The 72089-nt window shown below is 33.2% G+C and overlaps 5 pseudogenes; all 5 read left to right on the top strand.

Moving 5' to 3' along the window:
• Window positions 1-39422: 39422 nt before the first annotated feature.
• On the top strand, window positions 39423-40524 carry LOC118180209 (ATP-dependent RNA helicase DDX19A pseudogene; annotated as a pseudogene).
• A 7920-nt stretch (window positions 40525-48444) lies between these two features.
• LOC146994871 (ATP-dependent RNA helicase DDX19B pseudogene) lies at window positions 48445-49520 on the top strand (annotated as a pseudogene).
• Window positions 49521-51302: 1782 nt separating this feature from the next.
• LOC146994870 (DEAD-box helicase Dbp80 pseudogene) lies at window positions 51303-52365 on the top strand (annotated as a pseudogene).
• Window positions 52366-52799: 434 nt separating this feature from the next.
• LOC146994869 (DEAD-box helicase Dbp80-like) lies at window positions 52800-57195 on the top strand (annotated as a pseudogene).
• A 2513-nt stretch (window positions 57196-59708) lies between these two features.
• LOC146994868 (ATP-dependent RNA helicase DDX19A pseudogene) lies at window positions 59709-60773 on the top strand (annotated as a pseudogene).
• The last annotated feature ends 11316 nt before the right edge of the window (window positions 60774-72089 follow it).

Genomic DNA, 72089 nt, shown 5'->3' with positions numbered 1-72089 from the left:
GGCAGGGGCCGAGTCCCCTTGGCAGTATAGATGTCATTAATGTTAAGAATATGATTATGGTTAGTTTATTTTCCTATGAAATATATATAGTTACTGAAAGTTGGGAAAATTTAGGAAGTAGCATTTTGTTTATTTCGTTCTCTGATATGTGGTACTTCCATACTTCCTTACTTTGTTAATGATATGGGAAATGTTTAAAATGTTATATTTTGAAATTTATAATCTTTCAGATTTATAAATGGCTAATTAAAAATTTTTGTTCCAGCACCGGCCAATTACACGGTCGATGACGAAAGGTCGGGCAGGCATCTCATTTCTGGTAAGACAAATGAAATTTATGTTTTTCATATTTTTCAATTTTTAATGAAGGAATTTTGAGTTTTTACATATTTTTCTGTTGCCGCAAAGTGAGAACTGAATTAAATGAATGAAAAATATGTCTCAAATTTGAGGAATTAAGTATAAATTCAAATGCATTAAAAATGTGTATAAATGCTCCATACAAGAATGTCATATTGTGTTCACATCAAGATTTTTTATTAATAAGGAATGCATAATTTTCCTAAACACAAATATACAATAGCCAAAGAAATGTATAAAATGTTATATTTTGAAATTTATAATCTTTCGGATTTAAAAATGGCAAAACATGAATACTTGCATCATTTAAAACACTTTTTTAAGTGGAAGACAGACAAACAATCGTGCAAATAAAGGCCAGGAAAAGGAAATTGGCTGGATTTTCAATATAACTGGACTTTTGATGCAATTTGCACATGTGTGTCTTCAATTTTGACTGAATTTTTGAAACAGTCTTGAATTGTATGCAGGTCGGCTTATATTTGGAAATGTCTGGTACTCTCTTAAATGATTTCTGCTGTTCCTTTAAGTATTGTTTTCTTGCTTTTATTTCAGTGTTGCAATAGCAATTATATTTTCTCATTTATTTTTATCTAGTAAATGTTTCAAATATCATATAATCTGTGTTTCATTATTTCATTTCTTGTAGTATTGTCATGGAATTGTATTGTTGAAATGTGCCTGATCTTAAAGTTTTCCTTCAAAAAAAAAAAAAAAAAACGTTCTTAATAACATTAAAAGAACATAAAAGCAGTGTCTTTAGTGCAGTAATCCACCTAAATCCATGATTTTATGCCAATATTTTGGTAGTTTTTCAAAACCTTTGGCCCAGAAACTTGGTGGCTGTGAGTCTAAAAACATATCAACTTCATTTTGACCACCTGCGTGGAATGGAAAGCAGCACCAGCAAGATGTAGCTGCAGTTGTAAAATGTCCGGGAAAGCTCGAAAATTCACATCCAGCAAAACATAACTTTGATAAGTTATATTAGTTTTTACTTGATTTCAGTATCTCATAAAAGCTCTCATATGTATTGTATAGAAAGTTGAGTATGTATAGTATTGTATGAAATTGTATCTCTCATATGTATAGTATTGAAAGCTTTCTAAGTATGTCTGTTGCTTTTACAGGGGGCGGCATCTCCTCCACCTCCACCACCCCTACCATCTGCTCCTAGGCCGTCACCTCCACGATCTGCTCCTAGTCCACCACCTCCATCTCCTCCACCACCTAAGGTAAGTTTTATGCATCTTCATATATATTATAAGGAGTATGATTAAGTATCTGTAAATTAAGATTTTGAATGTTTTTAATTCATAATTTAACTAAAGTTCTTGAGATTTGATATCAGTAGAGATTTTTTATCAGTAGTCAGCTTAGTGTAGGAGCTTTTAGAAGACGTCTGTGCTTAGTTTTAATTTCCCATCTGAAGTCAAGTCTCATTTATTGGGAGTATTGTTTTGTTAGGTTAATGTTTAAATAACATAAAGTATAGTAACTTTTTTTATAGTTATTGCAAGGAATCATTCGTTTTATAGAGATAATGAGTCATTCGTGGAAATGACTTTCTCGTACTCTACAGCTGTAATATCTAAAGATTAGAAAGATTAAACACGAAAGACACGGATGATATTTTTCTTGATTATTTACTGCTTATAGAAAGATCTGTAGGTCTTTTGTTGTAATATCATAGTGAAACATTATTGCTACACTGATCTCATGGATATTTATCTGGTACCTCTTTAACACAATATATTTCAATTTTAAGCATTTCAATTTTAAGCATTTTTGAAATCCAGATGTGTTTCCTATTTGAATGCTTCATAGTAATATAGAATGAGTATCAAAAACAGTATCAAAGTAATGTCCCATCCATCAGACTCCAGTTTTCATTCCCCTTTCAAAATCCGACATACGCAGTTCAAGAAAAATGCACACAGATTTGTTTGAAAAAGCTTAGAAATTTACATCCAACAACTCGTAGTTTTTTATAATTTATATTAATTCTACTTGATGTCCGTACCTCCTAAAAACTGGCATACAGTTATCTCAAGATTTTTCATACCTGATTTTGAATGTAAGAAATATTTGTAATATGTGCACTAACTATTAAAAGCTCCTAAATACATTTGTTTCTCTTACAGGAGATGATGACTTCCAGGCGGCGGCGGCGGCTCCCAACTCGGGTCAAACCGCCCGTAAGTTTTATTGATTTAACATAGTTATTTAGCTTCAGTGGTTTTAGTAGACATCAGTACTTAGCTGTAATTTTCTAAAAGTTAGTTAAGTCTCATTTGTTTGGAGTGTGGAGATATTGATTTTTGTTACTCGCCAAGATTTTTGTTACTCGCAAACTGCATGCCCAAATTTCTAGCTGTAACTGTAGCGGATATTTTCAAGATGCGTGAAAAACACTTAACGCTCTGTCGCTGCCGTGCTTGGTCCGATTTATTCTCCGACTCAAATATCTTCAGTGTTGATTTAATGAGTAGTTATGAAGAGTAATTGTTGTGATTAAAGGTTTATTATTTAAAATTGATCATCTGTATGTGTTTATTCAGTGGTTCTCAACCTTTTCACCAACGTGTACCATCCAAACAAAAACTGAAAAACTTATGTACCACCACTACATTTTACAATGATTATTTTTCAGTTTCTCAATAGAGATATTAAGAAATATATTTTGTCATTTTCACAACCTATTGGCTGTATGTATTTAATATGCACACATAAAAATGTTAGATTAAAAATTGGTTACGATTTTAATTATCAAAATGTCCTCTAAATAGCTTTAATTTTACAATTTAGGCAGAAATTTGGCTGTGCTTAAGATATTTGAATCTCTTTATGTTTGGTCTTATTTCACTTAGTTTTTAACCATAAATTAGGATCCACTTTTGATTTTATTGTGTATCTATTTTCAAATCTAACATGGAAGAAAATCCTTGTTCACACAAATAGGTTGTGAAAATAGGGCAATAAATTTAATATCTTTATTTGAAAATGCATTTTTTTTGGGGGGGGGTTTCAGCCAGAAGTTAGCAAATGTGCTATTTTTTAAATCTTCAGTTAGAGTTTGACCACAGAAAATTTCTCTCAATTGTTCTTTTTCCAAACGAGATAAAATTTCAGGTACATTTGAGCAAAATTTTCTTTTTCGTACTCCTTGGGAAAATACATGTTGAGATTATTTATTAATGAAAAACAATGAATTTTATTGTTGTACGTTAATTTTTTTTATTTCAAATTATTTTAAAATTATTTTTCTAAAAGGTGGTAAAATGTTGAAAATATTATTACATAATTCTTTAATTATTAGCTCGAGTTTTTTAACAGAACATTTATTGGTAAATAAATTAACACGTTATCCTTGCAGTCCTAAATTTTATTCATTTAATTTTCCCAAAATATCAGCTAAATATGAAACATGCCAACCAGAATTCACTAAATAAATATTTTTATAATTCTAATTTTTAATCATACAGGAAAATTTTAATTTCTGATCGAAGTTTAAAGAGAAGATTTAAAACTTTGCTTCTGGATAACCACCTTACTTCAGAGTATAGCAAAAGCGTTTCATGTTCGTTGCCCATCTCTTGGCATAAAATCATAAATATTCTCCAATTTAAATTTTATTCTTCAATTCTTCATTTTTAATAAAATTAATAGTTTTCACAGCTTGATTCAAAACAATTTCCAGGTTTTCGGGGATTGTTTTAGCTACCAAAGCTTCACAATGAATGAAGCAGTGAGTAAATTTAGTTTCAGGTGCGATATTTTTTATTTGAGAAATAACACCCGGATGTTTCCTGTTAAAGCCTGAGCTCCATCACTGCATACAGCAATGCAGATATTTCAAGAAATATCATTATCAGAAATAAAATTGTCAGTTACAGTACAAAGTCTTTAATCCGGACTCGTGGGGACTTCGGCAGTTCCAGATTTGGGATTTTTCCGAATTATAGATCATCAATTTAAATCTGGTAAGATGGCATGCAGATATTATACAATTAAAAATTTGAAATCATAATTTATGAAATAAAGAACAATTATGATCTAAAGGGTATCAAAACTTACAAAAAAAGCTTAATATATATTTCTTTACTTTATTAAAAATTTCTTTTAACGCACGCATGCATAAAGTATACTGTCCGCTATACATTGAACGCGCATGCATAGAGTGTTTGTAGATTTGAGGTCCGAATTATAGATCATTCCGGATTATAGACGTCCGGATTAAAGACTTTGTACTGTACTTTGAAAATATCATTTACAGTTGCTCTGTAATGAAGACATTCTTAAAATAAATACTGTTCGGGAATTCACTTATCTTCTTCAAAACGTATTTGAACTAATAATTGAACAGAGAACGTTATATCAGTACTTTCATCCAACTGTAATGCGAAATACTTGCTGTGTTTTATTTTTTGAACAAGTGTCTCTGTTATGAATTTACTGGATCATTTGATAACGTAATATTATTAAGTTCATTAGTTTCTTTTTCGTTTAATAATGTTAAAACGATATCTTTAGCTGCTGGTAATGTAAGGTTTTCTCCAATAATGTGAACCTGCCCCCATTCTTAACAATTCTAAGTTCCGAAGGTTTTTTACTTGAAATAATGAAAACTTTCATTACTTGTTTACTATTTTTGAACTCTGAAAATTTCCTCTTAAAATATTCTTTAGATTTATCCTTTAAATTAGCATGCTTAGGCTCAACTTTCATAACAGTTCACTGCATAATTTCATAACAGTTCACTGCAAACAAAAGATCAAGGCTGAGATTCCATTTTCATCTCCATTCCAAGGAAACCGAAATGATAGCTTTCATTACATTTTCCATAAAGAATTTGTCATTTCTATTTGATATTCTTAGTGCTAGTAGATTGTCCTGGCTCCATTGCACGCGAATCCACGCTTTTCACTTACTCAATCCTAGCCATATACACTGGTGTGCAAAAATTAAGGACGAGACGGTTTTTTCAATATAACTTTGTACAAAAACTTTCGAAATCAACACATTTAATACCGTAAGATCCCCAATACGTAAGGACATGAGTAATGTAAGCAACACTTACTAAAAGAGAAATCAGAGGGATAAAAAGAAGCTTTATTGAAAAAGTAGCATGGAGCGCAATGCGGCTGAAGGCCGAAACATCCCTGTGATGGGTGTCCAGCAAGAAACATCCGGTCTTTAATAGGGGATATGATCTCCCCTGACTGCTAGGCAGGTTTCACAGCGTTTGCCCATGCTGAGAATGAGGGTGTCAATGAGTTGTTGAGGCATTGCTGCCCATTCATCTTGCAGCGCCAATCGAAGCTCCGGAATCATTACTGGTGGTAAGGTACGAGCTGCCAAGTGTCTGCCTAGAAAATCCCATACATGCTCGATGGGATTGAGATCCGGAGATCATGCCAGCCAATCCGTACGTTCAATATCCTCAATCTCTAAGAGCTGTTCGGCAGCTACTGTGCGATGACATGGTGCATTGTCGTCCATGAAAAGGAACTGCGGACCCATAGCGCCTCTAAAAAGACGCACATATGGAAGAAGAATCTCGTTACAATAACGGGTCCCGTTAACTGAACCTGCATTGAAGATGTGAAGGTCTGTACGACTACCAAGCATGATGTCTCTCCAAACGAGAACTCCGCCACCTCCATACCTGTCCCTTTCAATGATGTTCGAGGGATGATTGCGGCTTCCCCGCTCTCTCCAGATGAGTATGCGATGAGAATCGCTACTCAGACAATCTGCTCTCATCTGTAAAGAGTACTTGTCCCCATTCATTCTCTCTTCAATTCCGGTGTTCCCGGCACCACAGAGAACGCCTTCTCCGATGGGCAGGCATTAGAGGTACACACTGTACAGGGCATCGTGCAAACAGACCACCACTGTGCAGTCTTATGGCCACGGTAAAACTAGATATCGGTCGTCCAGTCGCTTGAGTCGTGTGTCTAGCGATTTCTCACACTGTCTGCCGCCTGTTTCTTCTGGCCTGTAAGGCCAATATACCGGTCATCTGCGGGTGTGGTTCCTTGTGGACGACCACTACTAAAGCCCCGGATAGCTGTTCCTGTAGTTTGAAATTGTCTCCAAAGTCGTGAAACGATGCTGTGAGCAATTCCGAACTCTGCAGCCACACTTGTCACACTGCGGCCTTCCTCCAACTTCCCAATGATTCGACCTCGGGTAAAAGCATCCAGATGTCGTCTAACAGATTGATTATTCGCCATTTCTCGCTGAGGCAGCAACTCGGTGTGATTTTAACTGCTATATGGTGTGCAATCTCTTTGCCAGAAATACTGATCTTACACCGACAACATGCTTTATACTACTCAGACACTCCCCCATTACGTCTACCTGCATATCTGCGCATGTGCTACCATACATCACATTACTTAATCTCCTGATTGGTTTTTCTGTCCGCTCTGCCTCTTTGTTCAGCTGATATGTTAGTTTTTCGACTTCGTCCTTAATTTTTGCACACCAGTCTATTGTTTCTTAACTGCTATATGGCGTGCAATCTCTTTGCCAGAAATACTGATCTTACACCGACAACATGCTTTATACTACTCAGACACTCCCCCATTACGTCTACCTGCATATCTGCGCATGTGCTACCGTACATCACATTACTTAATCTCCTGATTGGTTTTTCTGTCCGCTCTGCCTCTTCGTTCAGCTGATATGTTAGTTTTTCGACTTCGTCCTTAATTTTTGCACACCAGTCTATTGTTTCTTAACTGCTATATGGCGTGCAATCTCTTTGCCAGAAATACTGATCTTACACTGACAACATGCTTTATACTACTCAGACACTCCCCCATTACGTCTACCTGCATATCTGCGCATGTGCTACTGTACATCACATTACTTAATCTCCTGATTGGTTTTTCTGTCCGCTCTGCCTCTTCGTTCAGCTGATATGTTAGTTTTTCGACTTCGTCCTTAATTTTTGCACACCAGTCTATTGTTTCTTACTGATTCTGATTCTGTTCTGTACGCAAATTCAATATGATTTGCACATTTTGAATCAACCATTTGGGAAATATTTTTATTTAATTCTAAACTATGTATAAGTCATATTTCTTTTTATTAGTGTCTGATTCAAAATATTTTAGGAATTCCCCAAAGAATGATTTTTTAAAATTCTATTCATATTAACGTTATACTGCAAATCATCAGCTAGATGGAAAAACCAGCAAGAGTGCTTATTTAAATCAATTGAAGGTGGTAGGGCTGGAAGAGTGGCAGGGACTGAGTCCCCTTGGTAGTAGTGATGTCATTAATGTTAAGAATACGATTATTGTTAGTTGATTTTCCTATGAAATATTTATGGTTACTGAAAGTTACGAAAATTTTCGAAGCACCATTTCATTCAGTGGGTATCAGTGGTCAGTCTCATATGTGACACTTTGTTAATAATGATATGGGCTGCTTTGGACTTTTTGTACTTAAATTTTGCTAGGAAGAAAATGTAAATGAATGTAATGCAAAGAAATGAATGAAATGTTAGATTTTGTAATTTATAATCTCTTAAATTTAAAAATACCAAAATAAAAGTATTTGGGTCAATTAAAACATTTTTGTAACTGGAAGTATGTATATCTGTGATAAACAGACAAACAGTTGTGCAGGTAAAGGCCGGGGAAGGAATTTTGCTGGATTTGTGTTATAAAAAAGGCTGACAGAACATATCAAAAACACTGAGATACATGACCATTATCTACGGAATCACATCCAAAATGAACACCTCCATCTGATGGGCAAAGTGGTTCTCGAGAAAATAATTGCAGATGCTCAGACTGGCAAATATTGGTCCATCATGCTAGATTGGACTCCTGATGCAAGTCTTCAGGAGCAAATGTCTATGATAATACAAATTGTCAATGTTTATGTGACAACAGTTGAGATTTGTGAGCATTTTGTTGTCGTAGCACAGGTTTGAGTTTGACAAAAGAATGCTTAAAAAAGCTTGATAAATGATATTTTCAAATACAAAACTGCAGAAGGCAAGGATATGATAATGGATCCAGTATGTAGGGACGGAACAGTGGTGTACAAAAACTCATACTCGAGCTAAATCCAAAAGCATTTTACATTCCATGTGGTTATAACAGCTTAGTGCACAGCGATATGGCAAATTGTTTGACTGCGGCTGTCGACCAGGGATTTTTCATCAGATTTACTTGGTGTTTGCTGGGATATGCTCAAGTGATATGTGAAATTGTTTACAGTGAAGCCAATCTCAGAAACACGTTGTAAATGTCGAATAGATTCCGTTAAAGCTGTGAGGTTTCAGCTAGGATCAGTTTATGGTGCATTGATTGAGGTCTCCGAGAGTGCAAATGATAGAAAGGCAAGAACGGAGGTTGCCGGTTTGGCAAATCAAATTAAATGCTACCCTTTCCATGCCATCGAAACGATTGGCACTTTGAATTACTAGAGAGATGTCCTGCATTCAAAAAACTTTCTCCAGTCTTATTTATTGTATATTGCCAAATTTTTGTGGCATTAAATCAATTCATACATTGTTCTTTATGCTTGTATCTATGTTTTTAATGTGCTAGTGTTAAATTTTTTAATGTTCCTGAATGCAACGTTTTGATTGAATTTCATGTTAAAATATTTTATTTCTAATTTAAACATTTTATTACAGCGCCGGCCGTGGACTAGGATCATGACTCAGTACCAGCCGGTGACTAGGTCACAGGCTAAAGAGAAGGGGGGCCCAAGGCCTTATTTTTAAGACCTCTCTCTCTGAGGTAAGCTTCATTTAATTTATGCATTTTATTTTATGCAATTTTTTCATTATTGCTAACCTGTTGTAATAAATAGTGAATAATTAGGTACATTTGTGACTATTTATTTCTATTTGTATATTATGTTGTGAAGCTAAAAAAATTAGAGAGAATGCAAACAAGTAAAACTAATAATAAAGGATGTCACTCACTTCTGACCTTCATTTAAGTTTTGATATGGTAATCTATATGCAGGCCCGGATCGAATAGGGTGCGGGGCCCGATTGGATTTTTTTTTTTTTTTTTGCGGAGACCTCTCTCTGAAATTAAATATTTAAATAAAATTCAAATTCAGTATATATATATGAATATATCAAATGTCATGGATCATCAGACATGTAAACTTCTACATAAATTAAAAAATAAAAATGTTCAAAATACAAAAACATTTATTGAATATAAATTTACATCACCGGATATGAATGCATGAATTTACATATTTCTAAGTTTTTGTTCTGTAAATTCTAAAATAGTTTAAAAATCTAATTACCTTGCATCTTCACTTTCAATCGACTTAATTGCTAAACTATTTAATCTATCCTGATTCATTGTCGCTCTCAGATAGTTTTTTTGTTCTGAAAAATGATCCCTCTCCAGAAGCTCGGAGAGCAATAAACAAGATTAGAAATGCCAGTGGTCTATCATTGTCTGATAAAACTTTGAACATTTTAAACGGATTTTCAAAAAATTCTGAAGGAAAAATAGGTTTCAAAGCTTCCAGTTCTTCAACTAACATTTTCCCATCTATATCAGCTTCTTTCACTTTTGGTACATCATTTTCTGTTAACTTAGAATCTGTTAGAGAAATTTTTAATTCAGCTGCATGTTTTTGAAGTACTTCTTTTTCCATATTTTGAAGTTTTCACAAAAACTCAAAAGATTCATTATGATTTTTTAATTGTTCAAAATGATCTTTTAGTGATTCTGTTATAACTAAATCTCTTATTTTTTTAATAATAATCTCAGGCCAAGACGCAGGATCATCAGTTATGTTCTGTGATTCCATTTTCATTCCAATATTTGCTTCTTCCTGTTCCGGCTCCATTATGTGCAATTATGTTTCTTCTTCATTCTTTAATTGTTCTTAATCTTCTTCATCTTTATCATGAAATTCTGCATTTTTGTCATTTTCCTCTTCATTTTTATCAGTACTTTCTTCTTCAACTTTGTCATTAGTTTCTCCTTCTCCTTTGTCATCATTTTCTATTAAAAAAAAATTTGTTTAAAGCTCCTCTGAGTTTTTCACTTTCCGTTTTCCTTTTTGCACTTAATTTCCTTTTTAGACTATCAGTTTTAAATTTTCTTCCTACATCTCTTTCTCGTTTTAGTGGATTCGACATCTAATGATAAAATGATAGATTAGGTATCCATTTTTTATCAAATACTATACTTAAATTTTTAATTAAAAAAAACACTTGTTTTGTCAATAAAATTATGTAATACAATTAGTACTTACCTTATTCAACAATTAGTAATTGTAGTCAGAAAATACGACTCTAATAATTATAACGATTAGAAGAATAGCGAACTACAAATGCAAGAAACAATTGACGTTTGATACTATACCAATGGCTGGTATGTTTGTGCAAATAATTGCTTGTGCATATATACGTGCATAGTAGTTAATGTACGTAAAGTTGTTCGCGTACGTAGTGCAAAATCTCTCTAATATAGGACTATCTTGATTAAATTCAATACATTTGACATGAACTTTTACGGGTATGAGTTTTCTATATTATAAAGCATATATTATATAATAATAAACACATTAATAAATCTCATCCAGCAATGCGAACTTAAAATAAATATATTTTTAATTATTTGAATAATTCATAACTTAGCCATTATTGTCAAAAGCAATTTGCTTTAAATTTCAAAATTTTTTTTGTTTATTTTGATGGTAACCCCCTTTCAAATGCGGGGCCCAATCGCCTTTTATCTGGCCCTGTCTATATGGAGCTGCCATAAGGCAATAAGAGCTATTTTTCTAATAGTTCAATTTTAAGTCTTCTTGAGCTTAGTTAGAGGGGGACTATAATAAAAGCAGTGCATCTAACTCATCATAAAGATTTTTAATGGGGATTCAAGTTAGGTGAATTGGATGGCCACTTCCTGTGAGCAGTGTTTTGATGTTTGATGTACTTATTCAGAAATTTTAGTTTATGCGGACATTCATAATTATCCATAAGAATAAATATTGGACAACCTGCTATAACTTGCAGTGAGATAGCTCAATTGATGAGCCTGATCATCAACACCTTCTATTCCAAAAAAGAAATCTTTCTTCGAGAAATGATTTCAAACTCATCGGATATAAGTAATTCTGATGGATATTTGACATGTTGTAACATGTTAAGATTGCAAACTAAATGAGGTTGTATACGAAGTGAAGAAGTACCATTATGGCCGTGGGACCATAATTTGATTTCGTTGCAAAAATGTGTATTGGTCATAGATTATTTCAGTTTTACCGAGGGCCTCAATAATTTCGTTAGCATGACTGCAGCTACAGTAATATAGTATGTCTTAACTAGCAAGTTTATGGTTTAAAATTAGTTCATTGGAAGATATGAATAAATATAATGTGATTAAAAATTAGCATCTTAATTAAAGATATAAATTTTTTTCTTTAGGCATTTGACAAAATTGGGGGTATGTACGACGAAAGCAGATCTGGTAAACAACTTGGGGACAATTGGAAAGTCTAGTGCCAAAGCATTTATGGAAGCAGTGCAGGCTGGTGCGGGATCTGGTAAACAACTTGGGAAGAATGGCAAAGTCTAGTGCCAAAGCATTTATGGAAGCAGTGCAGGCTGGTGCTGATATCTCTATGATTGGACAGTTTGGTGTAGGTTTCTGCTCAGCTTATTTAGTTGCAGACAAACTAACTGGAACATCAAAACATAACGATGATGAGCAGTATACTTAAGAATCATCAGATGGTGGATTCTTCATGGCTCAACCTGATCATGGTAAGTTATTTAGTGGAATATGGCAGTATTAATTTTACTATATTAAGAATAGCTGAAATTTCTTTAGTAGTAAGTTAATGGAATATTAATGTTCAGATAAATATACAATTTAAGGATATCATTGTAGTTGTAAAAATTGATGACTTTAGATGAGTGTGATGAATCCATGGCCAAGAAGCTATTAGATACACAAATCTAGGATTTCTGTTACTCAGCACATCTGATTCATTACTACAGGTTGACACAATAGTGATAATGAGTGCAAACTGTCACATTAGTGATGATCAGTTAAGTTACATTAAAAGTTTTATAACTGCCCCTTTGGCCATAATATATAGTTATTGTGAATTAAAATTTCTTGATGATATTAAAAGTAAATAGATGAATGAATGAAGTGATCCTTTTTAACACATAAGCCACGCGATGCATTAGTTTGTCTGAAATTTTTTTTGAAATAATCATACTACAGTATGTAAATATTTATAATGCTTTATTTGAAAACATCAAATTCAAAATTCTATGCGTACATCAAATGACTTCCTCGTACAGAATATTAAATTATACGCATTTTCCCCTGCTAACTTATTGAATTTAATTAAATTTACCTATTGCTCGGTACTACAACCCAGCTTCATGCATCCTTACAATGCAACCACATTCAGAGTCATGTAGTTGAGAGTAGATTAAGAGGGTAAATTTTTCACCTCTGTTACTGGTTTTATACTTTGTGAATTGCGCACTAGAAATGTGCGCTATGATCCCAATTCCTGTTCATTTGCATGTTCGATCAAGATGTTTTTGCATGCCAAATTTCGTCCTTTATTGCAAAAGTCTGAGGTTCGAATCTCGCGAACAGGCTGACTGCAAGGGCATTTTTGTGGTTTTCCCCATATGTAACGTGCTTAAATCCCCTTAGAAGCTCCCCTTAGAAATACAGTTTTCCTTAGAAAGTCCTCCACGAAAGCATTCCTCTTTCCATGTAGTGCCGAAGGGCAGAACATGTAAATAATAATCCTTTGCACTGGTTATTTAAAAGTGTGTGCATTGCAACCATTTTTCCCACATGGATATTAAAGTTGCTGATGATTGATCTTTGAATCCTTCACTATGAGCAATGATCATCATGAATTTTTTTTTAAATGGAAAAGTTTCGCAGAAGGCCACTTATATTTTATGCAAATATGATTGAAAAAAGTGGTAATAAAACGGGATTATGTGTATCATACTGCTTATACTTTATTTAGGCCTTTGTTAATAGAATATTTTGACAACGTGCTAGTGAACAATAGGCAGTAGGGGTAAAATTATTTCCTAAAAGCCACATTACGCATTGGTACATATGTGTAAAAATGAAACGAAATAATGAAAATAAGTGATAAAATGCAAAAATTGTTTTTTGTATGATATTTTATCACTGGCAGATATTTAATATACGTGAATTATTATAAGTTAAATTTTGCATATATAAATAATATCTATATTTTTTCCTGGGAATAACAACTTTAGCACTGCTTTCAAACTATCTTTCCACTTTTTTTCTTGTTGATTGATCATATGTTCTAGTTAGCTGAATTAGGCATGGAATCATGAGGGACAAGTTGTGGTTTCAATAAACTGCATATCACCAATGAACAAAAGTCAAAGTGATATTTTCTGTGGAATATTTGTTATAGAGAAAGTGAGAATTTGAAAATCATTAATTTCAAAATATGCACAAATATTTTGGTAGGCCATCTAGAGCCCCTCCTCCGCCATGATCATCTGATCTTGCTTATCAATCCCTGTCATAAATTTATTACATTGAATGACAGGAAATGGTTTTCCTTTTGCCTCTTGTTTCTCATGTCTACAATATCGTTTTTGTATTCATTAGAAATATAAATTACATTTCTTTTATCTTTTCATTTGTTGATTATACACCATTAGCATACTTCACGACCGTTACCTCTATCTTCAGTTTTTCATGCCAACCACCATCTAATTATTCTCTTGTCCTGGGTAGTGTATTTCAGCCAGCCGCATTTTGAGCAAATTCACCATATTTCTAATTTTACGTAATGAATCCTCTGGGGCTTCTAAATTTTGTAGTTTCACAAAGTGCAGTGCTCCACCAATAAAAGAAAACAATTCCTGCTCATAGTGCATTCAAGTGTGTATCTCAAATATTGTATCAGTTTTCTTGTAATCTTGAATGTGGTTTATTCTTATAGTTCTCGTATGCAAAATTAATCCCACAACTACCAACATTTCATCTTTTGTGGATTCCTTCCAAGCATTTGTTTCACGGCAACAAAGTACTTTATGATTCTAGTCATGAGTACTTACTTCATCCAAAATATTTTCAGTAAGTAAATGACAAAATAATGATTTGGATTGTAACCCTAAATAGGCAGCAACAAACACTCTGATTTTGTGAAAGATTTTGTGATTTTGTTCCATTGTTGTTCGGGAATTTTCCCAAATTCGTACCATAGAAGAATCAAGCTGATGTCATGTCGACTCTTGCACAGCTTTCAACTCTTCATCTAGTTCAGAATCCAAAATATCATGGGTATCTTGGGGAGAAATTAAATCATCATCGCCGTCATATCTAACATCATTCAAGTACTCATCCAAAAGTTCAGCCAACAAATTTGCTATTTCATCACCTGTTAGAGGCTTCTTGGATAGCTTTTTTTTGGGGGAGGGCATGAAGGCCCTGTAAAACTCATTAAAGATTCTTTTTTTCATTAATAATAAGGCTAAAATTTTAAACCATATGCTTTTAAAATTACTTCTAACCTATAATCCACCCAATACCAGCAGACATACTTAACATATAATGCCGACTAAAATGGAGACTTAACGTTGAGTTGCAGCTCTTTCTGCGCGAATGGACGGCTGGCTATCGAGATATCACTCGACACTCCACGCTGGCACGATTTGCTTTTTACCATCGACACCATGTCCCATGCTGGTGTGAGATCAGCAACAAAAGTGTTGAGTAGAGGTGTACCTTGTGGGAGGTATAATGTAAATGCAATTACTTAAATTTCTGGGCACTGTCGGATGCATTTTTATTAAAAATGTACAAGTAAAAGACTAATTAATGGCTAAAACTTAGTTAAAATTACATTTTTCTAATGCTTCTGCATGAATGTTAATTTTTCTTCTCATTTCCATTGAAAATTACTTTTTAAGAATTATATTGTTTCCTTTTTTTGTTTTACAGCTAATTTTGCATTTTGGGTATGGTCAAATGCAGAATATGGAGTAATTTTTACTGTACTCAAGAACTGTATTCAATCTACTGTTTGTAGAACTAACTGCACTCAAATTACTGTTTGTTTGGGATCTTTATCTTGGAGGAATTTTTATTCCAGATTTTGTGCACATGCTTTCAGGTCTTTGTTCAGAAACTTTTCATATTTTCATACTGATTAATCCATAGTGTGTCTTATGAAGATTTTGAATTTGAAGGGAGCCACAGATACCAAATTATATATCCACTTTTCAGTAACAAGGCAACAGAGTTTTCTAATGGAATTATTTGTTGGGTTTTTGCTACACAGCAATACATATGCTGGATCTAAATGTATTAAATAACGAGAAATTTGGAAATATTGCATACTGCAAATATTGTTAATATTTGTTTTGGATACAGATTCTGGTTCAGTACGAAGTCTGAATAGGATCATTCTGGATTATGGGTGTCCGAATTAACGACTTTTGACACTATACTGCATTTAGGTATGGTTTAAATAAGAATATGTAGGTTAATATTAGTTCTTTACTTCCTTGTACGAAATAAAAAGGAAGTAAGTATTGTAATCGAGAAAAATTTTTGGGTATCATATTCTGTGCGTACAAACACTTTTTTTTTTTCCAGAAACGGATTGTTAAATGTAATCCCATTTACTCTAAGTTGATACTTATGAGTAATGATTATGGCCTCAAGTTGATACTTGAAAGGGATTTTTTCGTTATGTGTAAGTACGTATATATGCATTTCGCATAACTCAAAAACGTTGAAGTTCTAGAACGTTGAAATTTTGTATATGGGCCTGTTTTAACATCTAGATGTGCACCTTTCTTTTTATTGCAATCGGTAATACTACAAAACGTAAATATGTATATTTTAAATAAATTATAATTAAATGTAAAGTACATATATATATATCCTTATAATTAAATGTAAAGTACACACACACACACACACACACATATATATATATGTATATAAATATAAAATAAAAGCCAAGTAAGGCAAAAATAAAAGCCTTGGTTTTTATTTTATTTATTTATCACTAAGTAAGTTACTTGGCTTTTTATTTCGCTTATATTTTATTTTTATTATTTCGTTGGTTGTAATCAGGACTTAATTTTTGAAATTAGAAGTGCTGGAGCTCTGGAAGGCTATCAGGAAAGATGAATAAATAAATAAATAAATAAAAATAAAAAATAAATAAAATAATTAACAACTAGAATATTAAATGATTATTATTATAATTCAAGAAAAATGTAAAGACAAATGAAAATTTAATTAATTCTTAAATTAATGATGAACAACTAAGTAATGAAATAAAATACCAGACATCGTCTGGTTTGGGGGCTGTTGCTGAAATTGCAATTTAAGAACCAAGCCAGGCATTAGCTAAATTTAGGCCCTTGATGAGCAAATAATGTACTGTTTACCAGAGTATAGATAGAAATTTGGTTATGTAGCCTATTCTTCTAAAATGATGTTTCGTCGCTTCGCTGCCTTCACCAACCAACTCCCTCTTTTTCGGTTTCGGATTATTTGGTTACAGCAATGCACACTAGGGCTATTGCCTAAGGGAAGGGATGCCTTCGTGGAGGACTTTTGGCTCATATCGTCACTGCGATTGTGACGTCACTAGTAGCGGGTAAAGGAATAAACGGGCTCGCAGCTTCTAGGCAGCGCGAATTTTCTTCAAAAATTAGAAATTTCATTTTTTATTCCCCAAAATAAAAAATAATGTAAGTAAATAAAATTCTTCAAACAAGTTAAGTTCAGGTGAATTTTCGCTGTATGCATGAATATTTAAAAGACTGACACATAATGGTTTCCATACATTTTCCCACCATGTTAGCCAACAAATTCATTTTGTTTTTACTGTAAGAACGACAATATGTACATTATTTTCCCCTTGAATGACAAGAACATCTGCTTTCAACTTTGTTTATATTAGCGCTGTAAGGAAGTTTGCTTGCTGTATGTTTAAAATCTATGGTTAAATCTAAATCAAAATATGCATATAGATGAAACAAATTCATGTCCTTAGACATAATCATAACAAGAAAAATCTGCAAGCAATAGATCATCTAATGTAAGTTTTACATTATGGTGGTGATGATATGGAAAACTCAGATATTTAATTAGCTATATTTTTTCTGACTAAAATTTAATCATTTTCTTACATGAAATATTATACAGTATAACAAAAATATATTTTATTGATTTAATTACAACATTTTTCTTAAATATTAAAACATATTCAAAATGATGTAGTAATGAAAATTAGAAGCTGTATAAAATTTAATAAATATAAGTTTTGATGTATATTATTTACACATAATATTTTATTGACACTGCTATATAGAATAACTAAAGTAACAAGTTTTTAGGCAGTAACGTGAAAAATAATGTTTGTGTACGGCATTTATTACTTTTGAAACCAATTAAACAAAAAACTTAATTCAGCAAAAGCTAATAAATGAAGTAGTGGTATATTATAATGCATGAGGATGCTTAAATTATTCTCTACCATATAAGTTTAAGCTACATGAGATAAACAATATTTGAAATAATAATAGAAGGTGATGTATCTTGTGTTGTTTATTTACATAGCATACCATATAAAATTAATTATATAGAATTCAGAAAGAACTAATAATTAGAATCTAATAGTGTCAAAGCATTTATAAGTTATTGTCTAGCATATGAAATGTAAGTTAAATTAGGTTAGCAGTATATGAAATGTAATGGCAAGTGACATTTATGCACTTTCATTTGTCTACAGAATTTGACACAGCATATAAAATTAATTCTGTTGAAACCAATTGAGCAAAAACAAGAGAACCTAGAAAAAGCTAGTGATGGTGTAATGATATACTACAATATAGAAGCATTTATAAGTCAATTTTCAAGTTATGCAACTAGGAGAAATTATGTTCAATTTCCTTGCGTTTATGATCTTTGAAAATTTTGGGTATTTAAAATGTCCCTTGCATTTTAATTATTATCAAACTGTTTCCACATTAAATTTATAAGTTTTAACACTGGTCATAAAAGATTTGTTAACAAATCTATTAAGAATTTTGTTGTTTTTAGCATTGATAAACATTTACAGGAATTATTAGGCTTTTCATAAAATAATTTAAAAGGGCGAGTAAAATTTTGTGCACTATTCATGTGTACAGAACATAGCATATAAAACTGATTCTACTGAAAGCAGTAAAAAAAATTGATTATTTTGAAACCAGCTGAACAGAAATTGAATGGAGAAAAAGCTAATAAATGTATTAATTATTAAAATAAGTTAAAAAAAATACACAAAATTTTAATAATATTTTATTTAATGCACTGCAGCTTCTCAGAGCAATGAATAATAAATGCACTTTATGTACATGTAATATAGAATGAATTCATAACTGATATTTGCAATAATATATACTCATTTAAAAAAAGCCATTAACATAGAAAATGGTTTTTTAAGGAAAATTTAATTAGCATTAAGACTCACAGTTTGCAGTTTTCGCTTTTTTGTTACAGGCACGTGATCATTTTTTTTAGTAGAATAATTTTTTAAAAAACAATTTGTAGATGTTCTTAAAATTATATTTAATAAAGTGTCATTGGAATGGCCATTATCACAAGTTTCATCGACTAAGAAAAAATCACATTCATCAATAATAGTAGACAATAATTCAATAACAACATTTCTTTGATTATTTTGCTTCAAAAACTTTTTTTCATTTTCTTCGCTTAATAATTTTTGTATTACGACATAATTATAAGTTACTGCAGTAACAACATCTGTTGAGGGGAAGAGTAATTCATTTCTGTCTAAATTTCGTATAAAATTATAATTTGCACTTAATTTTAGATTTTTGTCAAGGGCAATTAATTTAAAGCAGGAATTACATCTGAGTGTTTTTGCAGCCATATATGAGCAATAACCGGATATATAAGTTAAGACTGGTAACACATTTTGAATATTTTGAAAATCATTTTCAGAAATATTAATATTGAACTCTGAGCATAAGTCTAAAACATTTGAGTTATCATCTGTAACACAGTCTTCTCCAATACAGTCGATTAAAATGTTCCCATGTGCTACTGATCTCAGAGATAAAGGTTGAAAATTTTGCATTCTTAATTTTGATTCACTTTCAAAAATTTGTCTTACTGATATTAGGTACTGAGATCCAGCAAGCATGCGATATTCACTAAATCGCTCTTCTAATGCATCTGTCTGTATCTTTCCTGCAAGAAAATATTTAAATCCTAACTCATGAAAACAATACTTAGATAATTCTAATAACCCATGTGTGGTGTGAGAAACAGCTAAATGCGTTTCTTTTGTAAAGGTCCCAGTTGTGGGAGCATTAGCTTTCCAAACATCTAACCATAACAGAAATCTTTTTAAAAACTTTTCATTCAAAGAATTATTAGGCAATATTGGCATTTGCAATGGATCATTTAGCCTCTGACCTTTCAAAGGTGTTTTAACATTGACAATATTCCACCAGTTATAAATTAGTTTTATGAAACTTGCGGTACTAGCATAATTTAAAATATTATTCTCCTTGCCAATGGTAGAAAGAGCAACAATAACATAATTGTTGAAAATACTGTTAACAAGTTTGACATTTTGTCTCTCCAAGTTTGATGGGTTGATGGATTTTAAGGATAATCCATATGCATATTTTACTAAAGAATTTGACTCAATTTCATAAAGCTGTTTTAGTGATTTAAATGAGGCAGTGGATAATGGTAATTTCTCAAAATCATAAAATCAGGATAATAAAATGCTTGTTCACAATTTTTTTGTTTCAACCAGTTATTTCTTATACTTTTAAAGATATGAACAGAATCGATGATAAAAAACAAAGGATCACTTTTATTACATGGGTGTTGATAAACAATACTTAACTGGGGTGGGGAAGAAAAAAAAGACATTGCTTTTCTGTTTATAGCATTATTATCACTGACAACACACACAACTTTAAACCCTAAACTATGTAAACCAATTATTGTTTTCTTTAAAACTGAAAAAAGGTCTTCAGCTTGGATTCTTTTAATGGGCAGTATATGTACAACTTCTTTAAATGATGATAATAAACTTTGTATCATGAATACATATGCTGTATTTGCAACACTATTACTGTTATATGCCATACCAACAACATTTCCTCCCTTATAGTCTATGTATGGTTTTATGTGTATTTCATCCAACATTAATGTAATTATAAGGTCTTCTGAATTCAAGCCATCTGCTTTTTGTTTTATGAAAGATAAGAAGTTTTCATCAGACTGCTCTTTAATGGGATTAGTATTAAATCCAGAAAATATTCTGTACATTGTTCTTGGATGTGGCATAATGATATTGCATGAACTTCTAAAAAATTTATATGCATGGGGAGAAATGGAATATAAAATAACGAAGAAAACATACATATGTGATGAATAACGTATGCGTTTCTTTTTACAAATAAGATTGGACAGTTGTTCTGTAATGAATTCAACAGTTTGTTGTTTATCACTATCATCAGTCTTAACAGTTTTCAATAGAGTAATAGCTGTTTTTATAACATTGGAAAATAAATTTTCATTTTGTGGTTTAGAAATATTCAATACAAAGTCTAAAACTTCAAACAAGCTATTTATATTATTTATTACTTTAGGAAACACTTCGTTATCTATTATTTTTAATTCTGATTTACCGATAAAAACATGACACATTAAATTTTCTGCCACTACTACTGAAGCTTCAATAATCGGTACAGACTCAGTATCAATAATAAGAAAAACAACTTTACCGTCTTTGAAAATAACTGTCCAAGCATCAGGACATTCTCAGACTTTATGCACGATAAAAATTCAGAAAACGAGTAAAAACATTTTTTTCTGTCGTAAATTTCTTTACTGGTTATGCTTGCAGCAAGAGCACTCTGTATATTGTTTCTATCAATTCAAACTCTTCTATCATCGGCACTTTCTCTTGATGTTGAAGATTTACCTGATAAATATTTTGGACAGCCAGGCAGCTGTGAAGGTACAGCATCCTTTCGAAGCCTTGGACGAATTAAATTAATTTTTATTGAAGTTCCTTTTTTCTCATCAAAATGTTCGACTGTTCTTTCAATATCTGATTCGACAAAATGTTTCTCACAAACCTAAAAAGAATGAAAAATTCAGTATTGAGTATCATTGTAGATTCATAAGAAAAATCTTACAAATAATTTAAATGTAAAATGAAAATACAGATTTCCATTCAGAAATAAATTTTGGAACCTGAAAAATACTAGCTAAAATTCATCTACCTAGTACTTCAAGACATACTCTACACATTATGTACTGGAATGATGTGTATGTATACTGAAATTCAGCTGATATTCTAGAAAGTTTTTGCTTACCTAATATTAACTTAAATATTGTACTTTAAATAATATCTCACTAAATTTCATTACAGATTTAAATGCTTTAGAATTAATGACGAACTGTATTATTTGTTGATTTATGTATCAGGATAATTAATTTCAGATTTTATATAATTCAAATTAAGTTTATAATAACAATATCATATATAGAATTTTAATTAGTATAAAAAAAGCAACAATAAGGCCTAATTTTTGATCGAGAAATAAATAATTAATTTAAAAAAATTGATTGTACGTACCTTAGAATGATTGGATGGGATGAAATTCTGCCGGTGAATTGCACGGAGCCGTTTTCTGCTCAACGAATCCGATTTGGGTATAGAAAACATCTGTACTTTTTCAGTGTTTGGATAGTTTCCTCTGCAGTTAGGAACACAACAAGTATAAACCATCCTTCAACAGATTATTAACAAGTGAAATATTATTAAATGTTTTATGAAATATAGAAATTTCCCACTAAAACTACAAGCATGCTTGCACGTTGACGTTACTACCGAAAGGAGCGGTGACGGTTTGTTATGCCTACTAGTCCCTGGCTGACTGACGTCACTCGCAGCAGAAGGGAGGCCTTGTTTTTCCGGTGGTGACGCTCATATACAAGTTACACATGGGGAAAACCATGAAAACGCCCGTGCAGCCAGCCGTTAGCTGGGAAATGAACCTTGGACCGAACTATTAGTCTTCAGCGACTTTACCGCTCGAGCGCTGGTGGGCTCTTCGCTGTTTGAAAAATAGGTGTTCACTTTACGATAAAGCAAGCACCTGTTTTCTTCAATTAAAACTGGTTAGACGATATGACTCTTACTATTTCAATCTCACTTAGCTTTCGATTTCTAATATTGATTCAATATTTTCTGATTAGAATAATGGATCAAAAGGTGTGTATCTGAATATAATTAGGTTTTTATAACATAGGGCCCATTTTATTAATTTCTAAAGCAAGAGAACCACATTATCGCTGTTTTGAAAGAAAGCAAAAATGTGACAAATGTATAATGAACATTAATATACATGCTTTACTAGAAATTCACCCTTTCATCATTAGCAGTTCTGATGAAAGGAATGGGGAGCAGCAGCAAACGAAATAATGAATAATGGACAAATAACGAAATCTAATCTTTAATGCAGTCTCATAGTTTCTTTAGCCCACCAGCGGCCGAGCGGTAACGTCGTTGAACATTGGTAGTTCGGTCTGCAGTTCGAATCCCGAGAACGGGCTGGCTGCATGGGTGTTTTCGTGGTTTTCGCCATGTGTAACGTGTATGCGAGCCATTTCCCTTAGAAAGTCCTCCACGAAGGCATCCCTCCCCTTAGACAGATAGCTCTAGTGTGCTTTGCCATAATTAAATACACCAATACCAACCCAGTTTCTTTATTTGTATTTGGGAAAGTTTTATTGTCATTATGAAAAGTGAAATTTGATATGGGTAACGCATAACTTTTAAAATTATGCTTATTTTTGCTGCACTTCATTTAAATTTATTTCCTCGAATTATTCTAACTTAATTAAGCGATACCCGAAGGCAAATTACAAATGGCATCAAACACTGCAAATTTTGAAATTAAAATTTCCCGGTCAATCTCTGTTTACAGGACTCAAACTTCTTGTATTTTTTTTTCTTTCATAATGAGTATAAAACTTTGCCAGCTATAAATATAGGAACCAGAAGACAAAACATTAAAAGTTAGATTTCATAATTTGTCCAAAATAATTTCTTTTTAAAATTTGACATTGACAAAATATGAATATTTTCGTCATTTAAAATACTTCTATTTTTGTTGCACCGTATTTAAACTTGCTTCTTCAAGTTATTGACATTAAATTACATTAATTCCGTTATCCATTAGAAAATAATTATAGCAAATCATCTAATTATGACATCTTTAAGAGGTCACTTTATAAGAGATCTGTATTTTTGAGAACATAAACAAACATTGGTAGTGAACATCACCTTTTTAAGACCACGACATGTAAAATACTCTAAAAAGCATGAATGGTTGCATTTAAAGAGGACCGATTACTTTTAATAAAGAGTGTAACATTAATGTTAATTATACATGTGTTTGGTGTGTTGTGTGCCAAAATAGTGATACCGTGGTTCTGTTGCTTTAGAAATGTGTGAAATTTAAAAAATGGATACTATATAACAAAAATGTTATTATATTCAGATACAACTTTTGAACATGTCTGAAATTCATTCTTCCGCTCAGCATAATTCGTCTGCATAAAATAATAAATAGTATTAGAAATCAAAAGCTAAGTCGAAGTAGAAACAGACGTTCTAAACCATTTTAATTGAAGTAAACAGACGTTCGTCTTATCGTAAACACCTATTTTTCAAACAGCGGATAAAACGGAAAAGGGGGAATTGGTGGGGGAAGGCAGCGAACAAAATGACACTTTTTGGAGCTGGGATGAAATGAGAAAGGACGAGAAGGTACTAAGCCAACAAGACAAGGTCTGGTATTTTACTTTATAATTTAAGTATTCATCATAAATTTAAGAATTATTTTAATTTTTATTTGTCTTTACATTTTTGTTAAATTTTACTTATAAGTATTTTATATTTCAGTTGCTAATTATTATGTTACTTTAATTATTCATTATTTTAATCACTATTTTTTATTATTTTAATTATTAAGTTTTTAATAAGTAATTTTTTATTATTTTAATTACTAATTAATGTTATTATTGTAATATTTATTTTATTTCGTGTTTTATTTTTTATTTTATTTTTTCCTATTTTCCTGACGGCCTTCCGTAGGCGCTTCTGACTTCTGAGACACCACAAAAAGAGGTGAATTATTTGTATTCAAAAATACGACGCAAAACTCAGTATCGCATAGGGCCGTATACTGATCCCTAGGGCGGCATCCCTAGGGCCGTATACTGATAAAATAGTCTCAGGATACAAATACCGATCGACTTTACCGAAAGTAATGAGTAACGATACGATAGTAACGAGTACTGGTTCACTGAGTAATGAATACATACGGGTACACAATTTCTCGTTACTTCTACAGCACTTGTAATTAAAAGATATATTGTTCTGTTAAATTCTGCCTTGCTTCTACTGCACCCTGATGAATTTAAGCTGGAATTATATTTAGTCATTTAGTATACTTAGATCTATTTCCTGCACATGATTTTTGGTAGTCCTGAACAAATAAATTTCCACATATACTTCAGGATTATCCAGGCAGGCAATAGATATTTTGCAATCTGGTTCAGACTCTGTGGGTCTTAAATTCTGCCTACAGAGTTAAATTATTTTGACCATATAGAACTATGCCTATAAATGATTATTTCTTCAATAGGAAGGTATTTAATTCAGTGCTGAAGTAAAATCAAAAATCGGGACATGCACCTCCAAAAAAACATTTGCTGCTGATTTGGTGGTCTAGATTTCAGACTTTGTACTCTATATGTTTATTTGCATCTCCAGCCATTAGAAGTTAATTCGTGAGCTTAAAAGTTATGCTGTTTTTGCAGGTTTGCTTTTGTAAATAATTAGGTTATTATTATACAGTTTGTAATGGCTTTTTGATGAGCATGCAAGCTACACTCACCCACACACTAATACTAAACAAAAACAAAAGGATGAAAATTCGGATAATGATAAGGATTCTGATGGATTAAGCTAACCAAAACAGCTAAACTGCCAAAAACCTCACCTCCTAATTCAATTGCTACTCAGAATAGTTTGAGTGCATTATTGAATTCTACCACTCATTCAGACACTAGAAATGATAATCAACCATCGCAAATAATTAATAGCACTCAAAAGAGTTAACGATAATCAAGAAAATAGGAAAAATCAAACAATGGTAAACAATGGGAAGATGGCGCCAGATATAACCCATATCTAAAAAAATCTCAAACCTTTCAAAAGCAGTATTCTATGGCACAATGGAGAATGATGGTCACGGACAATTTAGAAACGCATAACATTGAACACTATGTAATTACACCTAGACATAAAAGACCAGTAAGAGTTGTTATCAGAGGACTGCCCATCACGACAGATAGAGATGAAATAATAGCAGAATTAACGAACTTAGGATACTCAATTTACAAAGTAGTACAAAGACCTCGTTTTAAAACTAAACAACCTTTGCCTTTATTTCAAGCCCAACTAATTCAAACTGCCAATATTAAAAATATCTATAATGAAACACACTTAGGATTTTTCATGATCACTATTGAAAGATACATCAACAAAAGCATAGTTCCACAATGTCACAATTGTCAAAGATTCCATCACTCATCAGATAATTGCTTCTTTTTGCCTCGATGTGTGAAATGTGCACAAAACCATAAAACTTCAGAGTGCCCTACACCAGGACAAATAGATAAACCAGTCTGTGCAAATTGTCTAAAAAATCATCCAATGTCCGCGCGGTTGCAAAAAATTTCCTAAAAATACACCCAGAAATAATACTGGTACACCAAGTTTAATTATTAAAAAAAAAAAAAAAAAAAAAAAAAAAACACACTACTACTCACTCAGTTATAATCACTAAAGGAAAAAGTTACGCCCAAACCACGTCAAAACACATGCAAACAGTTAAATACCAGAACAACAGTAACCAGGATAATAATAATAATTTTTCAGATGTATTCTCTACTTTAAAAGAATTGTACACTATTTTTGGAAACAGCAATGTATCAAAATTATTCAATCTATTAAGATCCAACATGGATCAGCTAAGAAAGGCAGAAACTCCTATGGGAAAGCTATTCCTACTCTTCAATATATGTGAAGAAGCAAACATCTTTATTCCAAGTTAATTAATACACTTTAAATTTACAAAAATCATGGCTTGCATGTGATCTTCCTCAGCCTCTCAAATTGTAACTCCTTCTCAACCTGCCATTGGACGTTTCAGTGTCACCTGACCTTCCTCAACTTCAGATAGTTCAGCCTATTCTCCGCCCATTTCCAGCACTGATGTCTTCAATGATAGACGTTACTTCTCTCATCACGCATTACTTGCACGTATTCCTGATGCTACGTTTCGATATGTTTATCAAGGATTATTGCCTTTAATTATTGCTTTTCATTACGATATGCCTTCACTCACCATATGTAAATAATGATCGATGATCATTATTTATTATGCATTACGATGAGTGACGTAACATCGATCCGGATAGGACTCCAGTCCAGGCGCCCGTTGCAATGAACGTCTTGTTCAAGGATGAAATAATATAAAGCACTTGATAAAAAACAAGGGTTAGTCTATATTTTAGGGTGCCAAATATATTATCACTAAGTTGTTTCATTTATCACCAAATTGTTGTTTCATTATGTTAACCTGAGTAGTTGAATGTTCTGGAAAACCTATTTTGACGTGATTGGTTGCAGACTGCAGTGAATTTAACAGATGGGAAAATATTTGTAAGGGTTTATTTCAGCATTGGATGTCAGTTAGGAAGTATGTTGTTTATTTTGCGTTGTACACCATAAAATGGCTGTATGTGATGAGATTAATGTGAAGTTTTGTATGATTTGAAATGAAAGGGGGGAAAGCATTAATTGACTGGTATGTAAATAAAGGTTTACTTAGTCATTATAAGTTCCCTATTTGTACAAAGAAACATAAATATCATTCAGCTAGCTTTGAATGGGTTTGTCGCAAGAAAGATTCATGCAAGGAATGCCACCGACAGTCTGTCACTATGGAGGATATTTTTTTACTCTTATTTTTGTGAATTTGTGGTGACAGCAGTATGCATATTTTAGTTCAGATCAGTTAAGAAAGTTTTTGGAAGCTGTTAAGGAATTCTGTGTGCCACAGACTGAAGACACAGAAATTTCTAAATATGCTAAGTCGATATTTCCTTTTTGTAGTGCATATATGCAATAAGATGTATTTCTTTTTTTATGTTATTTCATTGTGTGATTTACAATGCAGTTTATTGAGCTTTGATTAGCTAGGAATTGTGTTCAATTTTGGTGATGAGTAATTTTATTTTAACATTATATGACATCATAATTCTTCTGAATTTTTTAAAAGTGTAAATAGATCAATGTGTACATTGACTGAGTTTGTGCAATTTTCAGATTTTTTTAAAAGTGAGAATAGATCCATGTGTACATGGACATCGAGTTAGTGCAATCCTTTGACTTGTTATTTTGGTTTTGTATAGCGGCTATCTTGAAAGTGTCCCTTTCTGGCCAATCGCCAAAAATCGGCAACTTTTGCGGAGGCTGACCCTGAAATATATTTTTACACTGTTTTTAAATTTTTTGTAGTTTTGCTGTTGAATTGAATTTTATGTGGCATAAAAACAAAGAACATGATATTTAACAAATAATGCATAAAAGTGATAAATAAAAAGACAAAAATTTGTTAGCCATCTGACTAAGATAATTGAATATTGATATGACATATGAGGAGACTGAAAAAATATAAAAGTGTATGTGAACGCCTGACACTTCATCGTGAATTCTAAGCATACTGCTATGCAGCTTTCAAAATGTTTTTGCTGTTGTTCTGTATGAGGTGTAAAGGCAAAGAAAACAGTGCTTAATAAAAAAGTTCTGTAAAGGATGTCTGCGCTAGCAGCACTGGGCAAAATTTCTGATTACAGCAGACTGATAAGACTGCAAGCTTGGCAAGAGCATTAAAAACCTTTCTAGGTGACTGTTAATACCCAAAACCTTTCAGTTTCTTTTACTTTTTCTATGAAAATTCAGAGGATAAACTATGTGAATAATTAAATTACCAAAAGATTACAAAACTTTACCAATATCTAATAAAACATATATATTTCCACTTCTTGTATCTCGAATATTTTCTGTTTTTGTTGTCCACTGCCGCTCTATAGAATTCAAATAATTAACTGCGTCTTTGTAGTCTACTACAACTAGTCAAGAGTCTAGTAATAATGTGGACTAGTGGTCCAAAGACTAACAATTTAATTTAAATTTAATCTGGCTCAGATAGACTACAAGCTTGGCAAGAGCATACCAATATCTAATAAGACATATATATTTATACTTCTTGTATCTCGAATATCTTCTGTTTTTGTTGTCCACTGCCACTCTGTAGAATTCAAATCATTAACTGTGTCTTTGTAGTCTACTACAAGTCAAGAGAGTGCGCAATGCCATTTTTGTGCATACGTGGATACCGTGTATGTGCAGTTCTTAAAAACGCGGAAAGCAGTTTGCGATTCTGCACTTTCTCCCAATTTCGCACCTAATCTTAGTCATGATTAACCACTTTTGTTCCATAAAAGTTCCATATGCGTAATTCGGCTAGCAGATTGTTGGAAAAAAATTTTGAGTAAAAAATAAATAAATAAATAAAAATATGCCTTTACTTCGTGAAAACAAAATGGCGTCAAAAAAAAAAAAAAAAAAAAAAAAAAAAGCACCTAGCAGGTTGCTGTAGCACGGTTGGTCGCCAAATTTTCACCAAAAAATCGCGAAGTTACAAAAATTCAAAGATTAACCAAATACATTTTTAATTAATTATGTAGCTAATTTTGCTTTGTGAATTGTGCTTTATTTTTATTTATTTATACAGTCAAAAGTCGTTAATCCGGACTCGTCGGGACTTCGGTGATTCCAGATTATAGATTATCAGTTTGAATCTGGTAAGATGGCATGCAGAAATTATAAAATTAAAAATATAAAAACCGTAATTTATAAAATAAAGAACAATTATGATCTAGAGGGTATCAAAATTTACAAAGAAAAAAAGCTTAATATTTATTTCTCTATCATATGAGGAAATAGAAATGGGAAGTTATAGTAAAGGCTAAAGTCGCAAACAATTGGCTAATTTACATAATAATAAAATATTTTAAAAAATCTGAAATGTTTCAGATTTTAAATTACATCCATAGGGCATTTCGGCTAATCTTTGGAATATGGTAACAGGTAGTTTGGCAACATTTTGGTAAGGCGATAAAAGTTACTAGCAATTACTTTAGTAGTGTACATGGATAAAGTCAAGTGTGCGCAATGCCATTTTTGTGCAATTCTGGGTTGTTTTTTTAAGTGAAAATAGGTTGACATGTACATGGATGATTCCGTGTATGTGCAATTCTTAAAAATGCGGCAAGCAGTTTGCGATTCTGCACTTTCTCCCAGTTTCGCACCTAATCTTTGTCATGATTAAGCATTTTTGTTCCATAAAAGTTCTGATTTTATTTATAGTATAAGCGTAATGATAGTATAAGCGTAATTCGGCTAGCAGATTGGTGGAAAAAATGTTGAGTGAAAAAAAAAAATGCCTTTACTTCGGGAAAACAAAATGGCGTCCAAAACAAAACTAGCAGGTTGCTGTAGCAGGGTTGGTTGCCAAATTTTCGCCAAGTTACCATAATCCAAAGATTAACCGGTGTTTCTTTAAACCGGTGTTTTATGTTTTTTTTTAAAACACATTAACCGGTGTTTTATGTTTTTTTTTTTTGCGTTACCTTTATTTATTAAATGTCATGTTCTTTGCACTTAAACCATAAAACATAGTTTAATAGCAATGTCGCAAATATGAGCATTTCTTTAGAATTTCCGATACACAGTTCGACGTGCTGGAGATAAAAAGTCTCCCCCCCTAGTGTGTTGCCATTGCTCGCTTTTAAATCATTGAGTTTGTTATTCAAAAATTCGTTAAAAGTTTTACAAAATATGAAATCGATAATAAAACAAATTCCAAATGCCTATATTCGCAGTAGGATTACGTGATTCAAAATTGGATGGCTCTAGATACCTTTGTTTTATTACAATACGAGAAATATACATATACTTATGGAGATTTTTCATTATTTAATTTCTTCAAATATAATGCAGGACTCATAACATTTTGTGGCAACATTTGAAAAGTGAACCGACATTTATAGAAGTCAGACGCAAAATGCCAAAATGAAAGTAATAGTCCTTCGGGACTCAAATCCCTTTGGACTAAGAACTGCACATATCTTTGAAGAATAATTTTCCTTAAGTATTGTTTCTTTCTTCAACATGTTTCCTTTTTATTTTATAATTTTTTGCTTTAATTAAGGATTTCTGTTTTTTTCTAAAAAACACTAAATGCATTTAGAATGTACAGAAAAAGTGACTAATTATATTTCTTTAGTAATATGAACATTCAAAAGAAATATGAAATATATATGGTAACGTGCTGACGTGGCAGAATTTTTAGAATTTAGTTACTCACCGACCAACAAAATCTAGAAAAGGCAAAACTTTTAGAATTTAGAGCAAGCATTGGAAGCAGAATTTAGAAAGGTACTAGGCAGCAGAATTTAGGATTCACAGAGATTGCATCAGGCGGGAAAATGCTTAGTGCCAGCTGTGAATGATGCATTAAGACCTATTAGATGAATCTTTTAAATTGTAAGTTTTCAATTTCTTTATTAATGAAAAAAATCCTTTTTATAATGCCTGCCCATGTGATAGGATTAGAAGCATTTTTTTATATTTTCCATGCTTGTGTCTAGAGAAAATAATGGGAAGATAAACATGTTAAGATTCAAGTATCAGAAGTAAGACATTCAAATATTCCGTTTTCATTGTTCTTCCAGACATTCTCCAAAAAGTAAGAAATTCATTGCACACTTTCTAGAAAATACATCCATTATGTGTTGATACCATGCATTTTTCATTTTGTCACATATTTCTCGAATCTTCTAGAATCATGGGTTGCCTTCAAATCCTTTTCCACTTTCCAAGCTGCAATGTCTAAAATCCTAAAGAAAAATTATCCCTACAATTTCTGTAACAGCAAAAAGCCATAGTTTGGGGAAAAAAAGGGAAAAATGTAAAATTAATTTTATAGAGAAAACTGATGCACATTCTGAGACAATTACACAGGAAAAACTCTTACTATGAAAAAATTAATCTTTGGAATATGGTAACAGGTAGTTTGGCGAAATTTTGGTAAGGCGATAAAGGTTACTAGCTAGGACTTTAGCAGTGTACATGGATAAAGTCAAGAGTGTGCGCAATGCCATTTTTGTGCAATTCTGGGATTTTTTTTAAGTGAAAATAGGTCGACGTGTACATGGATACCGTGTATGTGCAATTCTTAAAAATGCAGCAAGCAGTTTGCGATTCTGCATTTTGTCCGAATTTCGCACCTAATCTTCGTCATGATTAAGCACTTTTGTTCCATAAAAGTTCTAGCATATGCGTAATTCGGCTAGCAGATTGTTTGAAAAAAATGTTGAGTAAAAAAATTAATAAATAAATAAAAACATGCCTTTATTCGTGAAAAACAAAATGGCGTATTTAAAAAAAAAAAAAAAAAAAAAAAAAAAAACCCCACCTGGCAGGTTGCTGTAGCACAGTTGGTCGCCAAATTTTCACCAAAAAATCGCAAAGTTACCATAATCCAAAGATTAACCAAATACATTTTTAATTAATTACGTACCTAATTTTGCTTTGTGAATTGTACTTTATTTTTATTTATTTATACAGTCAAAAGTCGTTAATCCGGACTCGTCGGGACTTCGGCGCTTCCGGATTATCGATTGTTCCGGATTTATAGATCATCAGTTTGAATCTGGTAAAGATGGCATGCAGAAATTATAAAATTAAAAATATGAAACCATAATTTATAAAATAAAGAACAATTATGATCTAGAGGGTATCGAAATTTACAAAAAGAAAAAGCTTAATATTTAATTGTTTACTTTATTAAACATTTCTTTCAATGTAAGTTGTTTAAGTTGCTTCGTTTTATGTGATAATACTTTCTCTTTAATTCTATAAACAGAGATAATTTCTTGTTCAGTGACAAAGTTCCCCTGTTCAAGTCCTATAATTGCTGTGTCGAGAATACCGCAATCAAAATTTTTTCGATTTCAATAACCTTTGTGTCACTTTCTTTACTACCGGAAGCAAATTATAATGACGAGGAATTTGATTTAAATCATATCATAGATGGAATACATCGAGATGAAATACTACATTTAGTAAGGAATTATAAGCCAAATAAAATGAAAACATCTGCCCCGAAGATAAGGATAGTGCTGACAGATCAACTTCCAATTCATTGCATGCTGCGGCGTCCCCCCCTCCCTGCAGGATAATACTTCTGATTTCTGATTCATATCACTAATTTTATCTGCCATACACGCTAACTTGCGTATATCTTTATCACTAACTAATAATATATTCTTTATTTAGGTAGCTTCTCAAGCCAAAATGATTTGATTAAATTTTCAGACACATCTGTAGTAGCAACTGATCTCAATTTTTGCAAAAGTTGTCTTGTCTCCAAGCTCAATATCAGTAATCAAACATTTAATCTGTACATTTTCACTTTCCTTAAATACATGTAATTTTAGCATCTGAATATTTTGTGGCACTTTTGTTCGTTACAATATCCCAGATACTTCCGACTAACTTAGGTTCAAGTTGTGAAATTAAATAATTTAATTTCGTTTCTTCTGAAACAATATTACTGATTTTGAACTGCACCTTGGAGAGAGAGGGAAAAAAAAAAAAAAAAAAAAAAAAAAAAAAAATTATTTCTGGCTTATCATTCCCAAAGAGGAGGTATTTTTACACTCCTCTTATGAAGTTCCAGCCACTGCACCTGCACCAATTCTTCTCCATGAGTCATGTGTTGTCATTTCAAAAATAAAACAGGGTCAGCAGTATGTAGTCTTGACTACTGATATTCAAACTGCATTATAATTAGAAACAGCAAGAATCACTAACGAATAGCTAAGTTAGTGCTTTTATCTTTTTGCTATTAAATGAGCCGCTGCTTGAATAACAATAGAATCAACATTAGAAAACGGAATAATCACAAATCATTATTAGTTCCTATTCAGTGTAAAATAAATATAAATATGAATAACTACTTGTTGCCATTCACCATAAAAGAAATATAAATATGAATATTAACAAAACATTAAAGTTAGTTTTACAAAATAATTAAACACATGCAAAAATATAAAATACTTGAAATAAAAAATAATTATTACTCATGCAATAACTACACATCTTAACATTAACTTTATTTAGGAATACAGTTACTTTAATTGCAGTTTGTGAATGCTTAGAATATATGAGTAGTTTATTTAATTTTACGTTTAATTCTAATCTAATAATTAATTTTCCTTATTTTCGGAAAATTGGTTATCGCAGTGGGAGAAATGTCTTGACATTTGGTAAATTCATTTAAAAATGTATTATACTTGTGCAATTAATAGCAAGCAAGCTTATCATTATTTTGGTTTTGCCTTTGTTTTTTCAGTTCAAAAAAACAAAGAAACAAGTTAACTTATATTGTTGCAAAATATTTTGTGTATTAAGTTTCTCATTTCAAGTAATCCTAACATGATCTCTTGTCATTCATTTTTAATACCAATTGTGCAGCACTAGAGCATGAGAGATCTTGAGAAATTTCACAATTTTTTAAAAATTAATGAGTTAAATTTAAATTTATGCACTTAAAGCTTTACATGTTTTGCTGTGCTCCATTGCTCCTTTTTTGATGCATTTCAGACATAAGTAATTAAAAATCATAAGATGCTCTTGCGAATTCTTTTATTAGAATTGTCAAGTTTAATTATGATTACGCATTTCTTCCAAAGTTTTCTTGACACAATGTAATATAAATTGCTGAAATATTTAACCGATTTTTTTTCCTCTTTCTGCAGGTGGTTCAGTTATAGAACTTGGAGCACAGTGAATCCATCTAATAATTATTTTTCTTATTTTCGGAAAATTGGTTATCACAGTGGGAGAAATGTCTTGACATTTGGTAAATTCATTTAAAAATGTATTATACAGTCAAAAGTCGTTAATTCGGAAACCCATAATTCGGACCTTAAAGCTAAAAAACTTTCTGCGCATGCGCCGTGTTGGCACATGCGCAGAAAGTTTTACACGTGTGCGTAAGACCTTGACTACAGCGCATATGCGTGTGCGCAAGTGCAGAATACGTTTTCGCCTGCGCATCAAATGTATAACGGACGGTGTAAGCTAAAAGCTAAGGGCAGATGTTTTTATTTTATTTGGCTTATAATTGCTTACTTGGCTTTGATATGATTTAAATCAAATGCCTCGTCCGATAGGGAAGAAAGTGACAGAGGTTATTGAAAATGAAAAAATTTCGATTGACAAATTAGTCGGTATTCTCGACACAGCAATTATAGGACTTGAACAGCGGAACTTTGTAACTGAACAAGAAATTATGTCTGTTTATAGAATTAAAGAGAATGTATTATAACATAAAAAACGAAGCAACTTAAACAACTTACATTGAAAGAAATGTTTAATAAAGTAAACAAATAAGTATTAAGCTTTTTTTTTTGTAAATTTTGATACCCTTTAGATCATAATTGTTCTTTATTTCATAAATTACGGTTTCATATTTTTAATTTTATAATTCCTGCATGCCATTTTACCAGATTTAAACTGATGATCTATAATCCGGAAAAATCGATAAACCGGAATCGCTGAAGTCCCCACGAGTCCGGATTAACGACTTTTGACTGTATACATATATATGTATATATATATTTGCAATAAGTGAAGTTGATGATATTTACGCATGTGGCATTTTACATTTTTGGTCTATATTTTAAAATTAAATATGGTTTCCTTAAGAGAGAGTAAGAGGTCTGTTATTTTTAGTTGTCTATCTTACATACATGTATAATATGTTTTGCTTTTTAAGAGGAAAAATATTAGTAAATGCAGAAAAAATATTTAGTGTTTGTCAATTCTTTATCAGATTTTCTCATTGCCACATGTTAAATACTCTCTTTTAGTGTAATATGATTAAAACTTTTAAAATTTATTTTCATTTTATAATTAATTTTTTTGATACAGTAAGAAACAAGCAATCTATATGCTTAATTAGTAGAATTACCAAATATGGGGCCTAATTGGTTTTTCTGGTGGCATTTGTCACCAAAGATAAGCAAACCCAGATACTAAGAAATGAATAATTTCTGAGAACTGTCGATTTATCATAAAGTGAGAATGAAAGCATAGTTGACATAACGCCCAAATTTGTGAAAATATGCATAAAATAGAGTTATGTAAATCCATGGAAATGATATGAAGATGCAGTGTGTAAAATAGCCAGGAGGGAAGAGGCTTTCATGTTATTTTCAGGTTATTTTCTGGTTAAAGGTCACATTCTTGATAGTGGTCATTCTATGGCTACATGAAAAATAAATTAGATACTTTTCTGTTATGCTCCTGCCACACATTTTGGAAAGTGTGTATCTAATGGAAAAATACAGCATGTGTGTATGCATCCTTATGTAAACTAATCTTACAACTTAAAATTATTTACCCATAAAAAAACCTGCCAAAATGCATAGCAGGCACATAACTGAAAAGTATCATAAATAACTTTTTTTTTAAGTAAAAAGTTTGGAATTTATTTTCTTTAAAAAAAACATTTCAGTTAAAACTCCTTTGTTTAAGTGTGCTTCTCCTTTCTTGATTTTTTTAAGCTTAAATCATCAATAAAACCCAAAATACCCAATTTGTGATTATTTCCTGCTAATTGTGTCATTTCTATAAAAATTATATAAATCAATATTTTACCTAAATGCATACTAAATCTCTCTGGATTTTGGTATTTTTTCACATCATGTGAAATTTTTGTCTTCGGGATACAGTCTGGGTTTTTTTCATTATGTGTGTTTGCACTTGCAGTACTAAATACCCTTTCAAAATTCATCTCAAAGCTTCCCCTTCATAGGGAGATGGTAAGTGCTAGGCAAATGTTTCAGCATATACGTTTATTGGATCATCTTAAAAGTTTTTGATGATAAATACTAATGAAGCAATAAAAAAAACATAAGAAAATTTGGAACTACTCTTATATGCGCCGTCAGGTCGCCAAATGTTGCGAAAAATTTCTCGCCACGGTGGCACATTACTATCTAAATTTTTGTGTACATTTCGAACTTTATGCCTAAAATGTCCCAGACCCTCTTACAACCACATCTCGTGACAGAAACCAGTGGCAGGCACATATCGCCACATTTGGTGTTACATAAGTATCATTTTGTTCTATGACTTTTTGCTTTCCTTTTGGCTGCTGAGAAATTTCTTTCATAAAAATGTTATTAGGTTCTTCATAAAGAAGTTACTGAGGCCCTGCTTGACAATCTCTCAGAGACTTTCAAAGAGATGGAAATGTGAGGGGGATCAAGGTCTGGTGAACATTAAGGATGACACAAAACATCTCAGCCATGCTGAATAGGTCTTTGCCTGATACTCTTTAAAGTGTAGGTCCGAGCATTGTCATGGTAAAAGATAACACCTCGACTATTGGTCAGTTCTGAGCAATTAGCTTCGGTTTCTGCTTTTAGAACTATCATTTGAAAAAGTATATTGCCTGACTTGGTAGCAATAATTTATGTTACACAATTTCTTTGTTGTCCCACCATACACAAAGCATTACTTTTTTGGGATGCTATCCTCTACAAAAGGAGGTTCATTTAGTGTATCCTGTAATCTTTTTTTGTAACATTATTGCATAGCATCCACTTCATGTCTCCAGTAATGAGCCATTTAAAAAAATGAGCTTCTTTATTTCTTTTTGGCAAGCTAATTGGCTGGAGAGAAGGAGGCAGAGCAAACAAAAGTGCTCGATGTGTGCCTAGCAGATCAAATGTGACTGGCGGAGTTTTTAATTAGTAGGGAGAAAATCATTTTAACAGCACACATGCTTTGAGTATTATATTTCTCATTTCTAAACCTTTGTAAAGAAAAGAAAAATTTGCTGAGGGTTTCAATATCTATATTTTGGACTGCGTACAGTAATTATTACTTTTTATGTTTAGAAGAGTCACCAGTATAGGTCACTGGTCATTAAATTAATTCAGTCTTACCAGTGACCCTACCAAAGCTAAATTCTGGAACAACTGTTTTACAGAATCTGGAAGATGTATTCATTTATGACATGGTCATTAGGGATTTATTGTGCCTGCTGCTCTCTCAAGGTCACCATTTGGATCTCTCATGAAATCCAAGGGAGCAATTAACTATCCAGATTTTTTTTTTTTAAACCACCTATGAACATGAAGCACAATGCTAACTTCACCTAGAAAAGTGCTTTACAAGTGGTAGTTTGAATAGTAGGTTTCTATCTGCAGTTTTTTATGATGATGGGAGAGAAGTTCAACTGCATGTTTTATGTTTGTTAACCTCATGGAAGGAAGGAAGAAAAGATCACTAGGCCTTATTGGGAAAATTGAAGTAAAGATTACTTGAAAAGTTGCATTTAGTGAAATATTGAGAAATTGCATTGTGTGCTCTGATAGTGATTTAACATTTAATTTTACCTTCTTCATGCTATATACATCTCTATGGCAAATAATCTTTGTCAATTATTATAATAATAATAATCTTTGTCATCTTTAGAATTTAAAAAAAATTGTTGGTGAAATAACTAATTTGTTCCTCTAATTTTTAATTAAGGACTGGTTCATACTCCTGCTGTTGACATAAAGATGGGATAATGGTTAGAGATGGTGATTGCTGCCCCAGAGAGCCCAGGTTCAATTCTCAGAGAAGGCATGTGTGTTTGTAAGTGTTTTGTTGGCAAGGGGGCACTCAAAATATGCAGCTAGCTGACACCTTTTTGAGAGTTTAATGGTAGGAGAAGGTTTAGCAACCTTTGGAATTTCATCAGCAGTTAGGCTTTATGATATCTAATATGCCTACTTGAATATTTGCCTTGTTTTAACCTGTTGATGAGTCCAGTTACTGTAATGATTAGTGATACATATTGATGGGTCTGTCTTTAAATCCTGGAGAAAGCATGGATGTATGTAAGCATATAGTGTCTCCAGCAAGGGACACTGAAAATATACAGCAAACCTGAAGTCTTTTCAAGAGATTGGTGATAGAGGGAGAAGGGTGCGAGTCTCTTGTACCACCACACCTCTCAAAATTGAGACAGAAAGCCAGGTTGGAGGTATACTTGCGAGAATGTACAGGTTCCAGTAATCATATAGTATGTAATCTACTGCTTTTAGTTAGTGATTTATTTCTTAGACTAAAACATTCTTTTTAAATTTGAGCATGTAATAAAATAAAGGTGAGAAGACAGCAAATTTTAGGATCACCCTCTAAAAATAAATAGCTAAGTAATTAGATCACATATTACATGATTACCCAGGTGCTGGCCTTTCTTCAACCTGGCTCTGTTGACACAAACATATTCATGATGTAAAAACTTCACAAAATATGATTATTTATTCTGTCCTGTTTACAAACCAAAGTCTAGATGGTAACTAAACAAGATGGTTCCAAATTGATATAGATACTATTTCTCCACTGGGAACCATTTTCTACATTTAGTTAGTAGGTAACTTGTGTATTCATGAGTTTTTAGACATAGAATTGAATACCATTTAATGAAAGGCATAATAATCAGATTTATTTTTATTTATTTATTATTTTTTTTAAGTGCAGCAATAGAGTTATCACTTTAAAGTAATGTGACATAAGTAAAATAACTGCTTTTTATGATCTTCATACATTTTAATTATTTGAACACATGCATTATATTTGTTATGATTTCAGTTTTTCTAAGTATATCTTTGTCTTTGCATATGTTAGAATTTACAGAAATCTATATTTTGACATTTACATTTTCGATAGGCTTTATCATGGCAGATGTTGATGATTGGGGTCTTTCTTCTCATATACAAGAAAAAGGAATTTCGAAATTAGTTGACAATTTAAATTTGGACAATCCTATTACACCACCTGTGCCACCTCCAATACCTCCTCCAAAGATTCCTGATGAAGCATCAAAAGACGATGATGAAAAAGATGATGAACCTGAATTAAATCCTGCTGAGATATGTCTGATGAAAAAACTTGTAAGATCTCATTTAATTGAAGTTTCTCATGATATAGATATCTAGAGAAATCCTAATTCATCTCTTTATTCTGTGAAATCGTTTGAAGAATTGAATCTGCGACCTGAACTTCTTAAAGGTGTTGTGTGGTATGGGATTTAATTCACCCTCAAAAATACAAGAGACTGCTCTTCCTACTCTTATCGCAGATTCTCCACAAAATATGATTGCTCAGTCTCAGAGTGGTATGCTTAAAACTACTGCTTTTCTTTTGGAAAGTTTGAGCAGAGTGGACACAAATTGGAAATATCCTCACGTGCTTATTTTGTCCCCCACATATGAGATAGCCATGCAGACAGGAAAAGTGGCAAAACAAATGGCAAAATTTTGTCTTAACATTGAATTTTGTTTTGCTGTTAGAGGTGAGGTTTTGCAAAGAGGAGAAAAAATTACTGCTCATTTTATGATTGGAACTCCTGGCAAAGTTTATGATTGGGCAATGCGCTATAAGTTTTTTTGATCTCAGGAAAATAAAAGTATTTGTTTTAGATGAAGCAGATGTTATGATCTCGACTCAAGGATATCAAGACCAGTCTATTCACATTCATAAGCAGCTACCGAAAGACTGTCAGATGCTGCTGTTCTCAGCTACTTGTTCTGAAGAAGTCATGCAGTTTCCAGAATTGATTGTTTCTGATCCTATTATAATTAAACTGAAAAGGGAAGAAGACAGTTTGGATAATATAGATCAGTATTACATAGTATGCAGAGATAAAGAAGAGACATTTCAAGCTTTGTGTAACATATATGGTACTGTGTTAATAGGACAGGCTATTATATTTTGCTATACCAGGAAGACTGCATCTTGGTTAGTTGAATAGCCATTCTCAATAGATTTAGAGAACTAAAAGAAAAAGTAAGTAACAATTCTTGGTAAGATGCTCTATAATTATAAAAGTAAAATTTATTTATGAAAGCAGTTTTTGCTTTTCAAAGAATAAAAATATTAATTTTTCTTTAATCAAACATGGTACTAATATTCGCATCATTCAAATAAGTAATTTTCTAAATTTTTGAAATTTCTGAATTTAAAGAAAAAGAGAAATGAATTATTGATATATATGCTGTTTAATTATTCTGTGTATGGTTAGTCATTATATTTCCCAATAAAAATATTTGCAAGTTATTGCGATATAAATTTTTTAAAGTTAATTTTAATCACAAAATATAAATGGACAAAAAATATATGATAACTTGATTCAATATTGTAATTTATGTAGTTAAGACCACCCAGTAATGTCCAAAGTAAATGCCTCTGGCAGCATGAATGGCAGATGCTGTGGAAGTGACTCAGATATTGAATGTCTGATAAAGTGTCTGGAGTGATGTATTCTCCAGATATCTTTGGCAGTGTGAAAATTGCTCACATTTTGTGCAACATGACATTTGGTGTTTTTTTAGAGAGTCCGGTTATTGAACTTGTAGTAATCTCAAAAGTTTTCACACTTAGTGTGAGCACTTACCTGGAAGTAGTGTTCTTGCAGTGCGACTATTTGAAAGCAATTCTGATTGTATGACATGCTGTATTCAAGGCCAGAGCCAATGCAGCTATACCAGTAGCATTTTAGGAGACATGGGATGGCAAAAATCATATCTTCGATTGTGGCTGTGTTATCTTGTGGAAAGATTACATAGATAATTGTCAGTTTGCATGAATGTACTTGATTGTCAAGGATGGACACCAAATTAGTTTAAAGTGCCGTTTAGAGCTACTGTTAACGAAGAACACAGAAAATATATAAATGAAATATATTCAAAACAGTTTGTTCAGTAGCGGGCTGCCTCTACCCGAGGCTGGGTGCATTATGAATAAAGACAAAAAATTCTTAACTCCTTCACGCTGACTGTCACGTATACGTGCCAGCAACGAACACACTTACCAACCGGCCGACACGCAGTCGCACCAGACGATTCTACCGTTCTCTACCGACTGTCACGTATTTGTGCCAGTACTTTGGAACGTTTTTCAAACTATAATCTCTGCCACAAGATGGCACTACATGTACATTAGACCTTCTTCTCGAAATGAGAGAAGCATGACTCACATACACATGTTTTTTGATTATATAAACAAATGGGGAAATAAATGTTTCTGAATGGGGTGATTTATTAGGTCTCTTTAAATCGCAGGTGGTAGTTGTTTACTGTAAGTAGAGAAGTTTTATTTGCTCTACGGTTCGAAAATGTTTAACAGAGCATGAAATAGCAGAAATGATGCAAAATGTTTCAGATATTGATTCTGATATTCTGATATTGATTCTGAAATTTTAAATGAAAGACATTTTCCAAAACTTTGTTCAGAAGAGACTGATAAGAAAATGAGACGACGATGCTTCGTTTGTTCACATTCCTGGAAAAATCCTCCAAAACGGCAAATGAGTTACTACGAGTGCAAGGAATGTAACGTAGGACTGTGTGTAGATCCCTGTTTTCAAATTTTTCATACGAAAAGAGAATTTTAAGTAATATATTTAGTTTTCAGATGTATAATGTTAAAATTCATAAAATGGTGATTAATTAAAATAAAATGTGTAAAATATGCATTTAAACAAGAAATAAGGTAATTAAAGTATATATATATAAATATCTATAAAGCATAAGCCGTTTAAATACTCTATAGAGCATTTTTAAACAATGCGTTGATACTTCGGAAATTTCATGGATTTAGGCTTAGTAGCAAAAAAGCCCCCGTCCCTGGAGAGACGCTCGCGTAAGACACTGCCGGCCTCAGCTATAAGCGCGCGTTTTCGCTACCCGGCTCGAAAGGGTTAATAAGCCATTCTTTTTTTTTTCATCACAACATTCTCACTCTTCCGGGATCACCTTTCGTTCTGTCTACAAGGAAAACATTCAAAAAACTCAGCACGCAGGCTCACTTCACAAACAGCAGAGCTTCGCGCCATTTATTTCTTCAGTTCATTTCACAACATCCTCCCTCCCCCTTTGAGACTCAGGTTGAGTCTCAAGCTCATAACAAACATTATTTAAAAGATCAAGTTTTTTTTTGGAGCTTTCACAAGTCGTCCAGAGGAGGAATATTGTTGCATCACCATTTTATCAGGTGCAGTTCCCCTTTTTAACATACATCCAGCACTAGAATTAGATTCCTCTGCACCCAGTTTCTTATCAGGAATCATGTTTCTATCATTGGCCTGTATCTCCAGAGGAAAGATGCATTGTATTGGTCGTACAATGACTACACTATGAGTACAATGAGTACAATGAGACTTTTTCGTGCAGCAATAGAGTTATCACTTTAAAGTAATGTGACATAAGTAAAATAACTACTTTTTATGATCTTCATACATTTTAATTATTTGGGACACAGGCATTATATTTGTTATGATTTCAGTTTTTCTAAGTATGTCTTTGTCTTTGCATATGTTAGAATTTACAGAAATCTAAATTTCATTATATTTGTTATGATTTCAGGTTTTCTAAGTATGTCTTTGTCTTTGCATATGTTAGAATTTACAGAAATCTAAATTTTGAAATTTACATTTTTGATAGGCTTTATGATGGCAGATGTTGATGATTGGGGTCTTTCTTCTGATATACAAGAGAAAGGAATTTCAAAATCAGTTGACAATTTAAATTTGGACGATCCTATTCCACCACCTGTGCCACCTCCAATACGTCCTCCAAAGATTCCTGATGAAGCATCGAAAGACGATGATGAACCTGAATTAAATCCTGCTGAGATATCTCTGATGAAAAAACTTGTAAGATCTCATTTAACTGAAGTTTCTCATAATATAGATATCCAGACAAATTCGAATTCACCTCTTTATTCTGTGAAATGTTTTGAAGAATTGAATCTGCAACCTGAACTTCTTAAAGGTGTGTTTGGTATGGGATTTAATTCACCCTCAAAAATACAAGAGACTGCTCTTCCTACTCTTATTGCAGATCCTCCACAAAATATGATTGCTCAGTCTCAGAGTGGTACCCTGAAAACTGCTGCTTTTCTTTTGACAAGTTTGAGCAGAGTGGACACAAATTTGAAATTAAATTAAATTAAATTAAAATTAAATTAAAATTTAAATAATTAAATTCGATAGCTTTGTGTAAATTGTTCAAAAATAAAAATAATGTTAAGAATTATTTACAAAAAGTACCATCCACACGTACAGCTTTCATTGTGTTAGCAGTACGTAATAAATAAAACTACGTTACAGCATTGCACTCTTAAAGCAAATTTATAGACACCTAAAAAAAAAAAAAAAAGAGCAAACTAACTATAATTTATAGTAATTAAGATATTTATATTAAGAAATAATTGTATATATATTTTAAAAGCGAACTTACTTTTGGCAAAGGAGCTGTATCCATTGTTACGACTGTCCTCGCTTGAAATGGCGCTTAGCCAAAGAACGTTCTTTGGCTTAGCAAACTTGTTTGGTCAGTCTGGGTGGACGATGACAAGACAGGGGGTCGTTCTGCTCCTTCAATTCACTCCCTTCCCCAAGGTTATTATTGCAAGTGGGAAACATGTTCTGCTACCAAGACAGTAAATTTGCGTTGTTTGACACGAAACGGAGCGAAAACTGCTGTCACCCTCCAAATCCCACTCTGCGAGATTTAGAGTGATCAACCATAACAAGGAGATAGCGACTTTTATTTAACTGACTTTTTGGGAAAGGGCCCAATAAATCCATGCCAATTTATTTCATTTGGAAATTCGGATTTAATACTATTTAGAAACCCGGCCGGGCGGAAATTAATATAATTAACGGCTTGACATGTTGGGCAGGACTGGACATACGCCCTTGTTAACTTTTGCAGTTCAGGAAAGTAGACTCGCGTACGCGTTGGTTAGTTTTTCGAATACCAGCATGAGAAGCTAAAGGGCTGTCATGGAGCTCTTGCAGGATATTTAATCTAAGACTAGCTGGGATAACAGGTCGAAATTCGTCGTTGGAATTCGTAGTTTTTGTGTAGAATAATAGACCATCTATTAGTTCGTAATGGGCCGCCCTATTTCTTATCGCCACAATATCTTGGTGGCTAAAATTTTCAGGATCCTTCAAATACTCATAAATACTTCCAAACTCAGGATCCTTACCCAGTTCGGTTATTACAGTTTCTCGGGAATTTATTGTACACGCTGTAAGCATTGCAACTTATACGGTATTACCCTGTTCGTCTAATTTAATTCGTGATAGGGCATCTGCTACGATATTTTCCTTTCCGGGGGTATGCTTGATTACCAGATTATATTCTTGCAGCTTGAGTGCCCATCTTATTAACCTTGGGGATAAATTTTTCCCTGAGTACAATCTAGTTACCGCCGCGTGATCAGAATATACTGTTATCGGCGCCTTTCCAAAATAGACTCGGAACTTTTGCACTGCTAACAGAACTGCAAGTGCCTCTCTCTCGGTCGCGGAATAGTTTCTTTGTGTTTGATTTAAAGTTCGGCTAAAAAATGCCACGGGCTGCTGATTTTGTGAAAGTACCGCTCCTACCGCATAATCCGAAGCATCCGCTGAAATTTCTAAATTTTCATCCTTTTCAGGAAATTTCAACACAGGGGCTTGCGTTAATGCTTGTTTTAATTTTTCGAAAGCACTATTGGCTTCGGCCGTCCACGATAATCTTGCCTTTTTCCTTTTTAATTTTAACAATGGCTCAGCGATAGCCGCAAAATCTTTTATAAAGGACCTATAATATGAACAACGTCCTAGAAAAGAAGAGAGCTTCTTTGCCGTGTTTGGAGTCGGATACTTTTGTACAGCGATTATTTTTGATTCATCTGTCTCGATCCCTTTTTGCGATATTTTGTAACCTAAATATTTTAATTCAGGGGCTGCAAATTTGCACTTTTCGACATTAACTTTTAGACCGGCCTCATTTAATAAAGAAAACACCTGTTTTAAATCCTGTATATGTTGGTCGAGATTATCACTAGTAATAATGATATCGTCTAAATAGATAAATGTGGACTTTCCAAGAACAGGTCTTAACACAATGTCCATGCATCGCTGAAATGTTGCTGGGGCCCCAGAAAGGCCAAACGGCATACACAAAAATGCATAAGTGCCAGACTTGGTTATAAAAGCAGTCTTAGGCACGTCCTCAGGCCTGACCCCTATTTGAAAATAACCATTCGTTAAGTCTAAAGTCGTCATAAATTTGGTTGATTTTATGTTCCTTAAAATTTCTTCTATGATCGGTAACGGATATACCGGATATTTTGTTATGGAATTTAATTTACGGTAATCAATAGCGAATCTCCACCTTTTTGGATGCTCCAAAGGATAATCATTATTTTTCTTATATAAAACCACCGGGCTAGCATAACTACTTGAGATGGGCGTTATGATCTTTTTACGTAGCATATCGGTAATATGCCATTCTATAATTTTTCCTTATTCTTATCATACCGGTATGGTTTTTGACGAACCGGCAATGCATCTCCGGTGTCAATACTATGGTTAGTAACCTGAGTAAATCCTGGAATATCACTAAATAAGGAAGCAAATTCACTTACCACTTGTCGGATTCTATCTTGCTCGTCATTAGGCAGGTGGTCAAAATTTAACCTTGGCGGTTCAACCTTTTCTACACGCACTGGTTTCATTGTCAGCCTAAGGGATGCTTCATTAAAATCCAGTGTAGCTTGTGCGTCTGAAAGAAAGTCTATTCCTAGGATTAAATGTGCTTGCAAATTCTTTACTATAAAAAACATCACCTTTACTTGTTCGTCCTTGATACGGATATATAAAGGTACTTTACCTACGCACTTACATTCTTTTCCTTGCGCTGCTAATACTGTCGTATTATCCGCATTATATATGCGGTATTTGCGAAAATACTTTCTAAAAAAGACTTCTGCCACACAGGAACACTGCGCGCCGGTATCCAGGAGTGCGGTGGCCGGGATATTATTTACCAACACTTCAATCTTCGGAAGAGTCAAATTTTTCACCATTACTGTATTTAACTTGAAGGAAGAGGGGTTTTCGTGGCCTTCGGATTTCCGCACCCTCTCGTCAGCAGAAATCCGTTTTAGTTTAAATTATTTTTCCTTTCCGTGCTTTCCTTCTTTTTCCCCTGGCCTTGAGACTTTTTTCCTGGGTTGCTATTGAACTGTCGACGTTCGCCGGCTGTTTTTGAATGCTCGGGTTTCCTTGCCCACTGATTCGCTTTTTCTCCGTAGCCATGTGCTTGAGTTTGTTGTAGTCTTGGCGTACCAAATTGGTTTCGCTGTTGATATTGGCGTCTTCTTTCAACGTCCGCCGTTCTTCTACTTTCAAACTGGATTGCTAGCTCAAATAACTTTTCCAGTGTAGTGGGATTTCTTAATTCAATAAAGTCTTGCACTTGGCGTAGTAACCTCGGCAAAATCACTTGAATTATTTCAGGATCCGGACGGTTTCCAAACAAGAGCTTGAAAACATGAATTTTTCTTAAAATAAAGCTCGACAGGTTTTCGATTCTTTGTTGATATATGCTAAAAAGTTCCGTTTCTAATTTCGCACGATCCCTTACAACAGGGAAGGCTTTTAGTAGGGCAGTCTTGAAATTTTCATAAGTATAGGTGGGACTTCCTGCTTGACCCAAGAGACTTCTGCCGATACATTTGAACCAGTTAAGCGCTTGGCCCCTCAAAGCGCTGGTAGCTAAGGTAACTTTTTGAAACTCGTGCACGGGGTAGAGCATGAAGTGGTCATCCAAGTTTTCCAAAAAACTGGTTACCGGTGAGTTTCCATTAAATGTTGCTTCTGGTTTCATCGAAGCGCGCATGGTCTGGACGATGTACCCAAATCCTTCCAGGGCGGCAGCTGGCATTTCTGGATTCTGAGCCGTTTCTGCAGGCAGCACAGGTTCTTCTTGAAATTCGGCCATGGTTGTTCTTCGTCGGGCCCCACTATCTGGTTCAATGTTTCTTCTAACCTTCTTCGTAAACATACAATGACCTGACTAGGAACAGAGAGCTTACTAAAGCTATGTTCACTAATTGTAGTAAGTAGACAGGATACAGACGAAGGGTATACAAAACCCTTTATTTTTCTTTATATACAATGACTTCCGTACTTCGGAATGCAATGACCCTCCGCTCGGGGTCTAACGTAAAAGGTATAAAAAATAAAACTAAACTCTAATTTAACTTTAGAATAACACACGTGGAAGATTGGCCTTATAATAACAGGAAGCGTATGTAGCACAGAGACTGTGAACATTACAATATGTTTAATTTATTAAGAGGATTAAAACCTCTGGCCTGGAAGGCAAATAGCAACTGCGTAACTTCTAAGGTAAGCGGCCTGCTTCGAACTCACTGCTTCCTCTCTTTCGCTTGGCAAAAAGGCCACACTTAAATACTTGGTGTTCGCCAGACAAACTTTGCATAAAAACCTTCACGCTTATAATTCTGGCCGGAAGTAGAAAATAAGAAGTGATAGTAAATATTTAAAATAAAATAAACGTTAGTAAAACTTAAGATCCTTACATAGTTAGTAAGTAACTTGTATATTCATGAGTTTTTGGACATGGATTTGAATACCATTTAATAAAAGGCATAATAATCATTTTTTTTTTTTTTTTTTTTTTTTTTTTTGTGCAGCAATAGAGTTATAACTTTAAAGTAATGTGACATAAGTAAAATAACTGCTTTTTATGATGTTCATACATTTTAATTATTTGGGACACATGCATTATATTTGTTATAATTTCAGTTTTTCTAAGTATGTCTTTGTCTTTGCATATGTTAGAATTTACAGAAATCTATATTTTGACATTTACATTTTCAATAGGCTTTATCATGGCAGATGTTGATGATTGGAGTCTTTCTGCTGATATACAAGAGAAAGGAACTTCGAAATTAATTGACAATTTAAATTTGGATGATCCTATTTCACCACCTGTGCCACCTCCAATACCTCCTCCAAAGATTCCTGATGAAGCATCAAAAGACTATGATGAAAAAGATGATGAACCTGAATTAAATCCTGCTGACATATCTGTGATGAAAAAACTTGTAAGATCTCATTTAAATGAAGTTTCTCATGATATAGATATCCAGAGAAATCCTAATTCAACTCTCTATTCTGTGAAATATTTTGAAGAATTGAATCTCCGACCTGAACTTCTTAAAGGTGTGTGTGGTATTGGATTTAATTCACCCTCAAAAATACAAGAGACTGCTCTTCATACTCTTATTGCAGATCCTCCACAAAATATCAGTCTCAGAGTGGTACGCTTAAAACTGCTGCTTTTCTTTTGGCAAGTTTGAGCAGAGTGGACACAAATTTTAAATATCCTCACGTGCTTATTTTGTACCCAACATATGAGTTAGCCATGCAGACAGGAAAAGTGAAAAAAAAAAAAAAAAAAAAAAAAGGCAAAATTTTGTCCTAACATTGAATTTTGTTTTGCTGTTAGAGGAAGGTTTTGCAAAGAGGAGAAAAAATTACTGCTAATTTTATGATTGGAACTCCTGGTAAAGTTTATGATTGGGCAATGCGCTATAAGTTTTTTGATCTCAGGAAAATAAAAGTATTTGTTTTAGATGAAGCAGATGTTATGATCTCGACTCAAGGATATCAAGACCAGTCTATTCGCATTCATAAGCAGCTACCGAAAGACTGTCAGATGCTGCTGTTCTCAGCTACTTGTTCTGAAGAAGTCATGGAATTTGCAGAATTGAATTTTTATGATCCTATTATAATTAAACTGAAAAGGGAAGAAGACAGTTTGGATAATATAGATCAGTATTACATAGTATGCAAAGATAAAGAAATATCAAGCTTTGTGTAACATATATATGGTACTGTGTCAATAGGACAGGCTATTATATTTTGTCATACCAGGAAGACTGCATCTTGGTTAGTTGAATAGCCATTCTCAATAGATTTAGAGAAGGAAAAGAAAAAGTAAGTAACAATTCTTGGTAAGATGCTCTATAATTATAAAAGTAAAATTTATTTATGAAAGCAGTTTTTGCTTTTCAAAGAATAAAAATATTAATTTACCTTTAATCAAACATGGTATTAATATTCACATCATTCAAATGAGTAATTTTCTAAATTTTTGAAATTTCTGAATTTAAAGAAAAAGAGAAATGAATTATTGATATATATCTTGTTTAATTATTCTGTGTATGGTTAGTAATTTCTTGGATTTTTGTCATTATATTTCCCAATAAAAATATTTGCAAGTTATTGCGATAGAAATTTTTTAAAGTTAATTTTAATCACAAAATATAAATGGACAAATATATATGATAACTTGATTCAATATTGTAATTTATGTAGTTAAGACCACCCAGTAATGTCCAAAGTAAATGCCTCTGGCAGCATGAATGGCAGATGCTGTGGAAGTGACTCAGATATTGAATGTTTGATAAAGTGTCTGGAGTGATGTATTCTCCAGATATCTTTGGCAGTGTGAAAATTGCTCACATTTTGTGCAACATGACATTTGGTGTTTTTTTAGAGAATCCGGTTATTGAACTTGTAGTAATCTCAAACGTTTTTCGCACTTAGTGTGAGGACTTACCTGGAAGTAGTGTTCTTGCAGGGAGACTATTTGAAAGCAATTCAGATGGTATGACATGCTATATTCAAGGCCAGAGCCAATGCAGCTATACCAGTAGCATTTTAGGAGACATGGGATGGCAAAAATCATATCTTCGATTGTGGCTGTGTTATCTTATGGAAAGATTACATATATTAATTGTCAGCTTGCATGAATGTACTTGACTGTCAAGGATGGACACCAAATTAGTTTAAAGTGCCATTTAGAGCTACTGTTAACGAAGAACACATAAAATATATAAATCAAATATATTCAAAACAGTTTGTTCAGTTGCGGGCTGCCTCTACCCGAGGCTGGGTGCATTATGAATAAAGACAAAAAATTCTTAATAAGCCATTCTTTATTTTCATCACAACATTCTCACTCTTCCGAGATCAGCTTTCATTCTGTCTACAAGCAAAACATTCGAAAAACTCAGCACGCAGGCTGACGTCACAAACAGCAGCGCCTTGCGCCAGTTATTACTTCAGTTCATTTCACAACATACTCCCTCCCCCTTTGAGACTCAGGTTGAGTCTCAAGCTCATAACAAACATTATTTAAAAGATCAAGTTTTTTTTTTTTTTTTTTGGAGCTTTCACAAGTTGTCCAGAGGAGGAATATTGTTGCATCACCATTTTATCAGGTGCAGTTCCCCTTTTTAACATACATCCAGCACTAGAATTAGATTCCTCTGCACCCAGTTTCTTATCAGGAATCATGTTTCTATCATTGGCCTGTATCTCCAGAGGAAAGATGCATTGTATTGGTCGTACAATGACTACACTATGAGTACAATGAGTACAATGAGACTTTTTCGTGCAGCAATAGAGTTATAACTTTAAAGTAATGTGACATAAGTAAAATAACTACTTTTTATGATCTTCATACATTTTAATTATTTGGGACACAGGCATTATATTTGTTATGATTTCAGTTTTTCTAAGTATGTCTTTGTCTTTGCATATGTTAGAATTTACAGAAATCTAAATTTCATTATATTTGTTATGATTTCAGTTTTTCTAAGTATGTCTTTGTCTTTGCATATGTTAGAATTTACAGAAATCTAAATTTTGAAATTTACATTTTTGATAGGCTTTATGAAGGCAGATGTTGATGATTGGGGTCTTTCTTCTGATATACAAGAGAAAGGAATTTCAAAATTAGTTGACAATTTAAATTTGGACGATCCTATTCCACCACCCGTGTCACCTCCAATACCTCATCCAAAGATTCCTGATGAAGCATCGAAAGACGATGATGAAGAAGATGATGACCTGAATTAAATCCTGCTGAGATATCTCTGATGAAAAAACTTGTAAGATCTCATTTAATTGAAGTTTCTCATGATATAGATATCCAGACAAATCCGAATTCACCTCTTTATTCTGTGAAATGTTTTGAAGAATTGAATCTGCAACCTGAACTTCTTAAAGGTGTGTGTGGTATGGGATTTAATTCACCCTCAAAAATACAAGAGATTGCTCTTCCTACTCTTATTGCAGATCCTCCACAAAAGATGATTGCTCAGTCTCAGAGTGGTACCCTGAAAACTGCTGCTTTTCTTTAGGGAAGTTTGAGCAGAGTGGACACAAATTTGAAATATCCTCACGTGCTTATTTTGTCCCCAACATATGAGTTAGCCATGCAGACAGCAAAAATGACAAAACAAATGGCAAAATTTTGTCTTAACATTGAATTTTGTTTTGCTGTTAGAGGTGAGGTTTTGCAAAGAGGAGAAAAAATTACTGCTCATTTTATGATTGGAACTCCTGGTAAAGTTTATGATTGGGCAATGCGCTATAAGTTTTTTGATCTCAGGAAAATAAAAGTATTTGTTTTAGATGAAGCAGATGTTATGATCTCGACTCAAGGATATCAAGACCAGTCTATTCGCATTCATAAGCAGCTACTGAAAGACTGTCAGATGCTGCTGTTCTCAGCTACTTGTTCTGAAGAAGTCATGGAATTTGCAGAATTGATTTTTTCTGATCCTATTATAATGAAAAAGGAAGAAGACAGTTTGGATAATATAGATCAGTATTACATAGTATGCAGAGATAAAGAAATATCAAGCTTTGTGTAACATATATATGGTACTGTGTCAATAGGACAGGCTATTATATTTTGCCATACCAGGAAGACTGCATCTTGGTTAGTTGAATAGCCATTCTCAATAGATTTAGAGAAGGAAAAGAACAAGTAAGTAACAATTCTTGGTAAGATGCTCTATAATTATAAAAGTAAAATTTATTTATGAAAGCAGTTTTTGCTTTTCAGAGAATAAAAAGTATGAATTTACCTTTAATCAAACATGGTATTAATATTCGCATCATTCAAATGAGTAGTTTTCTAAATTTTGGAAATTTCTGAATTTAAAGAAAAAGAGAAATGAATTATTGATATATATGTTGTTTAATTATTCTGTGTATGGTTAGTCATTTCTTGGATTTTTGTCATTATATTTCCCAATAAAAATATTTGCAAGTTATTGCGATAGAAATTTTTTAAAGTTAATTTTAATCACAAAATATAAATGGACAAAAAATATATGATAACTTGATTCAATATTGTAATTTATGTAGTTAAGACTACCCAGTAATGTCCAAAGTAAATGCCTCTGGCAGCATGAATGGCAGATGCTGTGGAAGTGACTCAGATATTGAATGTTTGATAAAGTGTCTGGAGTGATATATTCTCCAGATATCTTTGTCAGTGTGAAGTGCAAGGAATGTAATGTAGGACTGTGTGTAGATCCCTGTTTTCAAATTTTTCATACGAAAAGAGAATTTTAAGTAATATATTTAGTTTTCAGATGTATAATGTTAAAATTCATAAAATGGTGAGTAATTAAAATAAAATATGTAAAATATGCATTTAAACAAGAAATAAGGTAATTAAAATATGCATATAAAAGTATCTATAAAGCATAAGCCGTTTAAATACTCTATAGAGCATTTTTAAACAATGCGTTGATACTTCGGAAATTTCATGGATTTAGGCTTAGTAGCAAACAAGCCCCCGTCCCTGGAGAGACGCTCGCGTAAGACACTGCCGGCCTCAGCGATAAGCGCGCGTTTTCGCTACCCGGCTCGAAGGGGTTATAAGCCATTCTTTTTTTCTTTCATCACAACATTCTCACTCTTCCGAGATCAGCTTTCGTTCTGTCTAAAAGCAAAACATTCGAAAAACTCAGCACGCAGGCTGACTTCACAAACAGCAGCGCTTCGCACCATTTATTACTTCAGTCCATTTCACAACATCCCCCCCTCCCTTTGAGACTCAGGTTAAGTTTCAAGCTCATAACAAACATTACTTAAAAGATCAAGTTTTTTTTGGAGCTTTCACATGTCGTCCAGAGGAGGAATATTGTTGCATCACCATTTTATCAGGTGCAATTCCCCTTTTTAACATACATCCAGCACTAGAATTAGATTCCTCTGCACCCAGTTTTTTTATCAGGAATTATGTTTCTATGATTGGCCTGTATCTCCAGAGGAAAGATGCATTGTATTGGTCGTACAGCTGTTCCATGCCGGGTCTTAAATTTAACCGTACAAATCTTTCCATCACGTCCAGGGGTCAATTCTGTAATTCGGGCTAAGGACCAAAATAAACGTTTTCTGTTATCATCCTCCATCAGTACTTTTTCTCCTACTACAGGTTCCCAAGATCAATTTTCATTATGCTTTTGAATCAGTTGACTAAGGTATTCTTTTCTAAATCGTTGTCTCAGATCATTTAACCATTTAGTTCTATACTTTAATCTCTTATTAAGACTTGACGAATTTAATTCATCAAGATCTTCAACATTGGAATTTCTGTTCTCGATAAGAAACATGGCGGGGTTCAGAGGGACTAATTCCTGAAGACCACACCTCTCAAAATTGGGACATTCTTTGAGCCTTTAAAGCGATCAAATCCATCTTCAAAGTATATTCAAAAAGGTCAAAATCAAAAGTTCAATCGGAAAATTCCAATTCATAGCACCCGGTCCTGTTTGAGGTTACCACTATGTTGCGAAGAACACAAAAAATATATACAGTCAAAAGTCGTTAATCCGGACTCGTCGGGACTTCGGCGATTCCGGATTATCGATTTTTCCGGATTATAGATCATCAGTTTAAATCTCGTAAGATGGCATGCAGAAATTCCAAAATTAAAAATATGAAACCGTAATTTATGAAATAAAGAACAATTATGATATAAAGGGTATCAAAATTTGCAAAAAGAAAAAGCTTAATATTTATTTGTTTACTTTATTAAACATTTCTTTCAATGTAAGTTGTTTAAGTTTTGCTTCGTTTCATGTGATAATACTTTCTCTTTAATTCTATTAAACAGACATAATTTCTTGTTCAGTTTCAAAGTTCCGCCGTTCAAGTCCTATAATTGCTGTGTGAAGAACACCGACTAATTTGTCAATCGAACTTTTTTTGTTTTCAATAACCTCTGTCACTTTTCTTCCCTATGGGAAGCGACTTGTTTTAAATCATATCAAAGACGTTTTAAATCATATCAAAGACGGAGCATATCGAGATGAAATACTACATTTGGTAAGGAATTATAAGCCAAATAAAATAAAAACATCTGCGCTGAAGATAAGGATAGTGCTGACAAATCAACTTCCAATTCATTACGCGCCAGCGCCAGGGGGCATGAAAATGATAAACAGATTTCGGATTTCAAAACATACTTTCACTTTAGATCCTTTACATATTAACAAATATATATCGGAAATTCTATTTGATATAATCGAAAGTTTAAGCTTACTTTTATAAAATTGCTCTTACAGTCTGCAAAAAATAATAAGCCGGATGCAATTCGAAAATTAAGGAACAACGCAATCATCAACATTAACTGAAATAGATAATTATTTAGCTTATACGCCCATTATACATAAAATGCGCACGCGAAAACGTATTCTGCACTTGCGCACACTCATATGTGCAGTCGTAAAAGGTCTTACGCGCACGCGTGAACGCCTCTGCGCATGTGTCAACGCGGCGCATGCGCAGAAAGTTTTTAGTTTTGATGTCCGGATTATAGATCATTCCGAATTATGGGTGTTCGAATTAACGACTTTTGACTGTATCAATCAAATATATTCAAAACAGTTCATTCAGTTGCGGGCTGCCTCTACCCGAGGCTGGGTGCGTTATGAATAAAGACAAAAAATTCTTAATAAGCCATTCTTTATTTTCATCAAAACAGTCTTTCTCTTCCGAGATCAGCTTTCGTTCTGTCTACAAGCAAATCATTCGAAAAACTCAGCACGCAGGCTGACTTCAGAAACAGCAGCGCTTCGCACCATTTTTTACTTCAGTCCATTTCACAATATCCTCCCCCCCCTTTGAGACTCAGGTTAAGTTTCAAGCTCATAACAAACATTACTTAAAAGATCAAGTTTTTTTTGGAGCTTTCACATGTCGTCCAGAGGAGGAATATTGTTGCATCACCATTTTATCAGGTGCAGTTCCCCTTTTTAACATACATCCAGCACTAGAATTAGATTCCTCTGCACCCAGTTTCTTATCAGGAATCATGTTTCTATCATTGGCCTGTATCTCCAGAGGAAAGATGCATTGTATTGGTCGTACAATGACTACACTATGAGTACAATGAGTACAATGAGACTTTTTCGTGCAGCAATAGAGTTATCACTTTAAAGTAATGTGACATAAGTAAAATAACTACTTTTTATGATCTTCATACATTTTAATTATTTGGGACACAGGCATTATATTTGTTATGATTTCAGTTTTTCTAAGTATGTCTTTGTCTTTGCATATGTTAGAATTTACAGAAATCTAAATTTCATTATATTTGTTATGATTTCAGTTTTTCTAAGTATGTCTTTGTCTTTGCATATGTTAGAATTTACAGAAATCTAAATTTTGAAATTTACATTTTTGATAGGCTTTATGAAGGCAGATGTTGATGATTGGGGTCTTTCTTCTGATATACAAGAGAAAGGAATTTCAAAATTAGTTGACAATTTAAATTTGGACGATCCTATTCCACCACCCGTGTCACCTCCAATACCTCATCCAAAGATTCCTGATGAAGCATCGAAAGACGATGATGAAGAAGATGATGACTTGAATTAAATCCTGCTGAGATATCTCTGATGAAAAAACTTATAAGATCTCATTTAATTGAAGTTTCTCATGATATAGATATCCAGACAAACCCGAATTCACCTCTTTATTCTGTGAAATGTTTTGAAGAATTGAATTTGCAACCTGAACTTCTTAAAGGTGTGTGTGGTATGGGATTTAATTCACCCTCAAAAATACAAGAGATTGCTCTTCCTACTCTTATTGCAGATCCTCCACAAAAGATGATTGCTCAGTCTCAGAGTGGTACCCTGAAAACTGCTGCTTTTCTTTAGGGAAGTTTGAGCAGAGTGGACACAAATTTGAAATATCCTCACGTGCTTATTTTGTCCCCAACATATGAGTTAGCCATGCAGACAGCAAAAATGACAAAACAAATGGCAAAATTTTGTCTTAACATTGAATTTTGTTTTGCTGTTAGAGGTGAGGTTTTGCAAAGAGGAGAAAAAATTACTGCTCATTTTATGATTGGAACTCCTGGTAAAGTTTATGATTGGGCAATGCGCTATAAGTTTTTTGATCTCAGGAAAATAAAAGTATTTGTTTTAGATGAAGCAGATGTTATGATCTCGACTCAAGGATATCAAGACCAGTCTATTCGCATTCATAAGCAGCTACTGAAAGACTGTCAGATGCTGCTGTTCTCAGCTACTTGTTCTGAAGAAGTCATGGAATTTGCAGAATTGATTTTTTCTGATCCTATTATAATTAAACTGAAAAAGGAAGAAGACAGTTTGGATAATATAGATCAGTATTACATAGTATGCAGAGATAAAGAAATATCAAGCTTTGTGTAACATATATATGGTACTGTGTCAATAGGACAGGCTATTATATTTTGCCATACCAGGAAGACTGCATCTTGGTTAGTTGAATAGCCATTCTCAATAGATTTAGAGAAGGAAAAGAACAAGTAAGTAACAATTCTTGGTAAGATGCTCTATAATTATAAAAGTAAAATTTATTTATGAAAGCAGTTTTTGCTTTTCAGAGAATAAAAATATGAATTTACCTTTAATCAAACATGGTATTAATATTCGCATCATTCAAATGAGTAATTTTCTAAATTTTTGAAATTTCTGAATTTAAAGAAAAAGAGAAATGAATTATTGATATATATGTTGTTTAATTATTCTGTGTATGGTTAGTCATTTCTTGGATTTTTGTCATTATATTTCCCAATAAAAATATTTGCAAGTTATTGCGATAGAAATTTTTTAAAGTTAATTTTAATCACAAAATATAAATGGACAAAAAATATATGATAACTTGATTCAATATTGTAATTTATGTAGTTAAGACCACCCAGTAATGTCCAAAGTAAATGCCTCTGGCAGCATGAATGGCAGATGCTGTAGAAGTGACTCAGATATTGAATGTTTGATAAAGTGTCTGGAGTGATATATTCTCCAGATATCTTTGGCAGTGTGAAAATTGCTCACATTTTGTGCAACATGACATTTGGTGTTTTTTTAGAGAATCCGGTTATTGAACTTGTAGTAATCTCAAACGTTTTTCGCACTTAGTGTGAGGACTTACCTGGAAGTAGTGTTCTTGCAGTGAGACTATTTGAAAGCAATTCTGATGGTATGACATGCTGTATTCAAGGCCAGAGCCAATGCAGCTATACCAGTAGCATTTTAGGAGACATGGGATGGCAAAAATCATATCTTCGATTGTGGCTGTGTTATCTTATGGAAAGATTACATATATTAATTGTCAGCTTGCATGAATGTACTTGATTGTGAAGGATGGACACCAAATTAGTTTAAAGTGCCATTTAGAGCTACTGTTAACGAAGAACACATAAAATATATAAATCAAATATATTCAAAACAGTTTGTTCAGTTGCGGGCTGCCTCTACCCGAGGCTGGGTGCATTATGAATAAAGACAAAAAATTCTTAATAAGCCATTCTTTATTTTCATCACAACATTCTCACTCTTCCGAGATCAGCTTTCGTTCTGTCTACAAGCAAAACATTCAAAAAACTCAGCACGCAGGCTGACGTCACAAACAGCAGCGCCTTGCGCCAGTTATTACTTCAGTTCATTTCACAACATACTCCCTCCCCCTTTGAGACTCAGGTTGAGTCTCAAGCTCCATAACAAACATTATTTAAAAGATCAAGTTTTTTTTTTGGAACTTTCACAAGTCGTCCAGAGGAGGAATATTGTTTCATCACCATTTTATCAGGTGCAATTCCCCTTTTTAACATACATCCAGCACTAGAATTAGATTCCTCTGCACCCAGTTTCTTATCAGGAATTATGTTTCTATCATTGGCCTGTATCTCCAGAGGAAATATGCATTGTATTGGTCGTACAACTGTTCCATGCCGGCTCTTAAGTTTAACCGTACAAATCTCTCAATCACATCCAGGGATCAATTCTGTAATTCGGGCTAAGGACCAAAATAAATGTTTTCTGTTATCATCCTCCATCAGTACTTTTTCTCATACTACAGGATCCCGAGTTCATTTTTCATTATGTTTCAACCAGTTGACTAAGGTATTCTTTTCTAAATCGTTGTCTCAGATCATTTAACAATTTAGTTCTATACTTTAATCTCTTATTAAGACTTGACGAATTTAATTCATCAAGATCTTCAACATTGGAATTTCTTTTCTCGATAAGAAACATGGCGGGTTTCAGAGGGACTAATTCTTGCAGACCACACCTCTCAAAATTGGGACAGAAAGCCAGGTTGGAAGTATACTTGCGAGAATGTACAGGTTCCGGTAATCATATAGATCTACTGCTTTTAGTTTGTTATTTATTTCTTAGACTAAAAAACTCTTTTTAAATTTGAGCATGCAATAAAATAAAGGTGAGAAGACAGCAAATTTTAGGGTCACCCTCTAAAAATAAATAGCTAAGTGATTAGATCACATGCTACATGACAACCCAGGTGCTGGCCTTTCTTCAACCTGGCTCTGTTGATACGAACATATTCTTGATGTAAAAACTTCACAAAATATGATTATTTAGTCTGTCATGTTTATAAACCAAAGTCTAGATGGTAACTAAACAAGATGGTTCCAAATTGAAATAGATACTATTTCTCCACTGGGAACCATTTTCTACATTTAGTTAGTAGGTAACTTGTATATTCATGAGTTTTTGGACATAGATTTGAATACCATTTAATAAAAGGCATAATAATCGTTTTTTTTTTTTTTTTTTTTTGCAGCAATAGAGTTATAACTTTAAAGTAATGTGACATAAGTAAAATAACTGCTTTTTATGATGTTCATACATTTTAATTATATGGAGGCACATGCATTATATTTGTTATGATTTCAGTTTTTCTAAGTATGTCTTTCTCTTTGCATATGTTAGAATTTACAGAAATCTATATTTTGACATTTACATTTTCGATAGGCTTTATCATGGCAGATGTTGATGATTGGAGTCTTTCTGCTGATATACAAGAGAAAGGAACTTCGAAATTAATTGACAATTTAAATTCGGACGATCCTATTCCACCACCTGTGCCACCTCGAATACCTCCTCCAAAGATTCCTGATGAAGCATCAAAAGACTATGATGAAAAAGATGATGAACCTGAATTAAATCATGCTGAGATATCTGTGATGAAAAAACTTGTAATATCTCATTTAATTGAAGTTTCTCATGATATAGATATCCAGAGAAATCCTAATTCATCTCTCTATTCTGTGAAATATTTTGAAGAATTGAATCTGCGACCTGAACTTCTTAAAGGTGTGTGTGGTATTGGATTTAATTCACCTTCAAAAATACAAGAGACTGCTCTTCCTACTCTTATTTCAGATCCTCCACAAAATATCAGTCTCAGAGTGGTACGCTTAAAACTGCTGCTTTTCTTTTGGCAAGTTTGAGCAGAGTGGACACAAATTTGAAATATCCTCACGTGCTTATTTTGTCCCCAACATATGAGTTAGCCATGCAGACAGGAAAAGTGACAAAACAAATGGCAAAATTTTGTCCTAACATTGAATTTTGTTTTGCTGTTAGAGGTGAGGTTTTTTAAAGAGGAGAAAAAATTACTGCTCATTTTATGATTGGAACTCCTGGTAAAGTTTATGATTGGGCAATGCGCTATAAGTTTTTTGATCTCAGGAAAATAAAAGTATTTGTTTTAGATGAAGCAGATGTTATGATGTCGACTCAAGGATATCAAGACCAGTCTATTCGCATTCATAAGCAGCTACCGAAAGACTGTTAGATGCTGCTGTTCTCAGCTACTTGTTCTGAAGAAGTCATGGAATTTGCAGAATTGATTTTTTCTGATCCTAATTATAATTAAACTGAAAAGGGAAGAAGACAGTTTGGATAATATAGATCAGTATAACATAGTATGCAGAGATAAAGAAATTTCAAGCTTTGTGTAACATATATATGGTACTGTGTCAATAGGACAGGCTATTATATTTTGCCATACCAGGAAGACTGCATCTTGGTTAGTTGAATAGCCATTCTCAATAGATTTAGAGAAGGAAAAGAAAAAGTAAGTAACAATTCTTGGTAAGATGCTCTATAATTATAAAAGTAAAATTTATTTATGAAAGCAGTTTTTGTTTTTCAAAGAATAAAAATATTAATTTACCTTTAATCAAACATGGTATTAATATTCACATCATTCAAATGAGTAATTTTCTAAATTTTGGAAATTTCTGAATTTAAAGAAAAAGAGAAATTAATTATTGATATATATGTTGTTTAATTATTCTGTGTATGGTTAGTCATTTCTTGGATTTTTGTCATTATATTTCCCAATAAAAATATTTGCAAGTTATTGCGATAGAAATTTTTTAAAGTTAATTTTAATCACAAAATATAAATGGACAAATATATATGATAACTTGATTCAATATTGTAATTTATGTAGTTAGGACCACCGAGTAATGTCCAAAGTAAATGCCTCTGGCAGCATGAATGGCAGATGCTGTGGAAGTGACTCAGATATTGAATGTTTGATAAAGTGTCTGGAGTGATGTATTCTCCAGATATCTTTGTCAGTGTGAAGTGCAAGGAATGTAATGTAGGACTGTGTGTAGATCCCTGTTTTCAAATTTTTCATACGAAAAGAGAATTTTAAGTAATATATTTAGTTTTCAGATGTATAATGTTAAAATTCATAAAATGGTGAGTAATTAAAATAAAATGTGTAAAATATGCATTTAAACAAGAAATAAGGTAATTAAAATATGCATATAAAAAAAAGTATCTATAAAGCATAAGCCGTTTAAATACTCTATAGAGCATTTTTAAACAATGCGTTGATACTTCGGAAATTTCATGGATTTAGGCTTAGTAGCAAACAAGCCCCCGTCCCTGGAGAGACGCTCTCGTAAGAAACTGCCGGCCTCAGCGATAAGCGCGCGTTTTCGCTACCCGGCTCGAAGGGGTTATAAGCCATTCTTTTTTTCTTTCATCACAACATTCTCACTCTTCCGAGATCAGCTTTCGTTCTGTCTAAAAGCAAAACATTCGAAAAACTCAGCACGCAGGCTGACTTCACAAACAGCAGCGCTTCGCACCATTTATTACTTCAGTCCATTTCACAACATCCCCCCCTCCCTTTGAGACTCAGGTTAAGTTTCAAGCTCATAACAAACATTACTTAAAAGATCAAGTTTTTTTTGGAGCTTTCACATGTCGTCCAGAGGAGGAATATTGTTGCATCACCATTTTATCAGGTGCAATTCCCCTTTTTAACATACATCCAGCACTAGAATTAGATTCCTCTGCACCCAGTTTTTTTATCAGGAATTATGTTTCTATGATTGGCCTGTATCTCCAGAGGAAAGATGCATTGTATTGGTCGTACAGCTGTTCCATGCCGGGTCTTAAATTTAACCGTACAAATCTTTCCATCACGTCCAGGGGTCAATTCTGTAATTCGGGCTAAGGACCAAAATAAACGTTTTCTGTTATCATCCTCCATCAGTACTTTTTCTCCTACTACAGGTTCCCAAGATCAATTTTCATTATGCTTTTGAATCAGTTGACTAAGGTATTCTTTTCTAAATCGTTGTCTCAGATCATTTAACCATTTAGTTCTATACTTTAATCTCTTATTAAGACTTGACGAATTTAATTCATCAAGATCTTCAACATTGGAATTTCTGTTCTCGATAAGAAACATGGCGGGGTTCAGAGGGACTAATTCCTGAAGACCACACCTCTCAAAATTGGGACATTCTTTGAGCCTTTAAAGCGATCAAATCCATCTTCAAAGTATATTCAAAAAGGTCAAAATTAAAAGTTCAATCGGAAAATTCCAATTCATAGCACCCGGTCCTGTTTGAGGTTACCACTATGTTGCGAAGAACACAAAAAATATATACAGTCAAAAGTCGTTAATCCGGACTCGTCGGGACTTCGGCGATTCCGGATTATCGATTTTTCCGGATTATAGATCATCAGTTTAAATCTCGTAAGATGGCATGCAGAAATTCCAAAATTAAAAATATGAAACCGTAATTTATGAAATAAAGAACAATTATGATCTAAAGGGTATCAAAATTTGCAAAAAGCAACGTTTCCTCCCCGCAGAGCAGCGTGAAATTGATAAACAGATTTCGGAATGGTTAGAGAAAACAAAGGATATGCCTTTATCCATGTTTTGCAGCAATTCCAATTTTTGTTTGATGGACATCGAAACATGCTTTCACTTTGTAGATCCTTTGGCAGCTCCAGAATCAGAAACTCTTTTTGAGATAATCGAAAGTTCAAGCTTACTTTTATAAATTGCTCTAAAAGTCTGCAAAAAAATAATAAGCTGGATCAATTTGAAGATTAAGGAACAACACAATCTGCAACATTACCTGAAATAGATAATTAGATAATTTTAGCCTAGCTTATACCGTCCGTTATACATTAAACGTGCATGTGTAAATGTATTAAGCGCATTCGTAAATGCATTATACGTTTACGCATAATGCATTTAGGCATGCACAGGAAGTTTGCAGCTTTGAGTATTAAGATCATTCTGGATTATGGATGTCTAAATTAAAGACTTTGTACTGTATTTTGAAAATATCATTTACAGTTGCTCTGTAATGAAGATATTCTCAAAATAAATACTCTTCGGCAATTCATTTATCTTCTTCGAAACGTATTTAAGCTAATAATTGAACAGAGTACGTTATATCAGTATTTTCATCCAACTGTAATGCGAAATACTTGCTGTGTTTTACTTTCTGAACAAGTGTCTTTGGTATGAATTTGCCATTTCATGAATTCATCAACTTTACTAGATCATTTGATAACGTGTTATTATTAATTTCATTAGCTCCTTTTTCGTTTAATAATTTTAAAACGATATCTTTAGCTGCTGGTAATGTGAGGTTTTCTCCAATAGTGTGAACCTGCCCCAGTCTTAGCCATTCTTAGGTTTACTAGACAACTAAGTTCCAAAGCTAAGTATTTTAGGAATTCTCCAAAGAATGATTTTTTAAAATTCTGTTCCTATTAACGTTACACTACAAATCCTCAGCCAGATTGAAAAACCAGCAAGATTGCTTATTTAAATCCATTGAAGGGCTGGAAGAGTGGCAGGGGCTGAGTCCCGTTGTTAGTAGGGATGTCATTAATGTTACGAATACAATTATTGTTAGTTGATTTTGCTATGAAATATTTATAGTTTCTGAAAGTTAAAATTTTGGAAGCAGCATTTCATTCAGTGGGTATCGGTGGTCAGTCTCATATGTGGCACTTTGTTAATAATGATATGGGCAATAATAATGTTAATAATGCTATGTACTTAATTTTTGGGAGGAAGAAAATGTAAATGAATGTAGTGCGAAGAAATGAATGAAATGTTAGATTTTGTAATTTATAATCTCTTAAATTTAAAAATACCAAAATAAAAGTATTTGGGTCAATTAAAACATTTTTGTAACTGGAAGTATGTATATCTGTGATAAACAGACAAACAGTTGTGCAGGTAAAGGCCGGGGAAGGAATTTTGCTGGATTTGTGTTATCAAAAAGGCTGACAGAACATATCAAAAACGCTGAGATACATGACCATTATCTACGGAATCACATCCAAAATGAACACCTTCATCTGATGGGTGAAGTGGTTCTCAAGAAAATAATTGCAGATGCTCACACTATCAAATATGTCTCCATCATGGTAGATTATACTCCTGATGCAAGCCATCAGGAGCAAATGACTATGATAATATGAATTGCCAATGTTTATGTGACAAAAATTGTGATTTGTAGGCTTTTTGGCAGTAGGTAGTAGCACAGGTTCGACAGAAGCATGCTTGAAAAAGCTTGATGAACTAAATTTGCTGCAGAAAATACAAAACTGCAGATGGCAAGGATTTGATAATGGATCCAATACGAGAGGACAGAACAGTGGGGTACAAAAACGCATACTTGAGCTAAATCCGAAAGCATTTTACCTTCCATGCGGTTCTCGGATATGGTGAAATCTTCGACTACTACTATCGACCTTTTTTTGGATTTTTTGCTGTTTGCTGCAACAACTCAGTTATGGTATTTGCTCAAGCGATATGTTAAATTGTTTACAGTGAAGCCAACCTCAGAAACATGCTGCCAGTGTCGAAGAGATTCCGTTAAATCTGTGAGGTTTCAGATAGAATTGATTTATGGTGCATTATTAATTGAGGTCTCCGAGAGAAACGACCCAAAGGTAACAATGAAGGCTGCCAGTTTGGCAAACCAAATTAAATGCTACCCTTTCTGGGTATTGTTAGTAATAGGGTACTATCTCTTGGAGAAAGTTAATATTGTGAGCAAAATGTTGTAAAGTAAGGCTATGCAATTTGATGTCACTTTGAATTGTATTCAGAACACAATCAACTTCCTGAAATCCTACAAAGAAACAGGTTTCGATTTGGCCCAAGATGCAGCTAAAGAGTTATGACAAGTTTGGTTTCTTGCTCAATTTCCGATGCATTACGGGAATGAGCGCAACTGACCTGTGATGTTCTGAGCGTTACCTTAACAGATAAAATTTCTGGGTCGGTTGTTGATGCTCATGATTCATGTGCTGAATTGGGCAACTTAACAGGTTTAGTGCAACAAAGTACTGCTGCTTTTAAAAATCTGCAGTTCATTAAATTCTTTCCCAAACGTCTCTGTTGCATTGCTTATAGCTTTGACATTTCCAGTAACTGTCGCGTCTGCTGAACGAAGCTTTTCAAAGCTCAAGCTGATTATGAGTGACCAGCAAACAAGCATGATGGAAGAGCGATTGAGCAAACAAGCATGACGCAAGAGCGTTAATATCAATTGAGGGACAAAATCTCATGATACTGGGGAATACAGTTGTTTGGTAGGAAGTTCGACATTACCCTTAATGTTACTAACAGAGGCTGTTTGAAGTCTTTAACATGACTTTGCAATATTTTTTACAATTATTCCAAATTTGTCATAGTTTAAAGCATTGGCTTTTTTTTCTGTTAACACAATATGTGCAGTTGATGAAAATAATTCATTCACGTCATGTTCGTTTTTGTTCTTTTACTGCTTGTAGTTGAAACGTATTAACTTATTTTTAATGATCAGCAAACAAATGCTTTTAGATAAATGTGAAAACAATTATATTGAGAAAATTATTTCTGTACACTGATAAATGTACAGAAGTACAACAAAGTTTATAAATTAGTGGATGAATGTTCATTAGTATTTAATATCTGATACAAAATAACTGATACATGATCAGAAAATTGCATGAGGCAAAATGGCTGAAATTTTTAATTTTTATTTTAGATGCCAAGACAAGAACGAAGTTTGTATGCAGGATGATCACAGTGATGCGGAAAAGTTTGCATTCCAAGCTGAGAAGGCCACTCATTGAGCATCAGCATCAACACCTTCTATTCCAATAAAGAAATCTTTCTTCGAGAACTGATTTCAAACTCATTGAATGTAAGTAATTCTGTTGTATATTTAACGTGTTGTAACATGTTAAGATTGCAAACTAAATGAGGTACTATACAAAGTCAAGAAATAATGGAGGACCCTTGTGACCATCATTTGATTTCATTGCAAAAATTTTTATTGGTCATAGATTGTTTCAGTTTTACCGAGGGCCTCAATAATTTTGTTAGCATGACTGCTGCTAGAGTAATATAGTACATCTTAACTACCAAGTTTATAGCTTAAAATTAGTTCATTTGGATGACATAAGTAAATATAATGTGATGTAAAAACTAGCATCTGAATTAAAGATATCAATTTTTTATTTAGGCACTTGACAAAACCAGGTGTGAATGTCTCACAGATCCTAGCCAACTGGACCTGTAAAGAGTTAAAATCATTCCGAACGAGGAGGATAGAACCTAGGCCATCATTGACACCGGAATTGGTGTAAGAATTGCAGATTTGGTAAACTTGGTGATTTGGTAAACAACATATGCCTTAGTTTTTATGTTTTTAGCAAGGAAAATATTTTTCTATTATAAAATTGCAAGTAATTGTATCCTGAAAAGCACACTGAACTAATTATTTGGTTTAATTAATTGGTTTAATTATTGATTTCCATACACCAAATGATGCAAATTTTTTTATGAACAAAAATGCTGATTGTGAAAATCGACAACCATAATGATAATGATAGTTTTCAAAATATAGAATTTATTCATCATTGGTTTTTATTAACATTGAACATTTGTACATATATTTAGCTACTAAGCCATTTTTAATCCTTTTAGGTGCATTCTGATCAAAAATCAAAGATTATAAATACCTGAGTAAATTGGTTCATGATATGCATGAACAAAATAAATAATAATGCTTAATTAAGCATGAAGAAATGTAAGAGATGTTCACCTGATGGCAATAAATTGGTGAAGCTCAGCTTAGTTTTACTGTTGTTACTGTAAGCACCACAGATGTTAACATGTATTTTGCATGGAAGTTTGAAATTCTTTGGCCCACAGAAGACATTTCTCCACTATCCAGCAGGAATGGACTAGAATCTGCAATCATTAGCATTATTATTGAGGAAAATTTTGGAAGTTCCTGTGAAATCCAGACTGAGGAGAAAATTAATACAGACAATAATTCTGCCCTCTAAAAATTAAGCTTTTGCTACTTTTACCCAATAAAAGATGTTAGTATTGAGGATCCCCTTCCAATTCTATTCCAAATGCTTGTTACATTCATTAATTTATCCTGAATTTTAGAGATTTGTCTGTTTGTCCTGTGTATGATTATGTGATGTGCTCAGTTTCAAGGATCTCTTTAAATAACTAGAATGGATAATTCTCGTTAACGTGCAGGGAGGGGGAAAACACAAATCATGAACTTTATGGTATGTATTAACAAGAATAAAATGCCTTATAAAAATATTATATTTCATTGTTAATGAAACTGCAGCCACAGTGAATTCATGCAGTGGCTTGTTTTGTTTTTAAATATTTAAGTTTACTTTTTTTCTTGCTAAACAGCCCTAGAAAATGTTAAAGAAGTAAATGATTCCTTTTCCAACACATATAATATTGCTTATTTCTGTCACATACTGCTTATTTGTTATAAATAATAAAAGAATTTTTAAGTTGTATAATTTATTAAAGATATAACTTAAATGTTTGGGCATTGGAGGCTGCATTTTACATTTAAGAAGAATGTACAAATAAAGGACTAATTAAATGCATATATTTTAGCTAAAATTGCACTTTAAAGTATGCTCTGGCATGAGGTTCAGTTTTTCTACCCATTGAAAATTACTTTTCAAGAGTTATATTCTTTCCTTATTCTGTTTTGCAACTCATTTTACATGTTGGGTAAGTGTTTACATGTTGGGCAACTCATTTAAGTGCACAGAATATGGAGGAATTTTGCCAACATGTGTGCAGTTCTTCTATATATGCAATTCTATAAATGAGCACATAGAACTTTTATTTGGATATTTAACCTGGAAGAATTTTTTTATTTGAGTTAATGTGCAGTTATTTTTAGGTCTTAGGTCATTAGGAAACTTTTGTATTTTCATATTCTTATTCATATTTGTATGTTCATATATGTTGTATATTTATTTAGGAAACTTTTGTATTTTGTATATCCATAGTGTTTGTTACGAAAATTTTAAGTTTTTTAATTTGGAGGCAGTAAAAGATACCCAAACTATTATGCCTCCACCATTGGGTAGCAAAATTATCTTTGTTGAATCTAAATGTGCTAAATATTGTGGAATTTGTAGATGTTGGAAAATGCATACCATTTTGAATTTATTTTGCTGCTGCATCATACAGGTTCGAAAGTTCAAGACCTGGATTTGTCATAACATCAGGTATTCTAGATTTGAGACTTTTCTCAATATTACATCATCAGTTTAAATCTGATAAGATGACATATAGGAATTATAAATCTGAAAATATGAAATAGTGATTTATGAAATAATCTAAATATTTGTGACCTTAAGATGAATAATATTGCTACGAAATGTACAAGCGCGGTAAGATGGCTTCCCCACAAAGCAGTTTTAAAATTGCCATAAAATGGCAAGGGAAGACAGGGTCGCCACATTTGGTGAGAAATCGCCCAATTTGGCGACAAATTTGGCGATATATCATGGACGGGTGGAGAACTTTCTGGAACGAATTCTTACCAGTTTTGCCCAAAATGTTCCCGAACACAAGCCGAAAGCTATATAAAACCTGCTGGTCTGCAGTGAGTGTGTGCTTCATCGAGAGGGCGAGTGTGTGCCTCGTCTAGAGTGTGAGTTAGTATCGAGTTGGTATCTCGTCTAGTGAGTCAATCCCTGCGGAGTCGATCGAGTTGACAGCCGAGCAGAGTGTGCCGAGTGTGTCGGCAAGTGCACCAAAGGAGTCTGTTAGTGTATCGTGGTTAGTGCATCGTCGAGAGAGCGTGTTGAGCTCCAGGAACGACAAAACCGAAGAGTTGGGAGCTGTGCTCGTGTGTTCTCGAGTGCATCGTGAGTTGTAGTGTGGAGAGTCTTGAGAGTATGTGAGGCTGTGTGACACTGTGCCTGTTAACCTGTAGGCTGTGTCGCTGATCATGTCTATAGTAGTTCATCGATGACTGTTAAATGTGTTTTGGAGCTGTCCTGACAATACTGGCCAATAAAGTGTGTATCGATACTTTATCAAGTGTCTTCATCCTCAGTCACTCCAAATCCTCACGAACCCCGTACGAACGTGAAAGAAGAAAATAACGCATTAACTGGTGTCTGGAGAATAAAAAAAAAGTAACAGTATGATTTATATTGATTAATATGACCTTAAGAGCACAAAAAGATGCTTTATTTAATTAAAATTTTTATGCGTGTTTTGCATAAAAATACAAAACATGCATAACGAAATAAAATTTAAAAAAAAACATAATGAAAGGAAATATAAAAAAAATCTGAAAGCTTTCAGATTTTACATTATGCCCCAATAGGAATTTTTTAAATGTTTTGTGTGTTACCTTTATTTATTTGCCACGTATGGCAATTGGATTTCATTCCAAATAAAGCTAATATTATGTATAGAAGAATGAGATGTACTTAGTAGGGGGAAAAAAAGAAATAAATAATGGTTCTTCTGGGAAGTTTCCTAATAGCAAAATGAATGGGCATCATGTGAGAATGTCTATGATTAAATATGCCTTTTTTGGAGATAGTGCATTTGGTAATGCCATACATGGGTACAAAAGCCATCGATGGTTTAATTTATTTTGATGTAGATTACTTTGAAAACTTTGTCACAGATTGGATGACGTTTTCCAAAGAGTTATGTGTAGGAATGTGTATGCAATGATGAAAAACAGCATGATTGGAGGTTGTAGTGGGATTTTTAAGACTGACGAAAGCAAGTGTGAAAAGCTAAAATTTAACCGTTACAAGATGTAAACTGTAAATGGGCACTGACAATTTTAAAAAAAATATTTTTTGAGGTTCTGGAAAGAATTGAAAACTGTTTTTCAAGTTACACAGAAAAATATGAGGCAAGGTCCTATAAATGTCTCGGATTCTTACAAGGAAGAAGACATTCTTCATTGTGTCACATGTAAGCTGTGATAATGTGACATGTAAGGTTCTGTTCTTAGGGTTCACACAAAATTCACGGAAGGCTTGTGGATTTTCATTAAAAGCTTTTGCATAGAACTGGGCAGGCATTATTTAATTTCATAATGAAGCTTTGGTGATATGTAACACAGATGCAAGAGATTAAGGAGAGAAATGAAAATAGAAATATATGTGAGTGAAAATAATATGATTGAAGGTGCTGTTTTGATTGTTGAAATTTATGAAAGGAAGTTTGAAAACGGTGGAAATTTCATAGTGATAAGAGTGTTTGTTGGCACTTAAAAGGGAGGGTGATTGTTTCCTCTCTTCTTTAACGGTATGAAGAGGCAAGTTCCTGTAATTGTCTGACATTGCTGGAAGGCATGTAATTGTCTTTCAGTCAGTCAGATCGTGCATGGAACTCACCTCGTGTGATTTTATTTGTTTTGATGTAGATTACTTTGAAGCATCACAAAATATATCACACAGTGGAGAAGTTTTAGCAGAGAAGTATGAGTCATACTGTGTGTAAATCAAAGTATGATTTTAGGTGCAGGTGTAATTGTTGAAGTTCATGAAAGCAAGTTTGAAAAGTGGAAATTTCAAATTGTGATAAAAGAGTGAATGGAGCTTGGGTGTTTGTTGGCACTAAAAGGGAGTGTGATGTCCCCCACTTCTTTGAATTTATGAACAGGAACATAAAGCAGGTTGCTATAATTGTCTGATATTGCTGGAAAGCATGTAATTGTCTTTCAGTCATAGTGTGGCATTTAAAGACCCTATTTCTGGGGCTCACATAAAGTTGGTTGAGAATTTGTGGAGTTCCATTGAAAGAGCTCAGCACAAATCTGGACATTTGTGATTTAATTTCTTTTGAGATGTCTGGGAGATGTGTGTCATGGATTGGAAGAGTTTTTGTGGAAAAGTATGTGTATGAGAATATGAGTGGAGCTTCTGGTGTGATTGCTGAAACTGGTAAAAGCAAAACTGGAACGTGGGAATTTGATCATGATAAAAGAATGAATAACGTTTGGAGGTATTGTGAGAAATTCTGGCAGTGTTCTTTTTTGAGTTTTCATAAATGCAAATGGCATCTTTTAGTGTCCAAAAACTTATGTTGCTTCGTTTCCATTATATTTTGAATAATTTGCTCAATTTAAAAATATTTTTCTTATTAATAACAATATGCATAATGTGAAAGAAATAAGGTACATTATACAGTAGACTCCCGATTATAAGCGCTTCCCGCACAAAGTTTTTTTTTTTTTTTTTAAACAAGCGTAAAGCAAAGAAAATAAAAATGTTCCAGAAAACTGAACGAAATGTTAAATTTGCTAACATCGTGTTTATTTATGGCAAAAATATCCCAGGCCTTCTCTGAACCTTCCCCTCTGATGAGTCAATTATTTCTTACTCACCCTTGCAGTGCCCGCTCGACAGCCTTCTGTCGTCTTAATCTTACTGACACGTCCACTTCCTCCCACTCGGTATTTTTAGTTTAAGCCTGATAGTGTTTGAGAACCGGTCAGAGTTAATTTCTTATCTTTTATTGTGTTCAGTGCTTGTGCTTTTTGGTTTTGCGTTTTTCGCTACCGATTTAAAATGTCAGGAAAAGGAAAGAAGGTTGTGTTGAGAATTGCGCAAAAACTATAATTAATTACCAAAGTCGCAAACGGTGCTACAAGGCAAGAGATGGAATTGGATTATGGAATCGTAGAAACAGCAGTACGTGACATTCTAAAGCAAAAAGACAATCTGGTGAACTTTGCATCAATGTCAGACAGTGCTTCTGC

Source organism: Stegodyphus dumicola, chromosome 10, assembly GCF_044657685.1.
Source record: "Stegodyphus dumicola isolate Sdum_Otavi_A_Nest chromosome 10, ASM4465768v1".
NCBI lineage: Eukaryota > Metazoa > Arthropoda > Arachnida > Araneae > Eresidae > Stegodyphus > Stegodyphus dumicola.
The sequence above is the reverse complement of the archived record's forward strand: the minus strand, read 5'-3'. Positions and strand labels throughout refer to the sequence as shown.